This window comes from Xyrauchen texanus, chromosome 50 (genome assembly GCF_025860055.1).
Source record: "Xyrauchen texanus isolate HMW12.3.18 chromosome 50, RBS_HiC_50CHRs, whole genome shotgun sequence".
Lineage (NCBI taxonomy): Eukaryota > Metazoa > Chordata > Actinopteri > Cypriniformes > Catostomidae > Xyrauchen > Xyrauchen texanus.
Genome location: NC_068325.1, coordinates 6,600,405 through 6,666,699, shown reverse-complemented (window position 1 = coordinate 6,666,699; position 66,295 = coordinate 6,600,405). Strand labels below are relative to the sequence as shown.

At 44.3% G+C, this 66,295-nt stretch overlaps 1 protein-coding gene across 3 annotated transcripts; it reads right to left on the bottom strand.

Moving 5' to 3' along the window:
- Positions 1-10,876: 10,876 nt before the first annotated feature.
- Positions 10,877-28,676, bottom strand: LOC127641331 (ladderlectin-like). Of its 3 annotated transcripts, none has more exons than XM_052124292.1 (6): positions 12,694-12,740; positions 12,492-12,559; positions 12,221-12,306; positions 11,501-11,623; positions 11,258-11,372; positions 10,877-11,084 (listed from the first exon to the last, which is right to left on the bottom strand). In XM_052124292.1, the coding sequence occupies exons 2-6, from the start codon at positions 12,550-12,552 to the stop codon at positions 11,017-11,019; spliced, it is 453 nt and encodes a 150-aa protein (XP_051980252.1). In that variant the 5' UTR covers positions 12,553-12,559; positions 12,694-12,740; the 3' UTR covers positions 10,877-11,016. The 3 variants fall into 3 exon arrangements, with proteins under 3 accessions (XP_051980252.1, XP_051980251.1, XP_051980250.1); XM_052124291.1 differs by lacking the exons at positions 11,258-11,372; positions 11,501-11,623; positions 12,221-12,306; positions 12,492-12,559; positions 12,694-12,740 and adding exons at positions 27,134-27,248; positions 27,377-27,499; positions 28,136-28,221; positions 28,395-28,462; positions 28,593-28,676 and having other exon boundaries at positions 10,918-11,084; XM_052124290.1 differs by lacking the exons at positions 10,877-11,084; positions 11,258-11,372; positions 11,501-11,623; ... (1 more) ...; positions 12,492-12,559; positions 12,694-12,740 and adding exons at positions 26,731-26,960; positions 27,134-27,248; positions 27,377-27,499; ... (1 more) ...; positions 28,395-28,462; positions 28,593-28,676.
- Between the last annotated feature and the right edge of the window lie 37,619 nt (positions 28,677-66,295).

Genomic DNA, 66,295 nt, shown 5'->3' with positions numbered 1-66,295 from the left:
CTTCCCGCACGGGGTTAATTCAATGAAATCGATCATTAAATATTCAAATGGCCCCTCTGGGGCTGGCTGACTTGCCAGTGGTGTTTTAATGCCTCGTGCAATGTTATATGTGGTGCAAATCACACATCTTTTGCAAAAATTCTCAGCATATATTGTGAAACCTTTGGTAAACCACAATTCTCTCATGTGCATAATCATTCCTCCTTTTGATGCATGGTCCAACCCGTGCATTAATTTAGCATAATGCGGGAAAAAATGGCTAGGCAAACATGGCTTTCCATCGACAGATCTCCATACACCATCAACAAGGCTACAGCCTGATGCCTTCCATTTGTTTTTCTCAGCTCCTGTGGAAAAAGACTGCATGCTCTGTAAACAAGGAGAAATGTCATTGTTAAGGTTAATGTCAACTTGTGCGCAAGTGGCGCCACTATTATGAGCTTCAGTCTGCTTTGCTGCCGCTGCTTTCGCAGCCATATCAGCTCTGGCGTTGCCTGTTGATGGCGTTGCCTTTTATCATTAGTATGCTCTGCGCATTTACAAATTGCAATCTTGCCTGGTAGCAAAATGGCCTCTAAAAGGTCAGATACCAATGAAGCGTTCAGTATTGGTCATCCGTCTGACTTTAAAAATTGTCTGTGCTTCCACAAAGCACCAAAGTCATGCGTGACTCCAAAAGCATAACGTGAGTCTGTGTAAATCGTCACACACTTATCAGTCATCAGTTTACATGCTTCAGTCAAAGCGACTAATTCAGCTGCCTGTGCGGAGTAATGACATGGTAATTTGCCAGATTTCATAGTTTCAAATTCAGTCGTTACAGCATAGCCTACGTTATTCTGTCCCGTTTGTTGATCTTTTGATGCAGATCCATCAACAAACAAGACATTGTCACAATTATCTAACGGTACGTCTAGAAGGTCTGGACGTGGTGTGCACACCTGTTCGAGCGCTGATAGACAACAATGATGTTCCTCGCCGTCCTTCTGTGTGGGCAGGAGGATGGCAGGGTTCAAAGTTGTGCATCTTTTCACAGTTATGTTTGGCATGTCCAACAAAATTGTATGATACCTCAGCCATCGGGCTGTAGACAAATGTGATGTTCTCTGCTCTTGCAGAATCATGGAGACTGCGTGTGGTACCATTAAAGTTAAATCAGAATATCCTACAAATTCTCTGGAGGCCATCACAGCCAGCTCAGCTGCTGCCACAGCCCTGAGGCAATGCGGAAGTCCTGCAGCTACCGGATAAAGTTTTGTTGAGAAATAACCCACAGTCTGTCACCATGAGTCTGCAAGAGAACAGAAGTCATAAAATTATTCTTTTCATCGACCATCTGTACAAACGGGCGGTTTATGACAGGAAGGCCTAACGTTGGAGCCATAGCCAATTGCACTTTCATGTTATCAAACGCTTTCTCAGCCTCACTTGTCCAAACAAGTCTGTCACATGACCTCAGAAAAGATGTGGTTTAATTCTCCACAGAATTAAACCACATCTTTTCAAAGTCTGAATCTCGCTCTGTCATGACATGTGATATACAATGCGTTTTATCCTTTGTCATAAACTCTGTGTTGACTGGGTTTGTTCGACTTTTTGCCAATTTCAAAATCTTCTCTGCCCAATCAACATCTGTTACCTGCCACTCATATGCCCATTTCGGCTCAAATTTAGAACAATAATTTGTGGTGTTTCCTCAATATTGATCCCATAGGGATCAGCACAGAGGGACAAATTTAATTTGCACATTAAAACACGAGCCATCAGAGGTGCTGGACAGTTAGGGGACCACACGAACTCGTGGTTGAAAAAGCGACCGCTTTCTGTCTCGCACTCTAACGGTTCTGTTAACCGGTCAGAGATCAAATGTCCCGAGGCTGACGTGCTTTCATACACTTTTCCGGTTAACTTCGGAACACATGGTAAATCACATGGTCGTAACGTGGACTGACAGGCTCCTGAATCCACAAGAAAATCGATTACTACCCCATTGACTAATATCGGATAAATTGGTATTTCAGAAAACCCTGTGCTTTTGTACATTTTCAAACATTCATCGGAAACACTGCTAAAAATTTCATCATTCACAACATTTCTCAAAACACACAAAGATTTGCAAGCAGATTCTTCATTGCAGGTAGCAGAAAGTAAATCAGTGTATGTGTTTTTGTGTGCGTCGTGTTTGTGTGTGTTAGTAAAAATATTTTCACTTCCCTTTGCTGTAGCCAGAGATTGACTTCCCAGAGCTGAACCCTTTCCATCCCGCTCTCCTGCCCTCTCGGTTCAATCAGACTTTATGTTCGGACACGCGCTGCTCCAGTGTCCGTCCTTCCTGCACACTCTGCATCTTGTACAGTCTCGGTGTGCGTGTGCATTTGTCGAGCAAACATAACAGTTCCATTGTCCTCCAGCAGCTTTTCCTCTCTGTCCTTTTCGATTAGCATGGTTTGAATGGAAAAACGCAGGTTTGTTAGGTTGTTGTTGCACAATTACCATTGTGAGGGGCTTTTTCTTTTCTTTCTTTTCCTCGAGCTCCTCTTCAGCGTGAATAGCGTGCTGCAGCGCTGAAGTCAAACGGCCGTTCTTCCACTCCACATAACTTGACTTTGTCCCTCTCTTGACTTCGGGTCTCAGTCCTCGCAGAAAATATCCCATCAAATGACTCTCCCAAGTACTTGTCTTCGTTCCCCTATCTGCTGGCTCAGGTAAGCCACTGTACTGTGCAAATGTCTCAAAGTCTGAAATAATAGCTGCTTACCGATTCCTCTTTTCCTTGGACACAGCATGTGATTTTTTCAGTGTCCACACGCGGAGGAAAGGCTGTGCTGATGGCGGTGGAGAAATTTTCCACTTCTTTCTTGTATGAGTCGTTGCTTTCATGGTCCCAGTCTGCGTGCACCCTTCTCACGTCTGTTTTTGCCAGCTTTCCGGCCACTCTGCCCCACTTCACAGCGCCCATTTTCACAGCCAGCAGTCGTTTCAATTCTTGTGTGGTCGGGCCGAATTGTCTGCATATTGCAAGCAGTTCACTCGCAAACTGTTCACCCGCGTCTTGTGGGTCTGGTAGATGTGCCATAGCGTCCTTCATATCAGACAATGTCCAGGCTCTGAAGACTAGTATTGGCCCGTCCGTGCCAGCAACTTCAACCATCGGAGCCGTTACATTCGACATTTTGACATTTGCCGCTGTAAAACTGACCTTTTCTGGCTTGACTTGTGATCTTGTCATCATTTGCTGCCCGCTTGGTCCCGGTCTTCCCTGGTCTTCTTCGCTGCTTGTCGCAGCCCGTGCTGAGGAGTCTGTCTCCCCCTGCCGTACTGGCGATGTTGGTAGTTGTGCTCGAAGCTGTTCTGTTAGTCTTTTTGCCACTCATTCTGCGGCTTCTGCCTTTGCTCGCGCTGCTCTTTGGGCTGTCAATGTCAATTCAATTTGTGCTCTTGCTTCTGCGAGTTGTTGTTCTTGGGCTGCCATTCGTTGTGCCATTTGTTGTCTGTCCTGCTCCAGTTCTTGTATGGTTCTCAGGGGTGGTGGAGAGCGGTCCAGATCGAGGTCCAGCTTGAGGGCCGTTATCTCTGCTACGGGATAATGATTTGTGTTGTAGGCAGGCGGCAGAGCCGTTGCCATCTTGGTCACATGTGGGGAAACACATACATTCGGTTCATTAGTAGCATTCTGTTCCAGTGGAACTGTTTTCACACATACAACATTCTTCACATCTTTCTCGCTGTTACCCACTAGTTCTTTTTGTATCTGTTTTCGTTCTCGCCTGTCAGCCTCTTCTACCCAAAACATTATAGTTTGTTCACATCCCTTGCATACATGTTTAACATACACGCAGCAACCTTTCTGTATTTCCTCATTCTTTTCTATTGATTCTTTTACGCCATTAAGTCTTATCTTACTCAAGGTTCCCGCCTCGGGGAAATCGTGATATTTGATCAGTTTTTGTATGTCAACCATACATTTACCCCCATAATTATTTCTCATTTGACAGAAAATAGGTGTGTAAAAATGGACTAATTTACTGTTAGGTGACCCCATTTTGGCTGAATCTCCTTTCTTGGATTTTTCCTTTTGACGCGCGTCCTACTAATCTGTCAAACGTCTTTGACAGATCCGACTTTCTTACCCAAAATCGGCCAGGTTTTAGCAAATATGCTCTGTTAATTATGGTTTACTCAAAAGATTTTCCGTGAGCGCTTTCCAGTGCTCGACTGATATTTGTTCAACTTTTAATTTTTTTCATTTGATTCTGGTTCACCTAATTAATCAGGTTAAAGGTTCTTCCGCCCATTTTAACGAGACTTTTTCAGGTTACAGTTAAAGATTTTGAGTAAACCAATTAATCAGTCGTGACTCTTCCGTTCACTGTGTGACTCTTCCGTTCACTGTGTGGCGCTTCCGTCCACTGCGGCTCTTCCGTCCACTTTAACGAGCAACTGTGGTACTTCCGTCCACCTAAGAGTTAGTTTTATTCAAAACTTTCTCTGCTCGTACCAAAAAGACAAATTCAGCCAATATGGTTCACATTCACTCACAATTATCAAATTACACTTAACATCAATGAAACAATTTGCCGTTTCTTACCAAGAGATGCTTTTCTGTAATTGCCGTGGATTCTTTTTGATCCTGGTGGGAGTTCTTCCCTTGGTCCTGAATGCGGGTATTGGCTCTCTCTCCCTTAACCTGTTGAGTTCGAACCGTCAAGGTATGAGACCGTCAAGGTATGAGACCGGCCGCCTGGTGCTGCCGGGGTTGTGCACTTCCGTCAAATCCGTTCTCAGGACCAGGAGAAGAAGATTCCGCACGGGATCCGACACTTCTGACACCAATTGTAATAGCAATTTTCAGAGGTTAATAAAAACAGCATCAAAAGTGTAAGAAAGCTTTCAGGAGGCAAATTGTAATAAAGAGAAAAGGTTTATTCTTCTGAGGATTCTTTTCACAAACCGCAGCTACCCAGTTTCGAAACAGAATGCCTGTTAGACTCAACAAAACATGGATATTTTATACAATTCTCCGACATTGTAACCCCTCCCACCCAGTTTCTAGATATCCCATATCTTTAAACTGGTTTGGGATGGTCCCCCCCAGGGCAGGTCAAACTGTTTCTTTGTCCCTGAGAAGCCAAAAAGTCCTACGACCTAAATTACCTCCTGCTTCTCTCAGGAGGGGGCATGGGACTTCATTTTATTACTAAACGACCCCCTGTATTCTCCTGAAAAGGTCACTTCTCGGGCTCTAGGTGTCTATCTTCCTGGCCCATCTGGTTTTATTACGTTTGTTCTTTCCTGTCCTGCTTCAGCTGCTGGACGCCCTCACAGAAACACATGATTAAATAAAATTAACAGTTTGGGGACAAATAAATATAATAATACTGAATTTTTCCGTAACAGGTTCCATCCAGAAACTCAAACGCATCAAAGTCATGCGACAATTCCGCAGTTGTTACTACAATCAATAAAGTCTGGCCCTCCTCGAACCATCATGTCCCCTATGAGACGTCGGACATGACAGAGCATTCCCGTAACTTCATCATCCCAGCCAGACACATTCCCGGGTTGTTCAACTTCCCTCCCTCGCTTCGCAGGAGTTCCGCAGACCAGCTCGACGGGCACCCTTCGAGGTTACTGGAATCTACTATGAAGATGCTCGGCCGCTGCTCTCCCCAATCGTACCTGAAATAGTCAACTTGACCCAAATCATCAAACAAGCTCAACTCCCCATCAGCCATAAGTTCTCATGCATATCTGGTGGTGGTTGGTGGCTCTTCCCCAGCTCATCCTTATCTACACAATGATTCAATTCAAGCAAGCTCACCGTTTGCAAGGACAGCACATAACTATGTCCTCCCCCTCGCCGGGCTACCATAATCTCAGCACAGTTCCGTCGCATAGGGATTGCTCAAACCAGCCGCCCTCGCCGGAAACTCGCACCATAACGAGATGGCTTTCAACAAGGTATGGCATGACAACATCGCCATTATCGTATGGCGTTATGTACGCATTCACTCTGGCAAAGATAACCATCAAACAACTTTCCCTCGTCGGAGGGTTTTCATATCAAATGTTTTCTTTCAACAAAGGGATTGCACGCAACGTCGCCATAACCGTATGGCTTTACGCATGTTGCTCACCTTTCGGCAAAGATACCTCAAACAACTTTCCCTCGTCGGAGGGTTTTCATATCAAATGTCTTTCAACGAAGGGACTGCACTCAACGTTGCCATAATCGTATGGCTTTACACACGTTGCCCACCTTCGGCAAAGATACCCCAAAGAACATTCCCTCGCCGGAGGGTTTTCAAATCAAATGTCTTCAAAGAGGGACTGCACAGCAACGCCGGCCTAACGTAGGGCCGCATACCACGCTGCTCGCCTGAGGCAGATTCTGCACAACCAGGGACCTCAACGGAGAGCCCAAAAACACACCAAAAAAAAAAAAAACCTTCCCATTGCAAAGGCTTCACACAACCATACCAGAGATATCACAAATTTCATGTCAATTCTGATGCTCACATCTCTATTTTTGTTCTCCAAAATGAACGCCCAACACAAGACCCGGTTCGTACCAAATAGGATCATCTCTTTTGGGGGTAGTGTACTACTTTCTCTCTTTTTGGGGGTAGGCTCCTCGCCCCTGCCTCCTATCTCTGGCAGGATATGACGGTTTCGGGTACAACTCCCTCGGACCACCGGACGGGGCCTACGCCAAAGAGAGAGACATTACTTTCTGTTTTACATCTATCAAATAAATGGCATCTTAAACTTCACTCAAGCCTGCGTGTTTTCCCGATAGAAATGGAAGTGCAATGTAGTGCAGCGTAGTTCTAGCGGGAAGACTAGCAGCTGTACACCATTACTTCATTAGTGGGGTAATTCCTAGCCAATCGCATGTAAGCCATTGCTTTATAAGTCTGCTCATAATCTATCACATTGCTGTTTCAGTGCGCTAAAACACAGGCAACCTCCGCCACCCCACCACCACCAGCTGAGCCCTGTCCCGCACAGGGGTAGGCTCCTCACCCCTGCCTCCTATCTCCGGCAGGATATGACGGTTCCGGGCACAACTCCCTCGGACCGCCGGACAGCGCCTACACCAAAGAGAGAGACATTCCTTTCTGTTTTACATTTATCAAATAAATGGCACCTTAAACTTCACTCAAGCCTGCGTGTCTTCCAGATAGAACTACAGTCCCGGCACACCTGATGCGGACCTCCTCCTCAGTCACTAACCCGCCCCCTGTTGGGTGTGCGGAGCAAGGAATGTGCTTTCTAGTCTTCCCTCAGCACCAGAGCCTCAGGACGTGCTTTTCCCTCTTAACTCAGTGCGGGACAGGGCTCAACTTCTGATGGTGGGGTGGTGGAGGTTGCAGTGTTAGCACACCGAAATAGCAATGTGATAGATTGTGAGCGGACTTATAAAGCAATGGCTTACGTGTGATTGGCTAGGAATTACCCAGCTAATGATGTGATGATGTACAGCTGTTAGTCTTCCTGCTAGAACTACGCTGCGCTTCCATTCCCTGTCTGTCCCTCACTTTGACGTTGTGTCGAAGAAGCGACACTAGGGGTCTCTCTTAAGAGCCTCACGCACCTCTGAACTTGAGAAAAGGCCAATGAGAAATTGGCAGACAGAATTTGCATGTTCCGCCCCCCGGACATACGGATATAAAGGGAGGGAAATGCGTCAGTCCATTCAGAATTTTTCTTCGGAGCCGACCGGTTGTGTGATCAGTGAGCTGTATTCACAAGACTGTTCACTTCATCTCTAAAAGAGCGTATGCTTTTGGATCTATGGCGCATATCAGCGGCTTTCTCCTTCTCTGCACAGCAGTGCAGCTTTGCCCCTGGCTCTTTTCTACAAGAGAATATTTTCTCTAAAAGAGCAATACACAGCGGCATTGAACGTCCTTTTCAGGACGCGTCTTTATAAAGATGCCCTTCCACCCCTGTGTAGCTCCTGACGGCCCCCTACTGGCCCACTTGGACTTGGTTCTCAGATCTCGTGCTCCTCGTGACAGCCCCTCCCTGGCGAATTCCCCTAAGGAAGGACCTTCATTCTCAGGGATGGGGCACCCTCTGGAATCCATGCCCAGACCTCTGGAACCTCCACATCTGGCCCTTGGACGGGATGCGGAAAATCTAAGTGACCAACCACCTGCCGCCATAGACACGATCAACCAAGCCAGAGCTCCCTCTACCAAGCAACTTTACACCCTGAAGTGGTGCTTTTACGTGAATCGGTAAGTAGACGCAGTAGACGGCAAGTGGTGTGTAAGCACAACTTGATTATCAGCTTCCGTAGAGGCATCCGGAGGTTTAACCCTCCCTGGCCAAGCCTGTTCCTTACCTGGGATCTCTCAGTGGTCCTTTCGGGCCTTCAGAGATCCCCCTTCGAGCCGCTAGAATCAGTTGAGCTCAAGGCCCTCTCCCTGAAGACGGTCCTCCTGATCGCGCTCGTTTCCATCAAGAGGGTCTCTGTCAGCGACACTTGCCTGGAGTTCAGTCCGGCAGACACTCATGTCATCCTAAGACCGCGACCGGGCTACGTGCCCAAGGTTCCTACGACTCCCTTCAGGGACCAGGTAGTGAACCTGCAAGTGCTGCGCCTGGAGGAGGCAGACTCAGCCCCTTTGTTGCTGTGTCCAGTGTGCACCTTGCGTACTTATGTGGACCGCACGCAGAACTTTAGGCATTCTGAGCAGCTCTTTGTCTGCTTTCGTGGACAGTGGAAAGGGAACGCTGTCTCCTAACAGAGGCTTTCCCACTGGGTAGTTGACACCATAGCATTGGCCTATCACACTCAGGCCCTGCCCGCCCCCTTGCGGGTCCGAGCACACTCGACGAGAAGTGTTGCATCCTCGTGGACACTGGCCAAAGGCACTATAATAACACAAATTAATAAAATACAAAGGCTTTATAATACGATATTAGACTTTGTAGCCAAAGAATCGTGTACAGTATATGTTTTACCTACTTAATATTTTTAATTGAAATTATTTGATATCAGGAGTTAAAAAGCCACCACTGAGAGCAGCAAAAGACAAATGATATAATTACGGGACAAACCAGTTAAACGGTCCTGCATCTGGGAAGAGCATTTAAAACTAACAAGGGTGCAGTGTGACACACAGTATTTTCACAAAGTTTAATAGCATAAGTATTTAAATGCATTTGTATTTTCACATTTAGCAGCAAAGTAAATGTACAGTGCAAAATATGGTGAGCAAATATCCAATCGTGTCGGAAGCTAATTTTTTTTTTTGCTTTGGTTGCTTTGGTTTTAGAGAGAATCTCTATAAATGTAAAACAATTTATAAAATAATAATCACAATTTACTCAACAGTACTGTGGCATCACCTCAGTAGATTGAAAAGTTATGGGTCAGAAGCCTACTCGTTGTTAGGTGGTCCATACGACTCCAGTGGTTAAATCCTTGTCTTCAGAAGAGATATTATAGGTGTGGGTGAGAAACAGATCAATATTGAAGTCCTTTTTTATGATAAATTCTCCTTCCTTTACAGTAGGTGATGATATGCATGAAGAATGTGAATCTCCAAAAACAAAAGAAGAATGTGAAAGTTAAAGTTGAGATTTATTGTAAAAAAGGACTTCAATATTGATCTGTTTCCCGCTCACACCTATCATATCACTTCTGAAGACATGGATTTAAGGAGTCATATGGATTACTGTTATGCTGCCTTTATGTGCTTTTGGAGCATTGACATTTTGGGATCCATTCACTTGCATTGTTAAGACTTACAGAGCTGAAATATTCATCTAAAAATCGTTGTTTATGTTCAACAGATGAAAGAAAGTCAAACACATCTGGAAGGCATGAGGGTGAGTAAATGATGAGAGAATTGTATTTTTGGGGAAACTATCCCGTTAATGCCCTCCAGGACTATATAAACCAGTGAACTCAGTGAACTGTAGAGAGTACAGTAATATGAAGACAAAACCAAATTCTGGAGATTTTTAGCCAATTTTGGTTTTCTGGTCCGAAAAAACAAACAATAAACAGGACACATGTCACCATACATTACATGTGCTAAATTGTGAAGTCAAAAATTTTTAAAGACCAAGGAGAGGACGTCCTCGTGGCCAAATCACAAAACATTTGGTGTCTCTGTAAAGCCCGTTGTGTCTGCTTTAAGATACCCTAAGATGTACAATGATGGCAAGGAGGGTCTTAGAGAAATATATATATATATATAAAACTACATTTCCTCTACAAAAGACAGCAATGAATGACTGAGTCTCAAGAGGATGTTTTGACAAAATTGCAGCTTGATTGTAAATGACAGCCAATAAAAATATTCACTAGTGATATTTACTTTATTTTCTCATTTTACATCTCAAGCTCTTCACTGGCACTTTTGTAAACTCAAACAAATACACTAACTTTTGAAAAGAAATGTAGGACAAAATTTGTTTGGTGTGGTGGAATTGACCAAAAGTCATAACTTTTGAAAAAAATACAATAATAATATATATATAATATATATATATATATATATATATATATATATATATATATATATATATATATATATTGAAATGGTTTATGTTTATTTCACTATTTGTTTCGATGATCTTAGTTTTAAACACTATAAACCGATAATTTGTATTTTTTACAAGGAATTTTCATAGTATAATACTGAAAGTCTGGGTAAAACAAGGCTAAACAGTCAAATCTCTACATAAAAGTAATTGAAAAGTACCAAAAAAGAAATAATGACGGCCTGGTAAAAAGTTTATAATTCAGTTTTAACAAGACCTTCATATAAAATCGAAGTTGAAGAAATCCATATATATATATATACAGTATATTTACATGTTTTATGTAACTTTGAGTTAAACTCCACACGGCACAAGATTTGTTTTTCAGAGATTATTTTTTAATATACTGAAAGATATACAGTCTCAAATTAAAGTTACAGAATTATTCTTATTATTCTTATTTTTGCAGATACAGTCATAATATTGAAATATATGAAGCAACAAATGATCTTAAAGACTTTGAGCACAAAGGAAGCCTATTAAAACTGAACACGGGTCATCGTTCCAACGGCGATCACCTGAATGGACATTAAATACACTTTAATAGTTGTGTCTGAATTAAAATAGGGCATGCCGATTTATAAGTCACAGTACAAAACATTTTTATTTATATTACGATTGAATGTGAAACTACCACACCAGGACTATAAATAAATATTGAAAGATTCAAGAAACCAGATTGCTTTCTTACTGGTCCAGTTGATCTCCAAGCAGTTCTCAGGAACATTGTTGTAATTGTTCGGTTCATTAGAGCCCCAGTTGATGAAGTCAAAGGCAGACCCATCAGTCCACATCCATTGACCATCCTAATGAGTGAAAACAGGAAAACTGCTTTTCTCCATCCAGTCATTGCATTATTGTTATGTGCATACATTTATGTCCCTTCACAATGTGACTTCTGTTTCATCTTCATTTTAAAATAAGAATGACTTACTACTTCACCATCATGACCGCCAATCCAAGCACGTGAGGATACAGGCACTAGACTCAGTAGAAAATCATTGTCCAGTTTGCTCTGCACAGATGCCAGATTTCCATCAATGGTTTGACAGTTTTTCTGAAAGATACACAAAAGTATTAGTGACATTGCGTATTAGTATTTTTGATGTATTTTTTTTTTTTTTAGGGTCGGTCAATATTTTCCTCATTATTAGTTTCCTGCATTATTTATTTTCTAGCCTGATCTCATGAAAATGACTTAACTGTGTGAACATTTGTGCAAAAAGACATTAAGTGTTCGTTACACGTTTCACGGCAGTTTCGATGTGAAATGGCCACAATTAAATTGTCTCCCTAACAGATGAGTTTTTTAAGGTTAATTCCTACCACCCTTCCTTAAACCTAAACCTAACCGATGGCATCATCAAAAGCAACAGTGAGATGAAAGCACAATTTCTGAAGCAACCACGTCATTCTGTAGTGCTTCTATGCAGGGATGAATTACCGACCAGGCCAGTGGGGCCAGTTCCCAGGGGCCCTTGACTACCAGGGGGTCCTTGAATGCCCGGTGATGCCCAGGGCTTTAAGGCTGCGCAATCTAGTTTGGTAATCCCCAAGCTTCAAAACCCTTTTGGGCATGAACAACCCCCCCAACAACTTTTGGGCATGAACAATGAACACTCCACCCCCCACACTCAACAACGTTTAACATTACCTCTGCTGTTGGCCAGTTAACCTGCTGAGGGAAGTATTTGTAGCATTGTACTCCAAAAGGTTTCCATCCAAAGGGGCACTTTTTAGCTGCACAGTACACAAACTTTAGTGTCTTACAATATTCACAACCAACAACATTTTATTGATTAATATTGTAAGTTTCCTGTTATCCATATCCATTACTAAACAACTCCTTACATTTTTGCCAAATTTGTGATTGTTCATTCCATCTTGAATGACAATGAGTTTTTGCAATGGAACATAAATGTTACCTGCTGCACTCTGTAGGGAGAATAAACAGAAAAGAAGCAGAAGATTTCTCAGCATTGCCATGATAAACCTGGAAATGAATAAGCAGCAAATGTAATATGTCTGCACTCATACTGTATACTGCACACACAGTGAATGTTAAAGATAAATCACAGAGGTACTTTAAGAAGAAAGGTTGAGTAAAGTGCTGCATTCAAAACTTACCAGGTTTTTCAGATAGTTGCCTTTAGCTTCAGTGTCGATTGTGTGACGCTTCATGAAGAACCCCACTTTTATAATTGAAATGACACAATAACAATAAACAAACATCATGGGATGAAATTGTATTTGATTGTCTGGGATAAGATCTATGTATTTGAGTACCATTCACCTTTATGTGTCCTGTCAATAACATGAATATGAGATGTTATCAAGTAAAACAATAAAACACCTTTATTTGCACTATTATCATGGAGCTTTGGAGATTCTCAGGAAGAGCGATCACAGTCAAACATCTGTAAAAACATCTTGTGATATGTGTCTAAAACTTTCAATCAAACTTTTGTAAATTCAAGTCAAGTACAAAGAGTGCTGTTGTGGGTGGGTTGTAACACCACCTGAAAACATTTGACATTTATGCATGAATTAATTGTGGTAATCAGATTGTACTTGTTCATAATAATGATATTATGCCACACCCTTGGAAAGATTTTCATTGAAAATGGTGAACGCAAAGGAAACATTCTAATAATAAAAATAATAAAAAGGTTCAAATTTACATTTTATTTATGTATTGCATGTCAAAGTAAATTTTTTACATAATCAATCAATTGTCCAACATTATTTTAAAACTGAGGAAAAGAGAAGACATTAAATCAACATATGATCACATGAGTTTGCCGAATAATAGTAAAACAAGTGCACATTTAAGATTTACATATCCTCATTAGAGAGTTTATCATTTTACATGTATACCTTTCATTAAATAAATATGCAGTATACCGTGTTGCACTTTCAACAAAGAAATGATCAATCATTCCTTATTTACCCTTTCCAGTAGAGATAATTGTTAGATAGACTTCCATTTTAAACCGATTTTGAGCTAAAATATAATATGCTTTGCAGCATAGTAAAATATGTTCTTTCTTGTACTTTCAAATACTTCAATGAATTCATTTTCATCTATTGCACTGTTTCCACATGTCCCCCAGAACATCTTTGACAAAAATATGTGCTAAATAATTTAATAATGCAATTAAGAGTTTAGAGTTACATTTTCACCGTGTCCCTTGATTTATTGACCACTCTGTTTTGTCATGATACTATGACCTTTAATTGAAGATATATCTTATGAAGTGATATCACACACACACACAGTTATTTGAAGTGTGTAACTCTTTTATTTTATTTATATTTTCCTTTCTTTTGTGGTGTTTGTGGTCATATGTGGTCAAGTATATGTCCACCCTGTTATGGGAAGATATATGGGACATTAATTAGTGTGTGTTGTTTGTGTGTGTGAGTGTTTCTGTGTGAGTGTTTGTGTGTGTGTGTTGTTGACACTATGGGTCTCTCTTGAGTGCCGAATATGCCTCTGATCTATGAAAAAAGGCCAATGAGAAGTTGGCAGACAGTATTTGCATACCCTGCACCCGGACATACGGGTATAAAGGCGAGGAAATAAAGGCGATTTCTCCCCACCTTTGACAGTCATAAAAGCTGCCTGGGCTGCGATTACACACAGGCAGCGTTTTATGAATGGTCTAGTGCGAGAACATAGACATGACAGCATTGCGGTCGCGGCTTTCTGTTGTCATGAGAGAAAGCCACTTCAGACGCCATTGCCTCCTTCCTACAGGATTGGGGCAGAGGCCGCGGGCGATGAAGGCGATTTGGGGACAATGATGGGCTCTGTTCGCTGGGTAAATCCCCTCGAACCACCCGCCTCCCCGGCATGCTTACTTGCTTCCGTCCGAGCTCGGGATGAGCCGGCCGGCCGGTCCCTTGAGCTCCCGGAATTGGATGACGACATCGCCCGCTGCATCGGAGAGCGTTACTGCGACATCTGATGCTGATGACTCGCCACCTTTGGGTCTGCACGCCCAGTCTGAGCCTGACGCACAGAGGTCCGCTATGCTTTCCCCCCGTCTCACGGACCCCTTCGAGGACCTGGAAGGCTCCCTAGCGCTACTGAGACGGACTACCCAGAGATCAAGACGTTTGCTCCAATTTGTTCCAAATTCCAGCGCGCGGAAATCGTTACTCGTCTTCTCAAAAACGCGATAGAGCCTGTCCCTTCAACCGAGATGAAGAAGGGTTTCTACAACCCTTACTTCATTGTACCCAAGAAAGGCGGCATCTTACCGACCGATCTTGGACTTGTGAATTTTCAACCGGGCCTTGCACAAACTCCCGTTCAAGATGTTCACGCAAAAACACATCTTAACTTGCATCCGGCATTTAGATTGGTTCGCAGCGGTAGACCTGAAGGTCGTGTACTTTCACGTCTCAATTCTGCCTCGACACCGACCCTTCTTACAGTTCACGTTCGACGGCCAGGCGTATCAGTACAAAGTCCTCCCCTTCGGTATGTCTCTGTCCCCTCGCGTCTTCACGAAAGTCGCAGAGGCAGCTCTTGCCCCGCTCCGAGAAGCCGGCATCTGCATACTCAATTACCTCGACTACTGGCTCATACTGACCCACTCCCGAGAGTTACTATGCACTCACAGAGACCAGGTGCTCAGGCACCTCAGCCACTTGGAGACTCAACTCAACCGAGAAAAGAGCAAACTCACCCCGGTTCAGAGTATCACTTTTCTCAGCATGGAGTTAGACTCAATCTCAATGTTAGCACATCTCTCCAACGAGCGTGCGCAGTCAGTGCTGGACTACCTCACCACCTTTATGCCAGGCACAACGGTCCCTTTAAAATTCTTCCAGAGGCTCCTGGGGCATATGGCATCCTCCGCGGCGGTCGCACCGCTGGGGTTGATGCATATGAGACCACTTCAGCACTGGCTTCAGACTCGAGTCCCGAGATGAGCATGGTGCCGCGGCACGCACCGTGTGACGATCACCCCCGCCTGCCGCCAGACATTCAAACCCTGGACAGACCTCTGCTTTCTACGGGCAGGAGTACTCTTGCAGCAGGTGTCCCGACGTGTCTTGCTCACGCCCGACGCCTCCAAATTGGGTTGGGGCACTGTGGGGCACGCAGCTGCGGGCCGTTAGAGAGGGGCGCAACTGCGCTGGCATATCAATTGCCTAGAGTTGCTGACTGTTTTAATTGCCCTGCGGAAGTTCCTCCCGTTAGTTCGGGACAAACATGTCCTAGTCAGGTCAGACAGCACCACCGTGGTAGCGTACATAAATCACCAAGGCGGCGTATGCTCCCGCCACATGTCACGACTCGCCCGTGACTCAGGTCGCTGCGTGCCACTCACATCCCCGGCAACCTCAATGTGGTAGCGGACGTACTGTCACGACAACGCTTGCCCAGCGGAGATTGGAGGCTTCACCCCCAGGCAATCCAGCTGATTTGGGAACGGTTCGGCAAGGCCCAGGTAGACCTGTTTGCCTCCCGAGAAACCTCCCACTGCCCGCTCTGGTATCCCCGAACAGAGGCTCCCCTCGGGGCAGACGCACTGGCACACAGCTGGCTTGCGGGGCTGCGCAAGTACGGAAATCAAGGAACGAAGGTTACATACGTAACCTAGACATTTTGTGTGCTTAAAAAAAACTGTTGAAGTTGCTGTTTATGTGACTTTAAATGACAAGCGCATCCTAATGTCGATAGCATATTTCACTGATGTATTGACTGTGCGTATGAACTGTTATTGTCTGTTTTATTAAATAAAGATGGTTTGTGACAGCCTCTCACCTAAAAATTGCATCAAGGGTTTCCATTGGAACAGTTTGCATTTTGCAAAAATTCGACAAAATGCGAATAAGGAAAATAGAAATCCTTCCCGTTTCCATCCAGTATATTAATCTAACCATCACGTTATCTTGAGAGAGCCCGTCTTGTCACGATGGAGCGGCTGAATTACTTTATTTGCATTTGCATGGATTGGAACAGTTATACCTTGTTTTATTAAATGCTGCCAGGAGACGCCACGTAATAAGTGTAATATCTGATATAAAGAGGGCTGAAATGGACTGCTATGCCCACGCTCCACCAGCCTGCGCATATCTGGGAGCACCTGCACTCAAAACTGTTCTGGCGCATTGTGAGGACCCACTTTGGGTTAAACATTTCCAAATGTCAAGGGATTTGTTCAAAGAATTGTGTGCCTTGGTTGGACCAGTTGTTAGGCCAGTCACATCAAGCTCTCCCACACTCATAACATGCGCACCAATGTTCAAAACATGTAGTCGTTTGGCAAATAAACTATTTTCATCACCTTAATGCTTATATATATTTGTTTGTTGTTATTATGTCTCCTTGTTAGTGTTTGGTCTCTTTATATTTGATATTTTAACACTTTAGGTTATTATTCTTCCATGGGTTCCATTAAACTTAAAATATTTTATACCTGTTGAATAATGTTACTTTAAATAATATTAAATGAAACCCCATATCACTGGTATCAGTATTCAGAATGTATAAACCCATCTTAAATCAACTTCAACGCACTCTGAAACACTCAAATAATAAATAACAATTTATTTATGTAAACACAAAGATGTCAGATTTCAGAAAGTACACAAATATGAATTAAAACAAAAGTATGTAAATTAAATACAGTATATCTTCAATAAGTCTCAAAGCTTTCATTCAAAACGTATTCAACTCAAAATATCAATTCTTCACTAAAATGGATTTCACCTCCTGGCATTAGAAATCTGTCTCATCCATGATTGCAGTGGTTACTTCATTCATTGTTTTAGTTAATGGCAGATTGGAAACACAACAGGAATATTTAGTGGGGAAATAGTCCTTATTTGTCTTCACTCCCGTTGCTGTAATATTAGTTCTATCGGGAAGATAAGCAGGCTTGAGTGAAGTTTAAAATGCCATTTATTTAATAAATGTAAAACAGAAAGTAATGTCTCTCTCTTTGGCGTAGGCCCCGTCCGGCAGTCCGAGGGAGTTGTATCCGGAACGTCATATCCTGGCGGAGATAGGAGGCAGGGGCAAGGAGCCTACCCCCGTGTTGCACAGGGCTCAACTAGTGGTGGTGGGGTGGTGGAGGTTGCCGTGTTAGCATACTATAACAGCAATGTGATAGATTGTGAGCAGACTTATAAAGCAATGGCTTACATGAGATTGGCTAGGAATTACCTAGCTAATGATGTGATGATGTATAGCTGCTAGTCTTCCCGCTTGAACTACGCTGCGCTTCCATTTCTATTGGGAAGACACGCAGGCTTGAGTGAAGTTTAAGATGCCATTTATTTGATAAATGTAAAACAGAAAGGAATGTTTCTCTCTTTGGCGAAGGCCCTGTCCGGCAGTCCGAGGGAGTTGTACCCGGAACTGCCATGTCCTGCCGTAGATAAGAGGTAGGGGCGAGGAGCCTACCCCCGTGCGGGACAGGGCTCAACTGGTGGTGGTGGGGTGGTGGAGGTTGCCATGTTAGCACACTGAAACAGCAATGTGATAGATTGTGAGCAGACATATAAAGCAATGGCTTACATGCGATTACATGCATTTCTGGCTCTCGTTTTGACAGACTAACTAATTACATACACAAAATAAAGTTTTTCGCGCTATAAAGAGGAAACATGGAGACAACTGCTCCCCATGCATTCTACACTTATCTCCCCTCTCGTCTACCTCTACTCCTCCCCTTGCACTTCAACCCAAATCACTTATTGGACTTCTAACACAGGTAAGTTCACACTATTGACTCTACACTAAACATAAAACACACACACATACTAAATGAAATACGTTTTCAACACAACAACAAATAACTCAATTAAAACAATATACACTGCAACATTTATTTAAAGGTGCAGTATGTAAAATGTAAAAAAATGTTGCCAATGTGTGAACGGCTTCTAACGCAACTTTAAAAATGAGCCCTTCCCGGACTTCCTAGGTTACCTATTAAAACCTGTAGACTGATTTTCATGCGAAGGGAGCGGGTCGCTTTTGCGGGGAAAATCCAAAGGATGTGATGTTTATGCACGCTCCCGAGAGCCTTGACTCAGACAGAAGTCTTCTCTTCCGCTATTCAAAGGTGACAACAAACTGGAACACTAGGTAACGTTATCTTACAGATGGAATCCAGTAAACGGCCAGCTCCCAGCAAAACACAGACTCCTACACAAACACAGAGTAACCAAAAAAACTAAACAAATAACATTTTCTACTGAATCCCATCTGGCTAAGTGGGAACACGTGAACATCGGCAGGGCATTTGATTCCTGGAGGGACCTTCATTTGGTTTTGGGGATCAAAACTGACCCTGAATTGGTGTTCTTCTTATTGGACAGATACATTTACATAACTGCAAAGCATGTGAAATATATTTCCATGAGGATTGATCTGTGTAATTTTAGCTAAACTACAATAACACATGAAATTAATGCTAGACAATGTTCAAGATAATGGAAAAAGCTCCATTCAATAGTGTAACATAACTTGGTTATACAGAAAATATATACATTCGATTATTATAAAACAATTGTGCATCGATATATCAAAATGACAGTTGTGATGGAATCACATCAATACTGAATTGTATCAACATATTTATAATATAGTCTATTTTATAAACCGCTACTGTCATCATCCATCAAATGTAGCTAACAACTATTAATAAAGCTGGCTAGCTAGCTAACGGCAACATAGGATATCGTATAAATGCAGTCAATGTATCATGCAAAGAAAAGTGATTACAGTCTCGCATAGTCAGACCTTCATCCACACATTGTTTTAGCCCTGTTCCAGCACTGGAGAGTCAAATATAATATATAGTCTCAATATTATTTGGTAGTTTGTAGTAAAACTGTGTGATTTTTATTATGCTACCTCATCTGTCAGCATGATGCCGATGAATCACGTTCCCTTTCAAAAAGCTATACTTATGATGCTGCACTGAAAAAGCGATTTGGGAACAACTTTAGGTGCGATCAGCTGTGAATATGTGTGCAAAACGTCAATGAACATTGACCGGAATTTATAGCCTCTGCTGGTGTAATCATTGGATGCACCTGTGGTAGGGCTATAAATAGATGCTTCACAGGTGCATTGTCAGATCTTTTGTCTTCAGATAACTCTGTGTGTGTGTGTGTGTGTGTGTGTGTGTGTGTGTGTGTGTGTGTGTGTGTGTGTGTGTGTGTGTGTGTGTGTGTGTGTGTGTGTGTGTGTGTGTGTGTGTGCTTCATGAGCATGTCAGAACTTTCTTTCCTCTGTTAGGAGTTAGAATTTGTTAGGCAGTGCACAGAAAACCTTTCCGTTTTTTCTCTTCTTTCTCAAAAAAACCCCAGAATGACTGAAAGTCAGAGCAAACAATGTGTATTCCCTTGTCTACGCTCTATGGCTGAGAGGGACACGCATTCGCTTTGCTTTGTTTGTTTGGGGGAAGAGCATGCTGCACTCGCGTTGGGGCAGGGCGGGTGCGAGCATTGCGATCTGCTTTCGGTCAAAATGCTTCGCGCTTGTCTCGCTTACTTCCGGGAGTCAGCGCCCACACTTCATTCATGCGGCTCTCGTATGGATCTGGCTGAGGAGCAAGAGACGGGTCCGTCCCTTTCGCTCGCTCTCTCCCCAGACCCAGCTGGTCCTTCTCGTGACCCTGAACCACGCTCCGGCGCCTCTTTGGTTCATGAGGGGAACTTTGAGTCTCTTGAGTCTGCAGACTTTGAGTTACCCACCTCTGAGCTTTCCGGGCATGATATTAAATCATCAGAGGAATTACTCGAGGTGATTACTCGTGTGGTGGCCAGGCTTCAATTAGACTGGCCACGTGAACAAGTGACCCCCAAACGCTCCAAGTTGGAGGACAGATTTCTGTCTGGTGGCCAGGGGAAGGGAACGCCTTATCAGTCCCTTCTCTTCTTTGATGACCTCCATGACAAGCTCTCTTGTTCACTGAGGAAACCTTATACTTCCCGCGTCCACGTGCCCTCGACGTCGATATATTCGACTATTGTGGGTGCTGAGACACGGGGGTATTTGATGATGCCGCCGGTTGAAGAGACACTTGCGGATTATCTCTCGCCGGGTTCAGCATCATCACCAAAATGACCCTCTCTCCCTACAAAGCCATGCAGGACTAACTCCACGCTAGTAGGGAAGGCTTATCAAGCAGCGGGTCATGCTGGTGCTGCTCTGCAGTGTTACAGGTATACCAGGCTGATCTGCTGAAGGACCTGTGTGTGGGTACCACTCTCGACGAGGAAGCTTTCTCTGAGCTTCGTCCAGCCACGGATCTATCTCTCCGTGCGACCAGACAGACAGCCCGTGCCATTGGCTGGTCTATGTCTGCTTTGATCAGCACGGAGAGACACCTATTGCTCAACCTAATCATCAGAGATAAGGACAGAGTTTTCCTTCTTGATGCCCCGGTTTTGCCTTCTGGCATGTTTGGGGACGCTATGAATACAGTTATCTCCAGGTTCCAGGAGGCCAAAAGCCACGAGGAAGCATTTGGGCAGTTTCTTCCTCGTCGCACTCAGGGGGTGGGGCCGTCTGCCACCCAGACCTGCTCTGGTCCTCCTAGAAGGGAGGCTGAGTCGTGCTCCCCCTCGTAAAGCCTGGGGACAGGCTCGTCACCCTCGGCAGCCCCCAAAGCAAGACCTCAGGGGAATAATTTCTAAGAGGAAGAAACCCTAACGGTCTTGTGCCCAGCCTTGTGGGGGTAGCCCCACTCGGGATGGGGCACGTGTATCATCCACTTTGGCCCTCCCGGTACTCTCACGAAACCTCTCCATTCCCGCCACCTCTGGTGTTTCGGGAGTTAGAGGCTTCCAACGAAAAGTTGGGTGTACCGTTGCTTCATGTCTTAGTCCAGGATGCGGAACACTCGACATCCCCTCAACAGGAAGTGTCAAAATGAATACCCATCTCAGAGAACCTGGCTGGGTGGAAACTTCTGCCAGGTATTTCTATGTGGGTCCTAAGAACAGTAGAAAAAGGCTACAGAATTAAATTAGCTCGCCGCCCTCTGTGTTTCTACGGCGTGGTCCCCACTACCATAAAACCGGAGCAGACATGTCTACTGTGGAAAGAACTGCAAAATATCTTGGTCAAAGGGGCCATAGAACGTGTTCCCCTTCCAGAGAAAGAGACAGGTTTTTACAGCAAATACTTCCTGGTTCCCTAGAAGGGCAGGGGGTTATGTCCGATTTTGACCTTCGAGGCTTGAATCGTTCCGAGGGCGTTCAAGTTCAAGATGCTAACTATCAAGATGGTCGTGTCACAAATCCAACATCACGATTGTTTGGTCACGATTGATCTCATGGACGCGTACTTTCATATAAAAAGTCTGCCACAACACAGAATGTTCTTGAGGTTCGCTTTCGGGGGCGAAGCTTTCCAATATCGGGTTATTCAATTCGGTCTAGCCTTATCACCCCGCACATTCACAGAATGCATGGACGCATCCCTGGCTCCTTTGCGACTCCGGGGCATCCACATTCTAAATTACATAGACGACTGGCTGATACTAGCACAGTCACAAGAACTGGCATTGCAGCACAGGGATATCATCTTAGCTCATCTGGTTTCTCTGGGGTTGAGGCTCAACACCAAGAAAAGCGTCCTCTCTCCCACTCAGAAAACGACTGTAACGACCTCCTCCGAGGGATGACACTTGACACAGCGGCTCAGAGGTGAGGTTCTTTATTCTTTTCAATCACAACGTGCACAGAGCACTTTTAAACAGTCAGCTTTTATCACACACAAACACAGTAATTCTTATGTCCCTCTCTCCCTCTCATGGAGGCCCTCTGGCTGCCTTTTATGCCGCTCTCCCCGTGCTCACTGAAATTAGAGACAGGTGTTAGACATAATCTAGCTCAGGTGTAAGCGCCCTTACCGCTTTTCTCTCCCGGACGGGCGCTTGACCACGCCCCCGCTGCCACAACGACCTATCTGGGGATCGTGTGGAATTCGATCACAATGCGACCACAATTGTCTCCCGCTCAAATTGAGACCATTCAGAACACCCTGAGCAGTCATGCTAGGCCAAGGTTGCACTGTACGACAGTATCAACGACTACTAGGTCTCATGGCAACTGTGTCCTCGGTGATCCCTTTGGGCCTTTTTGCACATGAGACAATTTCAGTTGTGGCTCAAAAGCCAGGGATTTCATCCAAGGGCCAATCCACTAGGCTGATAAGGGTTACGCGCCGTATGCTACATGCCCTTTCTATTTGGTTCAGACTCTGGTTCAGTTCCTCACTTTGGGTCCCACTCTAGGTGGGTCTTGCCGTCGCATGTTGCTAATGACAGACGCCTTCCTGACATGCTGGGTAGCGGCCTTAAGTGGTCGTCCGGCTTAAGGGGAAAGGGAGGGTCGTCAGCTCGAGTGTCACATTAACTGTCTCGAGTTGATGGCTGTAAATCTGGCCCTGAAATACTTCCTCCACAGGCTGCCATGTCTTGGTGCAGGTGGACAACACAGCGGTTGTCTCTTACATAAACCATCAAGGAGGTCTACGTTCATGCCAGCTGAACAGACTGGCGGCAGATTCTCCTTTGGGCCCAGGGCAAGCTCCTGTTGATCAGAGCAGCTTATATGCCTGAATGGGAGCAGATTTACTGTCCTGACAGGAAACTCCACCCCGAGGTAGTGGAACAAATCTGGTTGAGTGCTTACAAGAGCAGAAGTGGATCTCTTCGCCTCCCAACAGACAGCGCAATGCCCCTCTACTTCTCTCTGAGTCACCAAGCCCCCCCCCTGGGTCTGGACACAATGGCACATACATGGCCCAGAATGTTCCTGTATGCTTCCCCCCCGGTTTCTCTGCTCCAGGAAGTCTTTGCCAGAGTTTGATAGCGCCATATTGGCCGAACAGGATATGGTTCTTGGAGATAATGTCTCTCCTCGAACGACTGCATGCGTTTTTCCCTCTACTATAAGAAGTTACGCCAATAAATGGGGTGTCTTTGAAAGATGGTGCAGTGCACATAATGCAGATCCAGTTAAACTGCCGGATTGCTTCATTTCTGGACTTTCTGCAGGAAAAATTGTCAGCAGGCCCCGCCACTCTCAGGGTCTATGTGGCTGCCATTTCGGCTTGCCACGCCTTGATTGAAGGGGTGCCGTTGGGGAGACATCCTCTACTCATTTCATTTGTGGAGCTTTGCGACTGAGGCCTCCTGCCAGGACAAGGACCCCTTGATGGGACTTAGCAATAGTCCTTGGGGTCTGGTTGAGACCCCCTTCGAACCTCTAGAGTCAGCGTCTGATAAACTGCTGACTCTCAATATGGGTTTTCTTATGGCAATCACCTCTCTAAGTGGAATTGGGGATGTGCAGGCTCTGTCTGTCTTGCCAGCCTGCTTAGATTTTGCCCCAGGAATGGCTAAAGCAATTTTGCACCCTCACCCTGACTACCTGCCTAAGGTTCCTTTCTCGACCTTACATCCGGTCTCTCTCAAAGCCTTCTGCTTCCCGGCACTTACAAAACAGGAAAGACTTCACAGACTTTGTCCAGTCTGTGCCCTTCAGATTTATGTCCACCGCACTAGCCAGTGGCGTAAGTCAAGTTAACTATTTGTTTGCCATGGGGGCTGCAACAGGGGGGGCGGCCGCCACCAAGCAGACTATGTCGCATTGGGTGAGGGACGCTATTGACCTGGCCTATGAGGCGCGCGGTCAAGCTTCGCCAGTAGGTTTCAGGGCTCATTCTACCAGAGGGGACACCTCCTCTAAAGCCTTGGCTAGTGGTTTCCCTGTGCAGCATGTTTGTGATGCGGCAGGCTGGTCCTCTCCACATACATTCATAAGGTTTTATAGTTTGGATATTCATGCCACTCCGGGCTCTTATGTCCTTGAGTCGACATCTCAAGCTCATGTTTGAGACCTCTCACGCTCTTGTGAGCAAACTACACAACTGTAGGGGTCCGGACAGCCACAGTGTGGTGGCGTGGGTATTCTCATTCCCAAAGCGCTTTTTCAGCACAGCATCATAAGTGTAGCTTTTTGAAAGGGAACTTCTCGGGTTATTAAGTGTAACCCTTGTTCCCTGATAAAAGCGGAAGATGATGCGCTTCATTGCGGCACTGCGATGCCCCAGCAGTTTTATACCTACTTAATAATTTTAATTGAAATTATTTGATATCAGTAGTTAAAAATGCACCACTGAGAGCAGCAAAAGACAATTTATATAATTACGGGACAAACCAGTTCAATGGTCCTGCATCTGGGAAGAGCATTTAAAACTAACATGGGTGCAGTGTGACACACAGTATTTTCACAAAGTTTAATAGCATAAGTTGTATTTAAATGCATTTTTATTTTCACATTTAGCAGCAAAGTAAATGTACAGTGCAAAATATGGTGAGCAAATATCCAATCGTGTCGGAAGCTAATTGTTTTTGCTTTGGTTGCTTTGGTTTTAGAGAGAATCTCTATACATGTAAAACAATTTATAAAATAATAATCACAATTTACTCAACAGTACTGTGGCATCACCTCAGTAGATTGAAAAGTTATGGGTCAGAAGCCTACTCGTTGTTAGGTGGTCCACACGACTCCAGTGGTTAAATCCATGTCTTCAGAAGAGATATGATAGGTGTGGGTGAGAAACAGATCAATATTTAAGTCCTTTTTTAAATAAATTCTCCTTCCTTTACAGTAGGTGACGATATGCATGAAGAATGTGAATCACCAAAAACAAAAGAAGAATGTGAAAGTGAAAGTTGAGATTTATTGTAAAAAAGGACTTCAATATTGATCTGTTTCCCGCTCAAATCTATCATATCACTTCTGAAGACATGGATTTAAGGAGTCATATGGATTACTGTTATGCTGCTTTTATGTGCTTTTGGAGCATTGACATTTTGGGATCCATTCACTTGCATTGTTAAGACTTACAGAGCTGAAATATTCATCTAAAAATCTTTGTTTATGTTCAACAGATGAAAGAAAGTCAAACACATCTGGACGGCATGAGAGTAAATGATGAGAGAATTGTATTTTTGGGGAAACTATCCCATTAATGCCCTCCAGGACTATATAAACCGGTGAACTCAGTGAACCGTAGAGAGTACAGTAATATGAAGACAAAACCAAATTCTGGAGATTTTTAGCCAATTTTGTTTTTCTGGTCCGAAAAAACAAACAAACAATAAACAGGACACATGTCACCATACATTACATGTGCTAAATTGTGAAGTCAAATCACAAAACATTTGGTGTCTCTGAAAAGCCTGTTGTGTCTGCTTTAAGATACCCTAAGATGTACAATGATGGCAAGGAGGGTCTTAGAGAAATATATATATATATATATATAACTACATTTCCTCTACAAAAGACAGCAATGAATGACTGAGTCTCAAGAGGATATTTTGATAAAATTGCAGCTTGATTGTAAATGACAGCCAATAAAAATATTCACTAGTGATATTTACTTTGAATTTATTTTCTTCTCATTTTACATCTCAAGCTTTTCACTGGCACTTTTGTAAACTCAAACAAATACACTAACTTTTGAAAAGAAATGTAGGACAAAATTTGTTTGGTGTGGTGGAATTTACCAAAAGTCATAACTTTTGAAAAAAAAAAAATAATAGTAATAATAATATATATATATTGAAATGGTTTATGTTTATTTCACTATTTGTTTAGATGATCTTAGTTTTAAACACTATAAACCTATAATTTGTATTTTTTATAATGAATTTTCATAGTATAATACTGAGAGTCTGGAGTGGTGGTGGCGTAGTGGACAAAAGCACATAACTGGTAATCAGAAGGTCACTGGTTCAATCCCCACAGCCACCACCATTGTGTCCTTGAGCAAGACACTTAACTCCAGGTTGCTCCGGGGGGATTGTCCCTGTAATAAGTGCACTGTAAGTCGCTTTGGATAAAAGCGTCTGCCAAATGCATAAATGTAATATAATGTAATGTAAAACAAGACAAAAACAGTCAAATCTGTACATAAATGTAATTGAAAAGTACCAAAAAATAAATGATGACGGCCTGGTAAAAAGTTTATAATTCAGTTTTAACAAGACCTTCATATGTAATATGGGATATGAAATTGCCTGAAGTTGAAGAAATCCATATATATATATATACAGTATATTTACATGTTTTATGCTAACTTTGAGTTAAACTCCACATGGCACAAGATTTGTTTTTCAATGCTTTTAATGATTTAAGAGTCTTTCAGAGATTATTTTTTAATATACTGAAAGATATACAGTCTCAAAGTAAAGTTACAGAATTATTCTTATTATTCTTATTTTTGCAGATACAGTCATAATATTGAAATGTATGAAGCAACAAATGATCTTAAAGACTTTGAGCACAAAGGAAGCCTATTAAAATTGAACACGGGTCATCGTTCCAACGGCGTTCACCTGAATGGACATTAAATACACTTTAATAGTTGTGTCTGAATTAAAATAGGGCATGCCGATTTATAAGTCACAGTACAAAACATTTTTATTTATATTACGATTGAATGTGAAACTACCACACCAGGACTATAAATAAATATTGAAAGATTCAAGAAACCAGATTCCTTTCTTACTGGTCCAGTTGATCTCCAAGCAGTTCTCAGGAACATTGTTGTAATTGTTCGGTTCATTAGAGCCCCAGTTGGTGAAGTCAAAGACAGACCCATCAGTCCACATCCATTGACCATCCTAATGAGTGAAAACAGGAAAACTGCTTTTCTCCATCCAGTCATTGCATTATTGTTATGTGCATACATTTATGTCCCTTCACAATGTGACTTCTGTTTCATCTTCATTTTAAAATTAGGATGACTTACTACTTCACCATCATGACCGCCAATCCAAGCACGTGAGGATACAGGAACTAGACTCAGTAGAAAATCATTGTCCAGTTTGCTCTGCACAGATGCCAGATTCCCACCAACACTTTGACAGTTTTTCTGAAAGATACACAAAAGTATTAGTGACATTGCGTATTAGTATTTTTGATGTATACTTTTAATTCTTAAACAATTCCTAATAAGCATTTGATTTTTTGATTTTTTTAGGGTCTGTAAATATTTTCCTCATTATTAGTTTCCTGCATTATTTATTTTCTAGCCTGATCTCATGAAAATGACTTAACTGTGTGAACATTTGTGCAAAAAGACATTAAGTGTTCGTTACACGTTTCACGGCAGTTTCGAGGTGAAATGGCCACAATTAAATTGTCTCCCTAACAGATGAGTTTTTTAAGGTTAATTCCTACTACCCTTCCTTAAACCTAAACCTAACTGATGGCATCATCAAAAGCAACAGTGAGATGAAAGCACAATTTCTGAAGCAACCACGTCATTCTGTAGTGCTTCTATGCAGGGACGAATTACCGACCAGGCCAATGGGGCCAGTTCCCAGGGGCCCTTGACTACCATGGGGTCCTTGAATGCCCGGTGATGCCCAGGGCTTTAAGGCTGCGCAATCTAGTTTGGTAATCCCCAAGCTTCAAAACCCTTTTGGGCATGAACAACCCCCCCAACAACTTTTGGTTATGAACAATGAACACTCCACCCCCCACACTCAACAACGTTTAACATTACCTCTGCTGTTGGCCAGTTAACCTGCTGAGGGAAGTATTTGTAGCATTGTACTCCAAAAGGTTTCCATCCAAATGGGCACTTTTTAGCTGCACAGTACACAAACTTTAGTGTCTTACAATATTCACAGCCAACAACATTTTATTGATTAATACTGTAAGTTATTACAGTTATCCATATCCATTACTAAACAACTCAAATTTGTGATTGTTCATTCCAACTTGAATGACAATGAGTTTTTGCAATGGAACATAAATGTTACCTGCTGCACTCTGCAGGGAGAATAAACAGAAAAGAAGCAGAAGATTTCTCAGCATTGCCATGATAAACCTGGAAATGAATAAGCAGCAAAGGTGATATGTCTGCACTCATACTGTATACTGCACACACAGTGAATGTTAAAGATAATGTTAAAGTTACTTGAGTAAATTTTGAGTAAAGTGCTGCATTCAAAACTTACCAGGTTTTTCAGATAGTTGCCTTTAGCTTCAGTGTCGATTGTGTGACGCTTCATGAAGAACCCCACTTTTATAATTGAAATGACACTGAGTGAACAAACATCATGGGATGAAATTGTATTTGATTGTCTGGGATAAGATCTATGTATTTGAGTACCATTCACCTTTATGTGTCCTGTCAATAACATGAATATGAGATGTTATCAAGTAAAACAATAAAACACCTTTATTTGCACTATTATCATGGAGCTTTGGAGATTCACAGAAGAGCGATCACAGTCAAACATCTGTAAAAACGTCTTGTGATATGTGTCTAAAACTTTCAGTCAAACTTTTGTAAATTCAAGTCAAGTACAAAGAGTGCTGTTGTGGGTGGGTTGTAACACCACCTGAAAACATTTGACATTTATGCATGAATTAATTGTGGTAATCAGATTGTACTTGTTCATAATAATGATATTATGCCACACCCTTGGAAAGATTTTCATTGAAAATGGTGAACGCAAAGGAAACATTCTAATAATAAAAATAATAAAAAGGTTCAAATTTACATTTTATTTATGTATTGCATGTCAACGTACATTTTTTACATAATCAATCAATTGTCCAACATTATTTTAACACTGAGGAAAAGAGAAGACATTAAATCAACATATGATCACATGAGTTTGCCAAATAATAGTAAAACAAGTGCACATTTAAGATTTACATATCCTGATAAGAGAGTTTATCATTTTAATATTTACAAGTATACCTTTCATTAAATAAATATGCAGTATACCGGAGATCCTGTTGCACTTTCAACAAAGAAATGGTCAGTCCTTCCTTATTTACCCTTTCCAGATAATTGTTAGATAGACTTCCATTTTAAACCGATTACAATTTTGATAGGCTTAGTACAAATGTTTAAAGTCTTAAATGTATGTAATTCTCAGCTCAAATATAATATGCTTTGCATTGCAGCATAGTAAAATGTGTTCTTTCTTGTACTTTCAAATACTTCAATGAATTCATTTTCATCTATTGCACTGTTTCCACATGTTCCCCAGAACATCTTTGACAAAAATAAGTGCTGAATAATTTAATAATGCAATTAAGAGTTTAGAGTTACATTCTCACCGTGTCCCTTGATCTATTGTCCACTCTGTTTTGTCATGATACTATGACCTTTAATTGAAGATATATCTTATGAAATGATATCACACACACACACACACACACACACACACACACACACACACACACACACACCTGTTTGAAGTGTGTAACTCTTTTGTTTTATTTATATTTTCCTTTCTTTTGTGGTGTGTCATATGTGGTCAAGTATATGTCCACCCTGTTATGGGAAGATATAAGGGACATTAATTAGTGTGTGTGATTGTTTAAGTGTGTGTGTGTGTGTGTGTGTGTGTGTGTGTGTGTGTGTGTGTGTGTGTGTTGTTGTGTGTGTGTGTGTGTGTTTGTGTGACAAATGCATAGTGTCACCTAATGTAAACAGACATCTTGTTTATAGATATGTTGACATGTTTGTATATGATTTTCAAATTGTAATTGTAATGTTTTGTGACAATTTGGCTGTTTATTTTATTAAACAAATGTTTTGTGTGCTTAAAAAAAACTGTTGAAGTTGCTGTTTATGTGACTTTAAATGACAAGCGTATCCTAATGTCGATAGAAATGGCTGCCTCTATTGGACGAGCATATATCACGGATGTATTTGTGCGTATGAACTGTTATTGTCTGTTTTATTAAATAAAGATGTTTTGTTACAGCCTCTCACTTCAAGGGTTTTCATTGGAACAGTTTGCATTTTGTAAAAAGTAGACAAAATTCGAATAAGGAAAATAGAAATCTTTGCCCGTTTCCATCCAGTATATTGATCTTGAGGGAGCCCGCCTTGTCACGATGGAGCAGCTGAATTACTTTATTTGCTGGATCGGTACAATTATACCTTGTTTTATAAAATGCTGCCAGGAGACGCCACGTAATAAGAGTAATATCTGATATAAAGAGGGCTGAAATGGGCTGCTATGCCCACGCTCCACCAGCCTACGCATATCTGGGAGCACCCGCACTCAAAACTGTTCTGGTATATTGTGAGGACCCACTTTGGGTTAAACATTTCCGAATATCAAGGGCTTTGTTCAAAGAATTGTGTGCCTAGGTTGGACCTGTTGTTAGGCCAGTCACATCAAGCTCTCCCACTCTCATAACATGCGCACCAATGGTCAAAACATGTAGTCGTTTGTTAAATAAACTATTTTCTTCACCTTAATGCTTATATATGTGTTTGATATTATGTCTCTTTGTTAGTCTTTGGTCTCTTTATATTTTATATTTTAACACTTTAGGTTATTATCCTTCCATGGGTTCCATTAAACTTAAAATATTTTATACCCGTTGAATAATGTTACTTTAAATAATATTAAATGAAACCCCATATAACTGGTATCAGTCAAAATGTATAAACCCATCTTAAATAAACTTCAAGGCACTCTGAAACACTCAAATAATAAATAACAATTTATTTATGTAAACACAAAGATATAAAATTTCAGAAAGTACACAAATATGAGTTAAAACAAAAGTATGTAAATTAAATCTCAAAGCTTTCATTCAAAACTTATTCAACTCAAAATATAAATTCTCAATATCAAATACACTCTTTTGAATGTTTGTACATGTGTTTTTTTTTTTTTTTTTTTTTTTTTTTTGCATCTGTGGGCCCATGTATATATTTATAATGTATATATTTTTAACTCTTTTTCTTTTCTGTGATCCGGCAATAATTTTTTTGGAATTGAACCGTAGCAGCCCTGTTCGTTGCTGGTGTACGCAGTGGTCCAAGAATAAGACATCTTCACTTGATTTAGAGTAGAATGCTAAAGAAAAGTACCATAAATCCTTGGTTCCCTGTCTGTCGCTGACTTCGAGGTTGTGTCGAAGAAGCGACGCTAGGGGTCTCTCTTGAGCGCCGAATATGCCTCTGATCTATGAAAAAAGGCCAATGAGAAGTTGGCAGAGAGTATTTGCATACCCCGCCCCGGACATACAGGTATAAAGGTGAAGAAATACGTCAAGTTCATTCAGAAGTTTTCTTCGGAGCCGATTAAGTTTTCTTCTCTTCCTCTGATGCTCTGCATGCTGTTGGATCGACTCCGCATTACAGCGGCTATTTTCCTTCCTTGCACGGCAGTGCAGTTTGCCCCTGGGCACTTCGATAGCGCAGAAAAACTCTAAAAGAGTTGTTTAAAAGAGTGATTTTCTTGCTAAAAGTGTATATTTCACTAAAAGAGCTACACACAGCGGCGTTGAATGTCCTTTTCAGGACGCGTCTTTTTAAAGATGCCCTTCCGCCCCTGTGTTGTTCCTGGATGCGGTAGAGTGCTCTCCGCTTCAGACGGCCACAGGCATTGTCTCATGTGTCTGGGCAGCGATCACACCGAGGCTGCATTTGTGGATGGTTCATGCTCTCACTGCGAGGGCATGACCATGGCAATGTTGCGTTCACGGTTTGATTTCAACAGAAAGCATGCAACTCCAGCCGCCCCCCCGCATTGCTCCTTCTTCCCACGGGATTGTGGACGATGCGGCTGGTGATGGAGGCGATCTGGGGATGGCAGCGGGTGCAGCTCCGCCGGGTACGCCCCCTCGGCCCCCCGCCCCCCCAGCATGCTCGTTGACTCCTGTCCGTGCTTGAAGTAAAAGCGGCTCGCCTCACAGCCAGCCTGCCTATCATCGAGAGCACGGCATCTGACGTTGACGACTCCCCTGGGCTGCTGCCTTCAGGCCAGCACGCCCAGGCTGAGGCTGATGCACAGATGACCGACATGCTTTCCCGGGCCGCCGCCAGTGTAGGGCTGGATTGGAACCCTCAATCCTCCCCACAGCCATCGCGGTTGGATGACTGGTTCCTGGGGTCCGGAAGCCGCTCACAGCTCCCCCCATCCCCCGGTCCTGTTTTCCCAGAGGTGGATGATGAGCTGATGTCACCATGGAGAGCACCACTCTCCACCCGTCACAAAGCCACTCACTAATCCGCTCGCGCTACCTTCGACGGCGGAGCGGCCCACGGGTACACGGCGATTCCCCAGGTGGATAGGGCTTTTGCGCTCCACCTGTGTCCCGGAAACCCTACCACCTGGCGGGGTCGCCTTGTGCTCCCCTCTAAGGCCTGTAGGACAACATACTCTCCAACTGCGAAAGCCTACAGCGCCACCGGACATGCCGCTTCCGCCCTGTCCCTCCAACCGAAATTAAGAAGGGTTTCTACAGCCCTTACTTCATTGTGCCCAAGAAAGGAGGCGGCTTACGACCAATCTTGGACCTGCAAGTTTTCATCCGGGCTGTGCTCAAACTCCCGTTCAAAATTTTCACGCAGAAACACATCTTAACTCGCGTTCGGCATCTAGATTGGTTCGCAGCAGTACTTCCACGTCTCAATTCTGCCTCGACACTGACCATTTCTATGGTTCGCGTTCAACGGCCAGGCATATCAGTACAAAGTCCTCCCCTTCAGCATGTCTCTGTTCCCTAGCGTCTTCACGAAAGGTGCAGAGGCAGCTCTTGCCCCGCTCTGAGAAGCCGGCATTCGCATACTCAATTACCTCGATGACTGGCTTATTCTGGCCCACTCACGAGAGTTACTATGCCCCCACAGAGACCAGGTGCTCAGGCACCTCAGCTGCCTGGGGCTTCAGGTCAACTGGGAAAAGAGCAAGCTTGCCACGGTTCAGAGCATCTCTTTTCTCAGAATGGAGCACACCTCACCAATGAGCGTGCGCAGTCTGTGCTGAGATGCCTCGCCAGTTTCAGGCCAGGCACAACGGTCCCTTTAAAACTCTTCCAGATGCTCCTGGGGCATATGGCATCCTCCGCGGCGGTCACACCACTGGGGTTGATGCATATGAGACCACTTCATATGCATCACTCGGGACTCGAGTCTCGGGACTCGAGTCCCGAGACGAGCATGGTGCCACGGCACGCACTGTGTGACAATCACCCCCACCTGCCGCCAGACATTCAAACCCTGGACAGACCCCTGCTTTCTACAGTCAGGAGTACTCTTGCAGCAGGTGTCCCGATGCGTCTTGGTCACGACCTACGCCTCCAGATTGGGTTGGGGTGCCGTGTGCAACGGGCACGCAGCTGTGGGCCTAGACTGTTTTCTTTGCCCTGCGGAAGTTCCTCCCGTTAGTTCAGGACAAACATGTCCTAGATAGGTCAGACAGCACCACCGTGGACTCATGTCGCTGCGTGCTACTCACATCCCCGGCAACATCAATGTGATAGCGGACGCGCTGTCACGACAATGCTTTCCCAGCGGAGAGTGGAGTCTTCACTCCCAGTCAATCCAGCTGATTTGGGAACAGTTCAACAAGGCCCAGGTAGACCTGTTTCCATCCCGAGAGACCTCCCACTGCCCGCTCTGGTATGCCCGAACAGAGGCTCCCCTCGGGGCAGATGCACTGGCACACAGCTGGCCTGCAGGGCTGTGCAAGTACGCATTTCCCCCAGTGAGCCTTCTTGCACAGGAGCTGTGCAAGGTCAGGGAGGACGAGGAACAAGTCACACAAGTCGTAAACACGATCAACCAAGCCCCTTCTACCAGGCATATTTATGCCCTTTGTTTGTTTGCTAATTGGTGTTCTTCCCGGGCCAAAGACCCGCAGAGGTGCGCATTTAGGTCAATGCTCTTATTTCTGCAAGAGAGGCTGGAGGGGAGGCTGTCACCTTCCACCCTAAAGGTGTATCTCAGTGCCATCGCGGCCCACCATGACGCAGTAGACGGCAATTCTTTGGGTAAGCACTACTTAATCATCAAGTTCCTAAGACGCGTCCAGAGGTTAAATTCCTCCCGGCCAAGCCTGTTCCCCTCCTGGGATATCTCGGTGGTCCTCGCAGGCCTCCAGAGACCTCCCTTCGATCTGCTAGAATCAGTTGGACTCAGGGCCCTCTCTCTTAAGACTGCCCCGCTGATCGCGCTCGCCTCCATCAAGAGGGTCGGGGACCTGCAAGCGTTCTCTGTTAGCGAAACTTGCATGGAGTTCAGTCCGGCAGACACATATGTGATCCTAAGACTGTGACCAGGCTACGTGCCCAAGGTTCCTACCACGCCCTTTAGAGATCAGGTAGTGAACCTGCAAGCGCTGACCCGGGAGGAGGCAGACCCAGCCCCTTTGTTGCTGTGTCCGGTACGTGCTTTGCGTACCTATTTGGACCGCACGCAGAACTTTAAATGTTCTGAGCAGCTCTTTGTCTGCTTTGGCGGACAGCGGAAAGGGAACGCTGTCTCCAATCAGAGTCTTTCCCACTGGGTCGTGGATGCTATTTCATTTTTTGGCCTATCACACCCATGCCGTGCCCCCCCCCCCTTTGAGGGTCCGAGCCAATTCAATAAGGAGTGTTGCGTCCTCTTGGGCACTGGCCAGGGGCACCTCCCTAGCAGACATATGTAGAACAGCGGGTTGGGCAACACCTAATACCTTTGCGAGATTCTACAATCTCCGGATTGTGTCAGTTTTGTCCCGTGTTTTCTCAGGTCCGAGCCGGTAGAACTCGGTAACACGCTGACGGACTGACCGGGTGGATCGCTTGCGCCTAGATCCCTTTACCTCGTTGAGGTAAAAATGTGTACTTTTTCTCCCAGGAGATCCCACTTCTCAGATGCCTGGATGATTCCTCCCTAGCCCTTGTGGGTCCGCAGATCAGCGGAGGAACTCGCAGACCCAATCCAATGCAGGTGCTTAATCTCCCCTGTACTGGAATAGGCGCTCCACAGGGCAGGACTCCTACGTGGACTCCCCCTGTGTGTATTATCCGCGGTACGGTCCCCTTACATGTGGACCCGTGTCTCCCTTAGACAGTCCCAGCTGCCCTCCGGTTGCCGTGTTGTAGCAACTCCCCCCTCCTAGTGAGGCTGGATCTATCACTGCGCCATTTCCACATGCCACCTAAAAAACCCATGAGATGTATTCACCATTCTTACCTCCCCTTCAGGGCAGGTGTGGTCTCCGCAGGGTCTTTTACCCCTGACAGAACAGGAAACTGGGTAAGACCCCCTTCCCTTGATGCGTGTAAGGTCCCCGGCCGTTTATTGCTCTATGAGGAGAAACATAGATAGAAAATAGACCCAGCCAGGCTCGGCCCATTCCCAGGTTGGCAAGCGTCACCTTGTTTCCCTGTTTAGGGTAACCAGAAGGACTCCGACGACTGTTTTGTGGCATTGGGGAAGGGTATGTGCAAATACCTGCCTGCTCCTGTGTCAGCAGTAAACGTACACGGCTCAGCGCATGGCGTGATTTAAATTGGACCCCTAGTGTCGCTTCTTCGACACAATGTCAAAGTGAGCGACAGACGGGGAATGTCTAGATTATGTATTTAACCTCCGTTCCCTGATGGAGGGAACGAGACGTTGTGTGCTCCCGGCCACGTCGCTGAGCCGAGCCACTGTAGTGGCCGGACCATTTCCGGCTCCTCAGAAAGATCCTCAAAGAACTCGACATATTTCCTCGCCTTTATACCAGTATGTCCGGGGGCGGGGTATACAAATACTGTCTGCCAACTTCTTATTGGCCTTTTTTTCATAGATCAGAGGCATATTCGGCCCACAAGAGAGACCCCTAGTGTCACTTCTTCGACACAACGTCTCGTTCCCTCCATCAGTGAACGGAGGTTACCTACGTAACCTAGACGTTCACTAAAACGGATTTCACCTCCTGGCATTAGAAATCTGTCTCATCCATGATTGCAGTGATTTCGTCATTCATCGTTTTAGTTAATGGCAGATCGGAAACACAACAGGAATATTTAATGGGTATATAGTCCTTATTTGTCGTCACTCCCATTGCTGTAATATTAGTACTGGCTCTCGTTTTGACAGCCTAACTAATTACATACACAAAATAAAGTTTTTCACGCTATAAAAAGGAAACATGGAGAAAACTACTCCCCATGCATTCTACACTTGTCTCCCCTCTCATCTACCTCTACTCATCCCCTTGCACTTCAACCCAAATCACTCATTGGACTTCTTACACTGGTAAGTTCACACTATTGACTCTACAATAAACATAAAACACACACGCATACTAAATAAAATACATTTTCAACACAACAACAAATAACTCTACTTAATTAAAAGCATATACATTGCAACATTTATTTAAAGGTACAGTATGTACAATGTAATTTTCATTTTTTTTGCCAATGTGTGAACGGTTCGTAATGCAACTTTAAAAATTAACTCTTCCTGGACTTCCTAGGTTACCTATTAAAACCTGTAGACTGATTTTCATGCGAATTTCTTGCGGTCGGTTTCGCAGGGAAAAGCCAAAGAGAGTAATAGCTTCTCTTCCACTATTCAACAGTGACAACAAACTGCAACACTAGGTAGCGTTATCTTACAGATCGAATCCAGTAAACGGCCTGCTCCCAGCACAACACCGACTCCAACATAAACACAGAGTAACCAAAAAACGAAACAAAAAACATTTGCTACTGAATCCCGTCTGGCTAAGTGGGAACGTGATCGTGGTTGAGCAAAAACTAGAGTGAACATCGGCAGGGCATTTGATTCCTGGAGGGACCTTCGTTTGGTTTTGGGGATCAAAACTGACCCTAAATTGGTGTTCTTTTTATTGGACAGGTAAGCTTACATAACTGCAAAGCATGTGAAATATAGTGCCATAAGGATTGATCTGTGTCATTTTAGCTAAACTACAATAACACATGAAATGAATGCTAGGCAATGTTCAAGATAATGCAAAAAGCTCCATTCATTAGCGTAAAGTAACTTGGGAATGAGGTTTTGCCCCAAGTGAAGGAGTTCAAGTACCTCGGGGTCTTGTTCACGAGTGAGGGGACAATGGAGCGGGAGGTTGGCCGGAGAATCGGGGCAGCAGGGGCGGTATTGCACTCGCTCTATCGCACCGTTGTCACGAAAAGAGAGCTGAGCCGAAAGGCAAAGCTCTCGATCTACCGGTCAATTTTCGTTCCTACCCTCACCTATGGTCATGAAGGTTGGGTCATGACCGAAAGAACTAGGTCGCGAGTACAAGCGGCCGAAATGGGCTTCCTCAGAAGGGTGGCGGGCTTCTCCCTTAGAGATAGGGTGAGGAGCTCAGTCATCCGTGAGGAGCTCGGAGTAGAGCCGCTGCTCCTTTGCGTTGAAAGGAGTCAGTTGAGGTGGTTTGGGCATCTGGTAAGGATGCCCCTGGCCGCCTCCCTAGGGAGGTGTTTCAGGCACGTCCAGCTGGGAGGAGGCCTCGGGAAGACCCAGGACTAGGTGGAGAGATTACATCTCCACACTGGCCTGGGAACGCCTCGGGGTCGCCCAGTCAGAGCTGGTTAATGTGGCTCGGGATAGGGAAGTTTGGGGCCCCCTGCTGGAGCAGCTGCCCCCGCGACCCGACTTCGGATAAGCGGTTGAAGATGGATGGATGGAACTTGGTTATATCGAAAATATATACATTCTATTATTGTAAAACAAATCGATATATCAAAATGACAGTTGTGATGGAATCACATCAATACCAAATTGTTTCAACATAATTATAATATAATCTATTTTATAATCATCCTCCACCAAATGTAGCTAACAGCTATTAATAAAGCTGGCTGGCTAGCTAATGCCAACATAGGCTATCGTATAAATGCAGTCAATGTTTCATGCAAAAAAAGTGGTTACTTCAAACTACAGTCTCGCATAGTCTGACCTTTTTCCACACTTTGTTTTAGCCCTGTTCCAGCACTGGAGAGTCAAATAAAATATACAGTCTCAATATTATTTTGTAGTATGTAGTAAAACTGTGTGATTTTAATGATGCTACCTCATCTATTAGCATGATGCCGATGAATCACGTTCAGTCTCTTTGTGTGTTACGTCATTGTTTTGGTCCGAGCTAGCGCAACAGGCAGCTGGCTGCAGTTCACTTAACTGCCACAGGTGTCATTAATAACGTTTCGGTTACCTAATGTAACCTCAGTTCTCTCTAGATGAGGGAACGAGTATTGCGTAAGCTAGCTTACGCTACGGAAAGATTCATCTTTTCTGAGATATTGAAGCCAAAAAATTATCCTTAATTTTTGTATCCATTGTCAACGCAGTGCGGCAGCTGCAGACCTTGAGCGGGCTATCTAGCGAGCTCATAGGTTGCTCTGCGGCAACTGCTGCAGCCTATAGACGAGCTTGGGCGAACTCGCATCCAATGAGAGGCGTCCGCGCGCTCACTGCATCAAAGCCCGTCAAAATGGGCGTGACTAGAGTGCATATAAGCGTAGTTCGTAGGCTGGAACCCTGGTTTTCATTGACTGAAGAGAAAAGTCGCTCGTGGCGCGAGCACGGCCGGCTACACAATACTCGTTCCCTCATCTAGAGAGAACCGAGGTTACGTTAGGTAACCGATACGTTCTCTTACGAGAGGTTCTCTCGTATTGCGTAAGCTAGCTTACGCTGCGGGAACCCATTGTCAATGCCGTGCGTGCCAAGCATCCACTGTATGAGCCCCAGGGAATTAAGGGGGGACCCGGGGGAGCCCTTATGAGTGGGGAAATAATATTTGGCCGGCAAGAATGCGGGTCATTGATTGTGTAATACATAAGCACATAGTGGGAAGGGAACGACAGAGCGGCGGTGCCGGTCTGTGTGGAATGTGACCCATCAGTGCAGCTCACCAGGGGAGCTGTAGCGTATTAAACCGCTAGTAGTTTTGCCTGCAGAGCGGGCACTTCCATATTGTAAAATCTGACAAAGGTGGAAGGGGAAGTCCATCCCGCTGCCACACATATGTCGTGAATGGAAATCCCGCTGGACCATGCCCACGAGGATGCCTCTAGTGGAGTGAGCCCTAATGCCCAATGGGCATGGCAGGTCTTTTGACGCGTATGCAGCAGCAATAGCATCCACTATCCATCTAGATAGTGTCTGTTTTGGGTGCTGGCAGTGCCGATAGGGAAATGACCTGTGCTCTGAAAGGAGTACCGATCACCTTGGGAACATAGCCGTGTCTAGGCTTTAAAATGACCTTGGAGTCACTTGGTCCAAACTCAAGACACGCAGCGCTGACAGACAGCGCGTGAAGGTCTCCCACATGTTTGACTGATGACAGGGCAGTCAGAAAAACGGTTTTGAGTGAAAGGTATTTCAAATCTACGGTTGAAGTGGTTCGAAAGGGGGGGGCTTTCATAGTTTCGAGAACTATCGAAAGAGCCCAGATAGGAACCGATGGGGGGCGCGGGGGGTTCATCCTTCTAGCTCCCCTGAGGAAGCGGATGACCAGCTCGTTTTTACCCCATGACTGGCCATGCAGGGGTTCAGCGAACGCCGCAACGGCCGCCACATGCACTTTGAGCGTGGATGGGGATCTGGCCTTATCCAGCAGCTCTTGTAGGTATACAAGCAGCGACGACACCCCACAAGTCCACGGGTCCAGGTCTCTGTCGGTGCACCATTTTGAGAACACAGACCAATTTGACGCATAGAGTCTTCTCGTGGAAGGGGCTCTAGCATGTATGATGGTGTTTATTACTCCTTCTGGCAGAGCGACGGGTAGACGGGTTGATCACCCACGCATGCAGCGCCCAGCGCTCTGGGTGGGGATGCCAGATTGTGCCGCAAGCTTGAGAGAGGAGATCTGCTCTCACTGGGATGGGCCACGGCGCTGTCAGTGACAGCTGTGTAAGCTCCGGGAACCATGTCTGATTCTCCCAACGCGGGGCTATGAGGAGCACCGAGTGACGCGTTTCCCTGATCCTCTGCATTACCTGTGGCAATAGCGAGACGGGAGGGAAGGCGTAAAGCGGGCGTCTGGGCCAGTCCTGGGCCAGCGCGTCCTGCTTCGAGAAAAATATTGGGCAGTGAGAGTTCTCTTTGGACGCAAAGAGGTCTATCTCTGCTCTGCCGAATAGGTGCCATAACGTCTGGACTGTTTGAGCGTGCAGGGACCATTCCCCTGGGGGAATATTGTCTCTGGACAGTCTGTCCGGGCCGTCGTTCAGGTGGCCTGGCACGTGCGTCGCCCTCAGCGATCGCAGGTGGCACTGGGACCAACTCAGTATGCGTTTCGTCAGATGGAAGAGGTTCCTGGATCTGACACCGCCCTGACGGTTTAGGTAGGATACCACAGATCTGTTGTCCGAACGGACCAGGACGTGGAGACCCTGAATGACCGGGAGAAAGCGCACGAGCGCGTACTCGACCGCTATCATTTCCAGAAAATTTATGTGAAGGAGCTTTTCCTGAACTGACCATAGGCCGAAAACCGGAGAGCCCTCGCAGACCGCGCCCCAACCTGTGTTGGACGCGTCTGTCGAGATGACTTTTCGGTGAGATACAGCTCCCATTGTCACTCCCCGCTGCTACCATTCGGCCACTGTCCAGGGCTGCAGAGCTGATATACAGGTCTGAGTCACCTTGATGGGCTGGCGGCCTGTGGCCCAAGCCCGGCGAGACGCGCGGGTGTTTAGCCAATGCTGAAGCAGGCGCATGTGCAGTAAATCCAGCTGAAGTACTGCTGCGGCTGAGGCCATGTAACCTAGCACTCTCTGGAATTTCTTCAGAGGCGTGAGGCTAGTCGCTGAACACGGCGCGCGCGCTGTGTAGATAAGCGAGCCCTCATTGCCACGGAGTCTAGTTCTATTCCAAGGAAGGAAATTGTCTGACTGGGCTGTAGTGAGCTCTTGGTCCAATTGACTGCAAGACCCAAACTGTTCAGATGGCTGAGGAGAACTGTTCTGTGAGACAGAAGCGCCATATGTGACTGTGCCATAATCAGCCAGTCGTCAAATAGTTCAAAATTCGCAAACCCTGACTCCACAGGGGTGCGAGCGCCGCATCCATGCACTTCGTGAAAGTACGGTGTGCTAAGGACAGGCCGAACGGGAGGACGGTGTATTGATAAACCTGGCCGTCGAAGGCGAATCTCAAGAATGGCCTGTGACGGGATTTATCTGAATCTGAAAGTATGCATCTTTCAGATCGAGAGAAATAAACCAGTCCCTCTGGCGCACATGCGCGAGGAGTTTCCTGATTGTAAGCATTTTGAACGGTCTTTTGCAAGCATCTTGTTCAAAACCCTGAGATCTAATATGGGTCTGAGGCCGCCGTCTTTCTTGGGAACAAGAAAATAACGGCTGTAAAGCCCCGACTCGCTCAGAAGGGTGGCACTTTCTCTATGGCCCTTTTGCACAGAAGGCTTGCTATTTCTGAACGAAGCATGCACGCTGCTTCCGTGTTCACAGTGGTTTCGAGCCAGCTCTGAAGCGAGGAGGGCGGCGATCGAACTGTAGCAAATAGCCCTGTTGTATTGTGCTTAACACCCACTTGGATATCCCTGGAATAGCTTCCCACGCTTTGAAGCGTAACGCTAGAGGGTGAATGGCCAATTCGCTCTGATTGCCGCACACAGAGCGCTGAATAAAATGTGTGAGCGCGTTTAGTGTGTTCATGCATGATTGCTCGCAGACAGCATGAACAGGCTGTTTTGTGAATGACTTCCCGATTGGAATGAATGGGGAAAGAGTCACATCTGTTACGTGATGCGCAAGCATAGTCATGGGCACGGGACTTACACACAGAGGAATGGTTGCTGGCCGTGTAACAGAGCGGGCAGAGAATGGGCGTGCACGTATTCGTGGGCGCATTTATTGACTCTAGCGCTCGAGCGGTTCGTAACCACTTTATGCGAGCGTGCTCTGGTGGGGACACGAGACATGCAGTGCTTGTGTGCAGAAGTGAACACTGGATTGTGGGCACATTTTCTACACATAGGGCTGGTCGTGTGACAGAGCGGCCAGAGAATGGGCACGCGCATGCATTTGTGGGCGCCTTCATTGACTCTGACGCTCGAGCGGTTCGTAACCGCTTTATGAGAGCGTGCTCTGATAGGGGCACGGGATGTGTTATGCTTGTGTGTAGGGGCGAACACTGGGTTGTGGGCACATTTTCTACACATAAGACATGTTTGCTCTTTACAAGATTTATTTGGGTCGCCGTGAAAACGGCGTTTGAGTGCAGAGCAAGCGGGCAGTGTCACCGGCTTGTTGGCTGCTAAATTCACCACTGTAGTAGTCTGAGAGAAGGGGACTGACAGGGGCAAAGCTTTGACGGTGGTCGCCGCGGCGGACTGAGCCGTCGTTTGTTCAACAAAGTTAGGAAGACTTCGGTTGCTCTGGTTTCAGCGTTACCTTAAATCGAGGCCCGCGGGGCGGCGGTCTGCGGCGGCTGTCTGAGCGCGATCGAGGGCGGCCGCCCTGTCGACGCTGAGAAGTCTGAGATTGTTGAGCTGGGCGCTGTGAAGAGGCTCGTGCAGGAGGCTGATCACGTGAGCGGCCTGCAGAGGAGCTAGCGCGACGAGGCAGAAAGAGATTCATGGCTTGTGTGGCTTTTGGACCTCTGAAAACCGGTCAATGATACCACTCACCGTGGAGCCGAAGAGACCGGATGGAGAGAGCGGTGCGTTGAGGAACGTGAGCGCTCTGCTTCTCCCATGTCGGCTAGCGTTAACCACAGATGTCTCTCGGTCACAGTCAGCGCAGCCATGCACTTCCCTATAGCTTGGGCTGCAGCTTTGGTAGCGCGGAGGGCGAGGTCCGTAGCACTCCGTATGTCTGCAACCGCCTCTGGATGCTTGCTTTCCTCATCCCACTCCCGCAGAAGGTCCGCTTGGAGGATCTGTAGGACGGCCATAGAGTGCAGAGCAGATGCAGCTTGGCCGGCGGCGGAATAGGCGCGGCCAACACAGGCGGAAGTTGTTCTGCAGGCCTTAGACGGGAGCACTGGTTTAGACCGCCATCTCGCGGAGGGCGGGCAAAAGGTGTGCTGCTACCGCATCCTCGACCGGAGGGATGGAAGCGTAGTCCTTCTCAGTGGCGCCGTCCACCGAAGCAAGAGAGGTGGAGACGTGGTATCGGACCCTGGCCGAGAAAGGCGCGTTCCATGATTTGGAAAGCTCGGCGTGGAGTTCCGGCAGAAAGGGAGCGGCCCGGGTAGCGGGTGCTGCGCAGCGGCAGCTCTGTAGAAAGCAGCTGTCAAGTCTGTTGGGTGCCTGCTCAAGGGGCGGTGACCACTCGAGCCCGAGGCGGTCGACGGCCTGTGTGAGGAGGCGTGTTAGTTCCCCTTCGACTCCGGCGCGGGTCCTGCTGGATTCCTGGGCCGAGGAGGAGGCGTGTGAGCCTGACCACTCCTCGCTGTCCGAAGCCATGATGAAACAGCCCTTATCCTCCGCCTCGTCCTCCGAGATGGCAGCAGAGCAGCCGCTCGGCGGCAATTGCGCAATACGAGAGAACCTCTCATAAGAGAACAAGGGTTTCTGAGTCTTACAGACTTCAACTTTAACAAAAGTAAAACTCTTTAAATTATTTCCCAGGGATACATTCAGCTTTAACCATCACAAATATGTAATGATACGTATGAAATGGTTAATAATGAAACATAGGGATACTTGCAAATTTAAAACAAAATTGAGTTTTAAAGCAGAAATGTCACTGAATTGTAGGAATGGCCCTCCTAGTAAAATGGGTAATACTTTATAATAACACAAATTAATAAAATACAAAGGCTTTATAATACGATATTAGACATTGTAGCCTAAGAATCGTGTACAGTATATGTTTTACCTACTTAATAATTTTAATTGAAATTATTTGATATCAGGAGTTAAAAAGGCACCACTGAGAGCAGCAAAAGACAATTTATATAATTACGGGACAAACCAGTTCAATGGTCCTGCATCTGGGAAGAGCATTTAAAACTAACATGGGTGCAGTGTGACACACAGTATTTTCACAAAGTTTAATAGCATAAGTTGTATTTAAATGCATTTGTATTTTCACATTTAGATGCAAAGTAAATGTACAGTGTAAAATATGGTGAGCAAATATCCAATCGTGTCAGAAGCTAATTGTTTTTTGCTTTGGTTGCTTTGGTTTTAGAGAGAATCTCTATACATGTAAAACAATTTGTAAAATAATAATCACAATTTACTCAACAGTACTGAGGCATCGCCTCAGTAGATTGAAAAGTTATGGGTCATGGATTTAAGAAGTCATATGGATTACTGTTATGCTGCCTTTATGTGCTTTTGGAGCATTGACATTTTGGGATCCATTCACTTGCATTGTTAAGACTTACAGAGCTGTAATATTCATCTAAAAATCGTTGTTTATGTTCAACAGATGAAAGAAAGTCAAACACATCTGGACAGCATGAGGGTGAGTAAATGATGAGAGAATTGTATTTTGGGGAAACTATCCCGTTAATGCCCTCCAGGACTATATAAACCAGTGAACTCAGTGAACCGTAGAGAGTACAGTAATATGAAGACAAAACCAAATTCTGGAGATTTTTAGCCAATTTTGAAACTCTTTTTCTGGTCCGAAAAAACAAACAAACAAAAAAAAAACAGGACACATGTCACCATACATTAAATGTGCTAAATTGTGAAGTCAAACATTTTTAAAGACCAAGGAGAGGAAGTCCTCGTGGCAAAATCACAAAACATTTGGTATCTCTGAAAAGCCTGTTGTGTCTGCTTTAAGATTCCATAAGATGCACAACGGTGGCAAGAAGGGTCTTCGAGAAATACAGGTGAAACTCGAAAAATTTGAATATCGTGCAAAAGTTCATTAATTTCAGTAATTCAACTTAAAAGGTGAAACTAATATATTATATAGACTCATTACAAGCAAAGTAAGATATTTCAAGCCTTTATTTGATATAATTTTGATGATTATGGCTTACAGCTTATGAAAACCCCAAATTCAGAATCTCAGAAAATTAGAATATTGTGAAAAGGTTCAGTATTGTAGGCTCAAAGTGTTACACTCTAATCAGCTAATTAATCCAAAACACCTGCAAAGGGTTCCTGAGCCTTTAAATGGTCTCTCAGTCTGGTTCAGTTGAATTCACAATCATGGGGAAGACTGCTGACCTGACAGTTGTGCAGAAAACCATCATTGACACCCTCCACAAGGAGGGAAAGCCTCAAAAGGTAATTGCAAAAGAAGTTGGATGTTCTCAAAGTGCTGTATCAAAGCACATTAATAGAAAGTTAAGTGGAAGGGAAAAGTGTGGAAGAAAAAGGTGCACAAGCAGCAGGGATGACCGTAGCCTGGAGAGGATTGTCAGGAAAAGGCCATTCAAATGTGTGGGGGAGCTTCACAAGGAGTGGACTGAGGCTGGAGTTACTGCATCAAGAGCCACCACACACAGACGGGTCCTGGACATGGGCTTCAAATGTCGTATTCCTCTTGTCAAGCCGCTCCTGAACAACAAACAATCTCTTTTCTGATGAGAGCAAATTTTGCATCTCATTTGGAATCCAAGGTCCCAGAGTCTGGAGGAAGAATGGAGAGGCACACAATCCAAGATGCTTGAAGTCCAGTGTGAAGTTTCCACAGTCTGTGTTGGTTTGGGGAGCCATGTCATCGGCTGGTGTTGGTCCACTGTGCTTTATTAAGTCCAGAGTCAACGCAGCCGTCTACCGAGACATTTTAGAGCACTTCATGCTTCCTTCAGCAGACAAGCTTTATGGAGATGCTGACTTCATTTTCCAGCAGGACTTGGCACCTGCCCACACTGCCAAAAGTACCAAAACCTGGTTCAATGACCATGGTATTACTGTGCTTGATTGGCCAGCAAACTCGCCTGACCTGAACCCCATAGAGAATCTATGGGGCATTACCAAGAGAAAGATGAGAGACATGAGACCAAACAATGCAGAAGAGCTGAAGGCCGCTATTGAAGCATCTTGGTCTTCCATAACACCTCAGCAGTGCCACAGGCTGATAGCATCCATGCCACACCGCATTGAGGCAGTAATTAATGCAAAATGGGCCCAAACCAAGTACTGAGTACATATGCATGATTATACTTTTCAGAGGGCCAACATTTCTGTATTTAAAATCCTTTTTTTTTTTTATTGATTTCATGTAATATTCAAATTTTCTGAGATTCTGAATTTGGTGTTTTCATAAGCTGTAAGCCATAATCATAAAAATTATATCAAATAAAGGCTTGAAATATCTTACTTTGCTTGTAATGAGTCTATATAATATATTAGTTTCACCTTTTAAGTTGAATTACTGAAATTAATTAACTTTTGCACAATATTCTAATTTTTCGAGTTTCACCTGTGTATATATATATATATATATATATATATAACTACATTTCCTTTACAAAAGACAGAAATGAATGACTGGATCTCAAGAGGATATTTTGACAAAATTGCGGCTTGATTGTAAATGACAGTCAATAAAAATATTCACTAGTGATATTTACTTTGAATTTATTTTCTTCTCATTTTACATCTCAAGCATGCTCTTCACTGGCACTTTTGTAAACTGAAACAAATACACTAAATTTTGAAAAGAAATTTAGGGCAAAATTTGTTTGGTGTGGTGGAATTGACCAAAAAAAAAAAAAAAAAAAATATATATATATATATATATATATATATATATATATATATATATATATATATATATATATATATATATATATATTGAAATGGTTTATGTTTATTTCGCTATTTGTTTAGATGATCTTAGTTTTAAACACTATAAACCTATAATTTGTATTTTTTATAATGAATTTTCATAGTATAATACTGAAAGTCTGGGTAAAACAAGGCTAAAACAGTCAAATCTGTACATAAAAGTAATTGAAATGTACCAAAAAATAAATTATGACGGCCTGGTAAAAAGTTTATAATTCAGTTTTAACAAGACCTTCATATAAAAACGTCTCGGGTTACATGTGTAACCCTTGTTCCCTGAAAAAAGAGGAAAGAGATTTTATAGACTCGGAATTTATAGCCTCGGCTGGTGAGATCATTAGATGCACCTGTGGCCAGGCTATAAATAGACGCGTCACCAGCGTGTTGTCAGATATCTTTTTCTGTGCGGCAAAGAAGCGCAGCATCTCGTTCTGCTTTTTTCAGGGAAGAAGGGTTACATATGTAACCTGAGACGTTCCCTTTACAAAAAGCTTCACTATGATGCTGCGCTTTGCTAAGCACTCTTGGGAACGCAATACCCACACCGCCGAACTGGGGCTGTCCGGACCCCTACGTTTGTGAAGTGTGCTCACAAGAACGTGAGAGGTCTCAGACATGAGCTTGAGATGTCGACTCAAGTAGCATAAATATCTAAACCATAAAATTTGATGAATATGTGCGGAGAGGACCAGCCTGCCGCATCACAAACTTGTTCAGATGTGAGCTTGCGATGTCGACTCAAGGACGTAAGAGACCGGAGTAGCAAAAACATCTAACCCATAAATTTCGATGAACGTGTGCGGTGAGGCCCAGCCTGCCGCATCACAAACTTGTTAAGGCATGAGCCTGCCATAAAAACTGATGAATGTGCAGGAGAGGACCAGCCTGCCGCATCACAAACTTGTTCAGGCCTGAGCTTGAGATGTCAGCTCAAGGATGTAAGAGCCCGGAGTAGCATGAACATCCAAACTATAAAATCTGATGAATGTGTGCGGAGAGGACCAGCCTGCCACATCACAATCCTGCTGCAGAGGGACCCCTCTAGCCAAGGCTTTAGAGGCGACCCGAGTGACAGGACGTAGTGTCGTAAAAGGCACCTTAGGAAGGTAGTCAGGATGAGGATGCAGAATAGCTTTGGCCATACCTGGGGCAAATTCTAAACAGGCTGGCAAGACAGACAGAGCCTGTAGATCCCAAATCCTCTTAACAGAGGTAATCGCCATAAGAAAGACCATCTTGAGAGTCAGAAGTCTGTCAGATGCTGACTCTAGAGGTTCAAATAGACCCTCCAGGACTATTGCTAAGTCCCATGAAGGAGTTCTGGTCCTAACAGGAGGCCTCAGTCGCATGGCTCCACGAATGAAGCGAGCGAGTAGAGGAGGCCTCTCCAAAGGCACCCCGTCCATCAAGGTGTGGCAAGCCAAAATGGCGGCCACATAAACCCTGAGAGTAGCGGGGCATATGCCTGCTGACAGTTTTTCCTGCAGAAAGTCCAGAACTGAAACAATTTGGCAGTTAACTGGATCTGCACCATGTGAACTGCACCACTTTTTCGAAGACACCCCATTTATTGGTTCAGATTCATCTGGTAGAGGGAGCTCTAGCACTAAGAATGGTCTCGATAACCTCAAGGTGACAGCCCTGTGTCCCTCAGTTGGTACCCTTCAGGGGCCAAACATGAAGTTTCCACAATTCGGCCGGGGATGAAATATCATCCCCTGCCCCTGAGACAGAAGGTCCCTCCTGTCCGGAATCGCCCCCAGGCGAACCGTCGAGGAGAGATATTAGCTCCGAGAACCATACCCTGTTCGACCAGCGCGGCGCTATCAGTAAGAGGCAAGACCCTTGCTGGCGAACTCTGGCCAAGACTCCCGGGAGCAGAGAAACAGGGGAAAAATGCATAGAGCCGCATTCAGGGCCATGTATGCGCCATCACGTCCAGACACAGGGGGGGCGGGTTACTCAGTAAGAAGTAGAGGAGACATTGCGCTGTTCATAGAGGTGAAGAGGTCCTCTTCTACCCTGTAAAATCTCACCCAGATTTGTTCCACTACCTAGGGGTGGAGTTTCCACTCACCCGTCGGTATTTTCTGTCTGGACAGTACATCTCCTCCCACATACAGGCATCCAGGGATATAAACTGCCCTGAGTGACAGGGGCTTGCCCTGGGCACCAAGGAGAATCCGACGTGCCAGAAATGTAGCTGACGTGAACGTGGACCTCCTTGATGGTTTATGTAAGAGACTACCACTGTATTGCCCACCCGCACCAAGACATGGTAGCCTCTGGAGGAAGTATTTCAGGGCCAGAAATACCGCCATCAACTCGAGACAGTTACTGTGACAAGCGAACTGACGACCCTCCCATCCCCTTGAGCTGGACGACCACTTAAGACCGCTACACAGCCCGTTATGGAGGCGTCTGTCGTTAGCAGCCTGTGACGATGAGATGCACCTAGAGTGGGACCCAAGGTAAGAAACCGGGGTCTGAACCACATAGCATGGGAACAAAGCACGTGGCGCTTAACCCTTATTAGCCCTAGGGGACTGGCCCTTGGATGAAATCCCCTGGCTTTTAGCCACAGCTGAAACGGTCTCATATGGAGCAGGCCCAAAGGGATCACCGTGGACGCAGATGCCATGAGACCTAGTATTTGTTGATACTGGTGAACAGTGCAACCTTGACCTAGCCTGAGTTTGCTCAGGGTGTTCTGAACGGACGTGATGCGAGCGGGAGACGACTGTCGCCGCATCGTGATCGAATTCTATGGAGATAACCGTATTCATGGCGTCTCCGAAGAGACTGGAAGGCGAAACTGGGGCATCGAGTGGGAAAACTCTGTCCTTTTCCTTGATGCCCGAAAGGTTAAGCCATAATTGTGTCTCCTTGCTGACTAAAGCGGACATAGACTGACCAATGGCACGGGCTGTCTGCTTGGTCGCACGGAGAGATAAATCTGTGGCCCGATGAAGTTCAGAAAAGGCTTCTTTGTCGAGCGTTGCACCCGCACTCAGGTCTTTCAGTAGGTCAGCCTGGTATGCCTGTAACATGGCCATGGTGTGCAGCGCAGCACCAGCCTGACCTGCCGCTTGATAAGCCCTCCCCACTAGCATGGAGGTAGTCCTGCATGGCTTAGCGGGGAGAGCGGGTTTCTTGAGTGATGATGCCGAACCCGGTGAGAGATAGCCCATAAGCGTCTCTTCGACTGGCGGCATCATTGAATACCCCCGTGTCTCAGCACCCATGATAGTCAAGTATAAAGACATCGAGGGTACGTGAACACGGAAGTATATGGGTTCCTCCATGAGTGAGAAAGCTCATCATGGAGGTCATCAAAGGAAGGAAGGGACTAATATAGCGTTCCTTTTTTTAAATTTTTTTATTATTATTATTTTTTTGGCCACCAGACAGAAATCTGTCTTATAGTTTGGAGCATTTGGGGGCGGGGTCTCTTGTTCGCGTGGCCAGTCTAGCTGTAGTCTGGCCACAGCCCGAGTAACCACCTTGAGTAATTTCTCAGCCGCTTTATTATTATGCGTGAAATGTTCAGAGGTTCAGCGCCCCCCTCGTGAAACGAAGAGGTGCCGAGGCACGCTTCAGATTCCGAGAAGGATCAGCTGGATCTGTGGAGAGAGCGAGCGATAGGGACGGACCCGCCTCTCGCTCCTCAACCAGATATATGCGAGAGCCCCACGATGAAAGAGTGGGCGCCGACTCCTGGAAGTAAGCGAGGCGAGTGCGAAGCATTTCACCCGAAAGTAGGTCGCAATGCGCTCACTCGCCCTGCCCCAATGCGAAAGCGGCATGCTCTTCCCCCAAACAAACAAAACAAAATTGATGCGTGTCCCTGACAGTCATAGAACGTTGACAGGAAAACATGCATTATTTGCTTTGCTTCTCCGACATTTTTCCACCTTTTTCTTTTCTATTTTATATATATATATATATATATATATATATAGAAAGAGGGAAAGGATAAAAGATTCACTGCGTACTGCCTAACAAATTCTAAATTCTAGCAGAGGAAAAAAAGTTTCTGAAAGGCTTGTGAGACACACTGCACAGTTTGCTCTGAAGAAAACGGATCTGACGACACACTGGTGACGCGTCTATTTATAGCCTGGCCACAGGTGCATCTAATGATCTCACCAGCCGAGGCTATAAATTCCGGTCAATGTTCATTGATGTGTTACACACATATTCACAGCTCATCACAATGCAGGACTGTTCCCAAAAGCGCTTAGCAAAAGCGCAGCATCATAGTGAAGCTTTTTGTAAAGGGAACAGATTTTGAATAAAAATCAACATTTGGGACATTAAAATCCCTTATATATATATATATATATATATATATATATATATATAGATATATATATATACAGTATATTTACATGTTTTATGTAACTTTGAGTTAAACTCCACACGGCACAAAATTTGTTTTTCAATGCTTTTAATGATTTAAGAGTCTTTCAGAGAATTTTTTTTTTTTGGGAAAAAGTATTAATATGCTGAAAGATATACAGTCTCAAAGTAAAGTTACAGAATTATTCTTATTATTCTTATTTTTGCAGATACAGCCATAATATTGAAATGTATGAAGTAACAAATGATCTCAAAGACTTTGAGCACAAAGAAAGCCCATTAAAGTTGAACACTGCTCATCGTTCCAACGGCATTCACCTGAATGGACATTAAATACACTTTAATAGTTGTGTCTGAATTAAAATAGGGCATGCCAATTTATAAGTCACAGTACAAAACAGTACAAAATGTTTTTATTTATATTACGATTGAATGTAAAACTAACACACCAGGACTATAAATAAATATTGAAAGATTCAAGAAACCAGATTGCTTTCTTGCTGTCCCTGCTGATCTCCAAGCAGTTCTCAGGAATATTATTGTAATTGTTCGGTTCTCTAGAGCCCCAGTAGGTGAAGTCAAAGACAGACCCATCAGTCCACATCCATTGACCATCCTAATGAGTGAAAACAGGAAAAAGTCTCGGGTTACATGTGTAACCCTTGTTCCCTGAAAAAAGCGGAACGAGATGCTGAGTTGCTAAGCGCTACGGGGAACAACCCTAATTGTGACCGAGCTGAAATAGTGTGTGTAACACGTCAATGAACATTGACCGGAATTTATAGCCTCGGCTGAGGTAATCATTAGATGCACCTGCGGCCAGACTATAAATGGATACGTCACCAGGTGTCGCCAGATACTTCTTTTTGAAGAGCAGTCCTGGGACGTACCAGTGCGGCAAAGCAGCGCAGCATCTCGTTCTGCTTTTTTTCAGGGAACAAGGGTTACACATGTAACCCGAGACGTTCCCTTTACAAAAAGCTTCACTATGATGCTACGCTGCTAAGTGCTACGGGGAACGCAATACCCACGCCGCCGCACTTGGGGCTGTCCGGACCCCTACGGTTGTGCAGTGTACTCACAAAAATGCGAGAGGTCTCAGACATGAGCTTGAGATGTCGACTCAAGGGCATAAGAGCCCGGAGTTGCATAAACATCTAAACCATTAAAATTTGATAAATGTGTGCGGAGAGGACCAGCCCGATCGCAACACAAACTTGTCATAAAAACTGATGAATGTGAGCGGAGAGGACCAGCCTGCCGCATCACAAACTTGTTCAGGCATGAGCTGAGATGTCGACTCAAGGGCATAAGAGCCCGGAGTAGCAAAGCATCTAACCCATAAAGTTCGATGAATGTGTGCGAACAGAACCCTATCGCAACACAAACTTGTCATAAAATCTGATGAATGTGAGCGGAGAGGACCAGCCTGCCTTATCACAAACTTGTTCAGGCATGAGCTGAGATGTCAAGGACATAAGAGTCCGGAGTAGCAAAGCATCTAGCCCATAAAGTTCGATGAATGTGTGTGAAGAGAACCTTATCGCAACACAAACTTGTCATAAAAACTGATGAATGTGGCGGAGAGGACCAGCCTGCCGCATCACAAACTTGTTCAGGCATGAGCTGAGATGTCGACTCAAGGGCATAAGAGCCCGGAGTGCAGAACATCCAAACTAGAAAAGTCCAATGAATGTGTGCGGAGAGGACAACCTGCCGCATCACAAACTTGTTTAGGCATGGGCTGAGATGTCGACTCAAGGACATAAGAGTCCGGAGTAGCAAAGCATCTAGCCCATAAAGTTCGATGAATGTGTGCGAAGAGAACCTTATCGCAACACAAACTTGTCATAAAAACTGATGAATGTGGCGGAGAGGACCAGCCTGCCGCATCACAAACTTGTTCAGGCATGAGCTGAGATGTCGACTCAAGGGCATAAGAGCCCGGTGTGGCAGAACATCCAAACTATAAAAATCTAATGAATGTGTGCGGAGAGGACAACCTGCCGCATCACAAACTTGCTGCAGAGGGAGACCTCTAGCCAAGGTTTTAGAGGAGGAGAGCCCTCTGGTAGAGTGTGCCCTAAAACCTACTGGCGAAGCTTGACCGCGTGCCTCGTAGGCCCGGGCAATAATGAGGATGCCTCTTTGAGGGCACCCCGCCCACCAAGCCGTGGCAAACCGCAGTGGTCACATAGAACCTGGCAGTGGCGAGGCAAGTGCCCGCTGACAGTTCTTTCTACAGAAAATCCAAAACTGAAGCAAACTGGCAGTTAGCTGGTTCTGTAATAAGAACTTTAGTAGAAGAAAACGCATGCAGGTGCATTTGTGCTATGAATGCGTTACTACGATCGGGGGGGGGTTGCTGGGCGACTCGGGGAGAAGTAGAGGAGACATTGCGCTATCAACAGAGGCGAAGAGGTCCTCTTCTGCCCTGTAAAATCTACCCAGATCAGTTCCAAGTGGAGGGAGCCTTAGCACTTGAAATGGTCTCGATAACCTCAAGAGAAAACCCTGTGAACCTCATTTGGTACCCTTAGGGGCCAGACATGAACGGTTTCACAATTCGGGCCAAAGATGAGAAGGTCCTCCCTGTTTGGAATCGCCCAAGGCAAGCCGTCGAGGAGAGGAATTAACTCCAAGAAACATTTCCTGTTAGGCCAGCGCAGCGCCATTAATAGGAGGCAAGACCCTTACTGGTGAACATTGCCAAGACTCCCGGGAGCAGAGAAACCGGGGAAAGAAACGCATACAGACACATTCTGGGTCATGTATGTGTCTTAACGTCCAGACCCAAGGGGGCTGGGTGATTTCAGGGAGAAGTAGAGGAGACATTGCGCTATTCATAGAGGCGAAGAGGTCCTCTTCTGCCCTAAGATCTCACCCAAACTTGTTCCAAGTGGAAAAAGCCCGGCATTTAAAAAGGTCTCGATAACCTCAGGAGAGAGCCCTGTGTCCCTCAGTTGGTACCCTTAGGGGCCAAACATGAAAGATTCCACAATTTGGGGCAGGGATGAAACATTGCCCTGTGCCTGAGATAGAAGATCCTTCCTGTTCGGAACTGCCCAATGCGAGCCGTCGAGGGAAGAGATTAGCTCCGAGAACCAAGCCCTGTTCGGCCAGCGTGGTGCTATCAGTAAGAGGCAAAAACCCTTGCTGGCGAACTCTGGGCAACTACTACCTTAGGGTGGATTTCTTAACTCCCCCGTTGGTATTTTCTGTCTGGACCGTAAATCTGCTCCCATATACGGGCATCCAGGGATATAACTGACCTGAGTGACAGGAGCTTGCCCTGGGCCCTAAGGAGAAGCCGACGTGTCAGAAATACAGCTGACAAGAACGTGGGTCTCCTTGATGATTTATGTAAGAGGCTACCGCTGTATTGTCCACCCGCACCAAGATATGGCAGCCTCAGGAGGAGGTATTTCAGGGCCAGAAATACAGCCATCAACCCGAGATAGTGACTGTGACAACCGAGCTGACGACCCTCCTATCCCCTTAAGCTGGACGACCACTTAAGGCCGCTACCCGCCCATCAGGGAGGCGTCTTTTGTTAGCAGCCTGCGACAACAAGACGCACCTAGAGTGGGACCCAAGGCAGAAAACCGGGGTCTGAACCACATAGAAAGGGAACGAAGCCTGAGGCACATAACCTTTTTAGCCTAGGGGTTTTGGCCCTTGGAAGAAATCCCCTGGCTTTTGGCCACAACAAAAACGGTCTCATGAACAGAAGGTCCAGAGGGATCACCGTGGACGTGGTTTCCTTGAGACCTGGAAATCGTTGATACTGATAACAGTGCAACCTTGACCTAGCCTGACTTTGCTCAGGGTGATCTGAATGGACTCAATCCTAGTGGGAGACAGTTGTGCCCGCATTATGATTGAACTCCATACGATGCCCCGATAGACAGTGTTCTGAGTGGGAGAGAGGACGCTTTCCTTGGCGTCGAGCCTCAACCCCAGAGAAACAGATGAGCTAAGACAATGTCCCTGTGCTGAACTGCCAGTTCCTGGAACTGCGCTAGGATCAGCCAGTCGTCTACATAATTCAGAATGCAGATGCCCCGGAGTCGCAAGGAGCCAGAGCTACATCATGCATTGTGAATGTGCGGGTAAAAAGGGCTAGGCTGAGTGAAAGAACCTGACCCTGGAAGACTTTGCCCCCGGAAGCGAACCTCAGGAACTTTCCATGTTGTGGCAGAACTTCTAAATGAAGTATAGAAGTGCGTCATAAGATCGATGGTGACCAGCCAAACGAGTTGTAGGGCTTGAGACACGACCATCTTGACAGGCGTCATCTTGGACTTGAACACCCACGGGTTGTTCAAGCTTTAAGATCTAAGCCAGACGCCACCCCTCACCCTCCATGGGAAACGGGAAGTATTTAGTGTAATAACCTAACACTCTCTCTGGAAGGGGAACACATACCATGGCCCCTTTAACCAGGAGATTGAGTTTTTTGTTTTTACATAAAAAGAAATCCGGTTTACGGTAGTGAGAACACGCTGTTGAAACACGGACAAGCGGCAAGTGAATTAAATCCTGATGCCCTTATAAGACCCACAGAAAAGAATATATCTGGCAGAAGTTTCCACGCTGCCAGGATCTCTGAGATGGGTATTATATTTGAACACTTCCTGTTGAGGGGTTGTCGAGTGTTTGCATCCTGAATAAAATGCAGGAACAGCGAAAACACCCAATTTTGACGGAAGCCTCTGCAACCCGAAACACAAAGAGGTGGCGGGGATGGAGGGGCTTCGAGGGGGTACCGGGAGGGGTGAAGTGAAGCACGTGCCCCGTCCCGAGGGGAGCTACCCCCTAATCTAGGCGCAAGACCATCAGGGTTTTCTCTTACTAGAATTTATAGTCCTGAGGTCTTGCTTCGGGGGCTGGCGAGGGCGGTGAGACTGTACCCAATCCCTACGAGGAGGAGCACGACTCGCCACGCTTTGCTTTTGAGCCTCCCTTCAGTCAGGACCGAGGCGGGTCTGAGGCTTGCTCGTCAAGCGCAGAACCCACACTCAGGTCGTCCAGGAGGTCAGCCTGGTACGCCTGTAAAACAGCATAGTGTGCAGAGCAGCACCAGCCTGACCTGCTGCTTGATAAGCCCTTCCCACTAAAGTGGAGGTTGTCCTACAAGGCTTTGAGGGGAGAGAGGGCTTCTTAAGTGATGATGTCGAGCCCGGCGAGAGATAGCCCGCAAGTGTCTCTTCAACCGGCGGCATCACTGAATACCCCCGTGCCTCAGCACCCACGATAGTCGAATATAATGATGTCGAGGGTATGTGAACACGGAAGAAAAAAAAAAATATATATATATATATATATATATATATATATATATATATATATATATATATATATATATTTTTAGGGGTTCTCCATGAGCAAAAAAGCTCTTCATGGAGGTTATCAAAGAAGGGAAGGGACCCATGAGGCGTTCCCTTTCTTAGACTTTAAGATAAAATCTATCCCCTAATTTGGAGCGTTTGGGGGTCTCTTTTTTGCGTGGCCAGTCCAATCTGGCAACCGCACGAGTAACAATATCGAGCAATTCCTCCGTAGATTTTTTTTTATCGCGGACGGAAAGCTCGGAGGCGGGAAGAGAATCGCGATCCTCTTCATGATCCGAAGAAGCGTCGGAACGCGCTTCGAGATCTTGTGAAGGACCAGCTGGGTTTGGGGAGAGAGTGAGAGAAAGAGATCAACCCGTCTCTTGCTCCTCAGCCAAATCCATGCAAGAGCCCCACGAACAATCTTTTTTTTTTTTTCGTGAGTGCTGACTCCCGGAAGCAAATAGTTTAATAGTAAAACAAGTGCACATTTAAGATTTACATATCCTGATAAGAGAGTTTATCATTTTAATATTTACAAGTATACCTTTCATTAAATAAATATGCAGTATACCGGAGATCCTGTTGCACTTTCAACAAAGAAATGGTCAATCCTTCCTTATTTACCCTTTCCAGATAATTGTTAGATAGACTTCCATTTTAAATCGATTACAATTTTGATAGGCTTAGTACAAATTTTTAAGTCTTAAATGTATGTAATTCTCAGCTCAAATATAATATGCTTTGCATTACAGCATAGTAAAATGTGTTCTTTCTTGTACTTTCAAATACTTCAATGAATTCATTTTCATCTATTGCACTGTTTCCACATGTCCCCCAGAACATCTTTGACAAAAATAAGTGCTGAATAATTTAATAATGCAATTAAGAGTGTTACGATCCCGTGTTGTCTGCCCCATGTTTTCTGTTTCACTCTCCACTGATCACGTTCCATGTCATGTTTTCCTTGTTGTCCGCCCTGTGTTTCACTGTCCTTCTATAAACTACATTTCCCACAATTCCTGACCTCCCTCACTGCCTGCACTCATCATTGTTCTCACCTGTGTCTCGTTTAGTCTTCATTGTGTCTGTGTATTTAACCCTGTTTGTTTCTCCATTCCCCTGTCGGTCTTTGTTTGTAGATGCCTGGTTCCCGTCATTGTTTCCCGTCATTGTTTCCGTCATTGTTTCCGCCTGTTAACTCCTTGTGTGCCTTTCGTGTTTTTGTTTTAATTTTTCCCATTGTGGATGTTTCATTTGTTCGTGTTTTTCCGTATTGCCCTTGTATTTCAATAAAGTCCCGCTGCATTTAGATCCTTGCCCCTCGTCTGCTTTCCTGCTCACCTACAAGCGTAACAAAGAGTGTCCCTTCTCACAGTGTCCCTTGATTTATTGTCCACTCTGTTTTGTCTTGATACAATGACCTTTAATTGAAGATATATCTTATGAAATGATATCACACACACAGTTGTTTGAAGTGTGTAACTCTTTTGTTTTATTTATATTTTCCTTTCTTTTGTGGTGTGTCATATGTGGTCAAGTGTATGTCCACCCTGTTATGGGAAGATATAAGGGACATTAATTAGTGTGAGTGTGTTGTTTGTGTGACAAACGCATAGTGTCACCTAATGTAAACAGACATCATGTTTATAGATATGTTGACATGTTTGTATATGATTTTCAAATTGTTATTGTAATGTTTTGTGACAATTTGGCTGTTTATTTTATTAAACAAATGTTTTGTGTGCTTAAAAAAATCAGCTGAAGTTGCTGTTTATGTGACTTTAAATGACAAGCGCATCCTAATGTCGATAGAAATGGCTGCCTGTATTGGACGAGCATATATCACGGATGTATTGACTGTGCGTATTAACTGTTATTGTCTGTTTTATTAAATAAAGATGTTTTGTGACAGCCCCTCACTTATAAATAGCTTCAAGGGTTTTCATTGGAACAGTTTGCATTTTGTAAAAATTAGACAAAATTCGAATAAGGAAAATAGAAATTCTTGCCCGTTTCCATCCAGTATATTGATCTAACCATCACGTAATCTTGAGGGAGCCCGCCTTGTCACGATGGAGCAGCTGAATTACTTTATTTGCAGGATTGGAACAATTATACTTTGTTTTATAAAATTCTGACAGGAGACGCCACGTAATAAGTGTAATATCTGATATAAAGAGGGCTGAAATGGGCTGCTATGCCCACGCTCCACCAGCCTGCGCATATTTGGGAGCACCCGCACTCAAAACTGTTCTGGTATATTGTGAGGACCCACTTTGGGTTAAACATTTCCGAAACTCAAGGGCTTTGTTCAAAGAATTGTGTGCCTAGGTTGGACCTGTTGTTAGGCCAGTCACATCAAGCTCTCCCACTCTCATAACATGCGCACCAATGGTCAAACAAACTATTTTCGTTTAGCAAATAAACTATTTTCATCACCTTAATGCATAGTTTAACTAGTGTGAAACTCTAGAAAATCCACCTCTGCCTAGCGCATTACATTTATAGTGAATTTTAGAGTTTATTCGCATATCAAGCATTTCCATTCAGGATTCATTATTCACAATTTCATTTTTTTACGTTTTTTTTTTTTTATAAAATAGTTGGATGGAAACCCAACTAGTGTTTTAAAAAATTATAATAAAAGCAAGCAGAGAACAATTTCTGAAATTAATTTGTGCACAGAAAACCTACATACTTTAGGAACTGCAAGACGTAGACATGTCTCACAGGCTTGGCACTAATCAGGTCAAAGGCGTGTCGCAAGGTTTCGTCTTGGTGACTGCTCTAGCGGGAAATCCCCTGCCTACCTCTCAGAATGTGCTACCAAGACGCAATGCGCATGCGCAATACGTTTCCTAGCATATCTGAAGACACGCCCATAATTTTGAGCTACTTTCCTTAAAAATCATGAGTTTGGGTGAAAAAATGTAAGTAAAATCTTGCTGAATAGTAATACAATTACATATAGTATTTTATTGTAAAAAAAATAAATAAAAAATCTCTCAATAATTAATCTGTATTGCCTGTGATAAAAATATACGTGATAGGAATTTGACGGTTAAACAGCACCTTTACATAACAGTGTGTTCGGATACGGTATCTAAATATAGATTTTTAAATAGGCCTACTCTAGAACGATATCTGAAATCTACTCAAAATGGAACTTTATTTAGCACAAATAACTTGTAGAGTGTTGTAACTGACAAGACATAATTAAAAAAACACGTTTTTATACATTTATTAAGACGGTAGTTCAATCTGATGGGGTACCTCAAGCTGACAGGATGTGCTACCCTGATTTTACATCATTCATTAAGGCGGTTTTTAATATAAATAGTAGCTCATTCTGAGAAAGAAGCACATTTTGTTAGACAATATGACAGTATTGTAGAATAATCATTTTTTAGATGGTATAATAATCATTCTTAGATATCAAAATACTTATATGAGTTTCTAGGCCTTTGTGTGAGCCAGGAGAGAGCATATGAGGTTACTAAAAGTGTTGATGCTGCAGAGAACACAAAGAATGGTATACAACCTTGAAATACAGGACGTACTTCTTTAATCAGTTATTATATGAATGGTGTCTTGTATTCTTGCAGCTGGTGTTTTGCTGTTTCTGTTAATTAGTAGTATTCTGACATATATCTTTGGTGTATTTCCTTTATGCTGACATGTATCTCGAAAATATATGGTGTATCTCATTAAAATACAGGATGCACTTCTTACGAAAACACTTTTAATAAGTTAGATATCTCTTATATGATATGTTTCTGGCATGGTGTTTTACCTTGATGAGTTAAATATCTTTGGAGCTTGTATTTTCTTTCATTAATCAAATGATACTGTGTATGAACAAACAAGGCCGCCTCATTATGAGGGTACACTGAAATGTAGGGCAAAGGTAAAAGGTATGTGATGGGGACATGGCTGTTTGTATCATACACAGGTGTTTCTAAAATTGATGCACTTTTATCATGAACTATGACTTATGTCAAAAATAAGTGGAGTTACCAGTTGATGTATGTTTTTAAAAAAAATAATTAGATGGGGATTTTCCACCAATATTTAATTAGTAAGGAAAATAGAACATATTGGTGGCGAAGGAAAGAGACAAGAGCAATTATTCTATTGGTCAGAGATAATGGGCAAGAAGATAACAAAAAGGTATATAACTGAGAACTCAGGAGGATAGAGTCAGAACATTCAGCTGATTGGTCTCTTGTTTGTTGGTGATCAATAAACTACAACTTTGGCATCTGGAACTCAAGACTCTGAAAGTTTTCTTCAACTTAGAGAAACTCTTCGCAATATTCCACGACATATCTTTGGCGCCCAACGTGGGGCTGGCATTGAGGTCAAGGGGGCAGAGGTCGCTGGTGGGATGGCTTGCACGGATCGCACAGAAACACCGGCGCCAGAAACTGAGGTAAGCATCTTTGCTTAAGGTGTTTTTGTGTGATCTGTGGTAGCGGGTCCCAGTAAGTGGCTTCCTAAGACTTTTGCCAGTCCGAACATAGGATAATTCGAACTAATTGGCTAAAATAGAGAGAGTTCCAGATTTCAAAAATGGGGGGTGGGGTTGTTTAAGTTAGTATATTAAAGAAGGTAGAAAAAGCCTGGGGGTGAGTCGAGAAGCGACGGCACGTGAAAATTCCCGGTTAGGTGCATTTATTCAAGGTTTTGCCAGAAGAGTGGCTGAAAATCCTGTACAGGTGAAAATCCTAACACGGGTGGAGAAGTGAAAATTCGCGCAAAATTCCTCCAGGTGTTAGATTAAGTTATTTATTGCAGTGTTTGATGGAACCCGGACTGTGCAGAAAACGGGGAATTGTTGAACTATGTGCATGTTTGAGATAATGAATAATGTGCATAACTAACCATGTTGTTGGTGCATGTGCTTTCATACTACTAACCGCATTGTCTATGTGTTTTTTCAAATGCATGGTCACAGTGCTGATGATGTGTTGTGTGCAAGCGCAGAATAATGCAGAGAAACAGGTGCACCAAGCAAGTAACATGAACTAAAAGTAAGGGCAAATTGGGAAACTAAAATGAAGAAAATAATTGTAGAAAAAGATGTGAAAACACCTGATCCTCTGTCTCCCGGACCTGCCTTCACTCGCTGGGTGGCTGAATGGCCAGCACTGTGAGTGAGGGGAGGGGGAGATTGGGATAGAAAAGAAATAGATTAATTGGGGAATAAAAAGAAGGAAAATGTTTTCCATTTACAGTGAACAAAACTAAAGAGAAAATGCAGAGACCCATGAAATTTGTGAGATGCTGAAGACTGACGGGGACCTGAAGAGTGGGAACGAAAATTGGAAAAGACATTGATAGAGTCAAAGGGCATACGTGATCATTTTTGGAGGGAAACAGAGTATGTAGATTACACGGGACAGAAAAGACAATTGACACTAGATAAAAAGAAGGCACTGTTGAGAGGTTTGATTAGGATAGTAAATTTACCAGAATTAGAACAAGAATGGCCTTTTGTAGATTGGTTGGAAGTCACAATGGAAAACTTGTACCTTGGAACCTTTTTAACAGGCATAGAAAGACTTTGCCAGGCAGGATATGGGGAACAGCTGGACACCTTTGGGATAGAAGTAAGAAGGTCAGCTAAACAAGTGCAAATCCCTTATCTCAGCACTGAAGTGGCCCATTATTGGGAAACGCTAGAGAGGCCAGTGGGACAAGGTGTCACAATTTTGAAAAATGTAAGCTTAGAGATATTTAACAGAGTCAGAAATGTATACAGGGAAAGTAAAGTAATATTCAAGGAAAATAATGAAGGGAGATTGTACCAGCAACTGTAATTGAAGGTACAATAGGAATGTTTGAGGTAAGAGTTTGCCTGGATCCCCAGCAGAAATAAAGCAGACTTGGCTGGACATATATGAGAGACAGCAAGATAACCAATAGGGGCAGGCTTGGATAGAAAAATATAGATATGCATGAAATAAGATAGAATGCAAAACTTAGAGTGTATCATTAATAAAGACATTTACAGTAATGTAATCCTTAATGATGTAATGTTCATGTTTAGATAAGTATGTAACCACACACGAAAGTGTAATGCATGAGAAAGATTAAATAGTTAGAAGAATTAATGTATTAGTTTAGACACTTATAACTATGCTGTGTGTATAAGAATGAAGCAATGTATAAGTATGTTAACCAGATCAAACTTGTATCCAAGTGCATGCATAAAATAAGTAATGTGTAATCATCTCTAAAAATCTTGTAATGTACAAAGAGATTGTAATGAGAAAATAAAGCATAAACAAACAAATAGTTGGTTTTGAAAAGAAATAAAGTAAAACCATACAAATAATAAAAGAAGGAACATAAATTTACAAATGCCTATGATGGAGTTTAAAGGGGAAGTACACATGGCTGGAGAAATAGAAGTCACTGAGAAAGTGTCAATAGAGCAAGAAGAAAAACCAGCAAATCTATACCCAGATATTAAACTGAGAGGAACTATGAGCCACAATTATGGGGAAGCAGTGGGATCAGAACAAAATAGCACAAAGGGTCTATGGAGTCCAAGTCAAAGGTGGGAAGGGCCAGAAGGATCAGATCAAGAAATGCGCCAAGAGCTGTTAAGTCAACAAAGAATAAAGGAAGAATTAAACAAACAATGCCAGGAAGCAATAATAGAAGGAATAAAAGGGTATGCGGAGCAACAGAACAAAGAACAAAGAAAACAACAAGAGCAAGAAAGTACATCTGAAGATGACGATCTAATAGAGACAGATGACGGCATGACAATATCATCAAGAGTGAAAGAAAGTGTGAAAAAGCAGCGGAAAATGAGAGAAGATGTGACCAGCATCAGAGCCAAGTCACAGGAACTATCGGACTCCATGAGAAAGGAAAAAGAGATGCTGGAAAACATGAGAAGGTCAACAAGAAGAAGAGAGCATGTCGCTCCAGACATAAACACCCTGGGACACCGGACAAAAGGAAAGATGAAACAGGTTACAGGACAACTCTATCTTGAAGACATGCCAGAAAAGACTAAGCAAACATGGCAGAGAATGACAGGAAGAATGGTCAGAACTGATGTGGAATCTGATGGAGAGGATGATGAAGAATGGCCAGATGAAGAGGAAGTGAAAAAACCAGTCAGACGACATAATAGGACGATATCATCACAGTGTCCTATTATGATGAAGGGACAGTATGACTGCTATGTGCCATGGGCCAACCATGATCTTGAAGGATTACTGGCAGCCCTCCCTGACATATATGAAGGAGCAGGAAGGTGGATTAGAGATGTTGAGGAGCGAGCAGTAGGAACTCAACTGGCCTTGGGAGACATTAAAGCACTTCTTGCAAGATGCATTGGAGGAGGCAAAATGGCGGAAATACTCGAAAAAGCCAAAGTGGGAAATGCAGCAGATACCACAAAGTATGATGAGATACCATTCAGCAGATGCCGAAATACCATCTGGAAAGCCCTAAGAGAAGAATTTCCCACCAACCTAGACTCAAAATCAATAAAAGGAGAGCCACTGGGAACAACTGAAAACCCGAAAGCCTATATCGAACGAGAGCTAAAGAGATGGAAGCTGGAAATGGAAAAAGATCCAGAAAAGGATCCCTGGATGACAGCTGTGTTCGAACGGCCATAATAGAGGCTATGCCTACACCAGTAAAGGAAAAGCTGGAAGACGTGGTGGGGTTAACTACCAAGACACAGAAAGAGTTCTGTGCCCATGTGGTACATGCAGTGGAACAACATAGACGGAATGAAGAAAAGCTAAAGCAACAAGAGAGGGACATACGTAAGAAACTGGAACAGTTGCAACTGGAGGAACTAACAGGAAACAAGAAAAGAATTCAAGCAGCAGTAAAAGGAAAAGATGCACCAACCTCTGTAATGGTGCCAGTAAATACAGTATTGCAAACTCCGATCGGTGCACAGGCTCAGATGGCCTCAAGTGAAACAGTCACACCTATGGTACCCGGCGTACCACCTGCTCATGTATCAACCCGTATCAACAATCCAGGTAGCACCAATGGCTCCTGTACCAGGTGCTCAAAACCAGATACCCATGCAAAGTCAGGTGATGCAACAGCCCATGCCAATTGTGGTACCAAACCAGATACCCATGCAGAATCAGGTGATGCAACAGCCCATGCCGACTGTGATATATCATTTCCCCGATCAAATGAATAGAAGATGGAATCGACAGTATCAAGGGGGAAGAGGAAGAGGACGAGGAAGACAGAATTACAATAATGGCCCAACAAATGCATGTTGGGGGTGTAACCAAGTGGGACACCGAAAAAGCGAGTGTCCTATGAACCCCTGGCCACAAACGCACCAGGCAGACACCAACAACTGGCAACAAGACCCTCAGCAGCAGCAGCAACAGCAGCAGGCCCCAGGTCCCGTCAATCCATGGCGCGGACCACCACAAGGTTACTAGGGATGCCCAGAGAATCCTACGGGAGGGGTCAGCTTCCAATGATATCAACTGATGCTGATCAAGAACCAATAATGAAGGTTAAGATAGAGGGCAAAGTAACACCGGTTATGTTAGATACTGGAGCCACTTTTACGTGTATAAGTCCAAGTTATGCCTCTCACCTCCCCCGGTCTGGAAAATATGTTAAGACAGTAGGATTCTCGGGACAAACGCAGTTAATTCCAATGACGGCTCCAGTAAACATAGAAGTAAAAGGAAAAGCAGTAAACATCCCAATCTTGATATCAGAAAATACACCAGTGAACTTATTGGGAAGAAACGCTATATGTAAAATGAACTTACAGATATGGTGCACTCCAGAAGAAATCTACATTGATGACAGAGGAGTGAAACAAATGACAATGACAAAACAGCCTGACCCTGAACGTCCGCAAGCAAACGTATATTGGCTAGGAGATCTAGGAAAAGAAGTGAACAACACAATAGACAAATGGGGAAAATATATTAAGGCACAGTTAGGAGATCCAAATGTGCCTGGAGCAGAGCATCATTGTACATTAATGTATGATGAAACAAGAAACCCAGAATTGGAAGAAAAGTGGCTGAATGGAACAAAACAACAAGAAATCGCCTTGATATCAGAATACATAGTAGTTGGACAGGAGGGAGCAGCACTCAAGATAGAGAATAATGACTTTATAAAATGGTTTCAGATACCAGAATCTGTTCCACATGTGACAATCTATGTGAGCAAAGGAAGGGAACAAAAAGACTTAGGACAAATGATGAAAAGGGCAGAGAGGGTACAATGGAAAGGGACAGAGAATCCTCTAATCATGGAATCACCAGACAGAACATTTCTAAAGATCATATGTGCTACCCAAATGATAGGAACACCTAAGGTAGTAGTTATTTCACCTACTGAAAAATTAGACTCAAAAATGGTAGAGCTAATGGCAGAAATGGAAAAAGTAGTGCCAGTAAAACTATGGTCACGCCATGACACAGATGTAGGGTTAGTACTATCAGCAAATCCAATCCGGATAAAAGTAAAACCAGGAAC

Coding starts and splice junctions, on each gene's coding strand:
- LOC127641331 (XM_052124291.1), bottom strand. CDS start 28,455: ATGGCAATGCTGAGAAATCTTCTGCTTCTTTTCTGTTTATTCTCCCTG. Junction 27,249..27,376: donor GCGGTCATGATGGTGAAGTA/GTAAGTCATCCT, acceptor TTCACTCATTAG/GATGGTCAATGGATGTGGAC. Junction 11,085..27,133: donor CTTGGAGATCAACTGGACCA/GTAAGAAAGGAA, acceptor ATGTCCATTCAG/GTGATCGCCGTTGGAACGAT.